The 70,195-nt window shown below is 31.0% G+C and overlaps 10 protein-coding genes across 10 annotated transcripts in view; 7 read left to right on the forward strand and 3 right to left on the reverse strand.

Moving 5' to 3' along the window:
* The window catches only part of LOC114394039 (DNA repair protein recA homolog 3, mitochondrial-like), a 6,317-nt gene extending 4,655 nt beyond the window's left edge, over nt 1–1,662 (forward strand). The window contains exon 8 of the mRNA XM_028355587.1: nt 814–1,662. Coding sequence (XP_028211388.1) covers nt 814–1,242 — 429 coding nt within the window. The 3' untranslated portion in view covers nt 1,243–1,662. The remainder of the gene's footprint in view (nt 1–813) is intronic.
* A 4,058-nt stretch (nt 1,663–5,720) lies between these two features.
* Nucleotides 5,721–9,298, reverse strand: LOC114391972 (putative transcription factor bHLH041). The gene is made up of 8 exons (XM_028352993.1): nt 9,115–9,298; nt 8,859–8,981; nt 8,574–8,679; nt 8,470–8,484; nt 8,301–8,363; nt 7,462–8,169; nt 6,853–7,254; nt 5,721–5,945 (listed from the first exon to the last, which is right to left on the reverse strand). The coding sequence occupies exons 1-8, from the start codon at nt 9,237–9,239 to the stop codon at nt 5,859–5,861; spliced, it is 1,629 nt and encodes a 542-aa protein (XP_028208794.1). The 5' UTR covers nt 9,240–9,298; the 3' UTR covers nt 5,721–5,858.
* Nucleotides 9,299–16,005: 6,707 nt separating this feature from the next.
* Nucleotides 16,006–21,458, forward strand: LOC114394094. The gene is made up of 7 exons (XM_028355667.1): nt 16,006–16,278; nt 17,392–17,507; nt 17,663–17,745; nt 18,380–18,501; nt 18,954–19,115; nt 19,610–19,703; nt 20,717–21,458. Exons 1-7 carry the CDS (start codon nt 16,254–16,256, stop codon nt 20,913–20,915), a joined length of 801 nt encoding a protein of 266 aa, XP_028211468.1. The 5' UTR covers nt 16,006–16,253; the 3' UTR covers nt 20,916–21,458.
* Nucleotides 21,459–23,048: 1,590 nt separating this feature from the next.
* Nucleotides 23,049–24,510, forward strand: LOC114392783. The gene is made up of 3 exons (XM_028354008.1): nt 23,049–23,192; nt 23,539–23,632; nt 24,209–24,510. Exons 1-3 carry the CDS (start codon nt 23,141–23,143, stop codon nt 24,384–24,386), a joined length of 324 nt encoding a protein of 107 aa, XP_028209809.1. The 5' UTR covers nt 23,049–23,140; the 3' UTR covers nt 24,387–24,510.
* Nucleotides 24,511–24,966: 456 nt separating this feature from the next.
* LOC114393957 (CRM-domain containing factor CFM3, chloroplastic/mitochondrial) lies at nt 24,967–29,652 on the reverse strand. The gene is made up of 9 exons (XM_028355476.1): nt 28,778–29,652; nt 27,975–28,455; nt 27,758–27,888; nt 26,651–27,001; nt 26,414–26,570; nt 26,014–26,309; nt 25,876–25,935; nt 25,643–25,783; nt 24,967–25,520 (listed from the first exon to the last, which is right to left on the reverse strand). Exons 1-8 carry the CDS (start codon nt 29,570–29,572, stop codon nt 25,670–25,672), a joined length of 2,385 nt encoding a protein of 794 aa, XP_028211277.1. The 5' UTR covers nt 29,573–29,652; the 3' UTR covers nt 24,967–25,520; nt 25,643–25,669.
* A 10,803-nt stretch (nt 29,653–40,455) lies between these two features.
* LOC114392639 (cytokinin dehydrogenase 3-like) lies at nt 40,456–44,733 on the forward strand. The gene is made up of 5 exons (XM_028353848.1): nt 40,456–41,281; nt 42,245–42,372; nt 43,122–43,397; nt 43,588–43,856; nt 44,021–44,733. The coding sequence occupies exons 1-5, from the start codon at nt 40,657–40,659 to the stop codon at nt 44,328–44,330; spliced, it is 1,608 nt and encodes a 535-aa protein (XP_028209649.1). The 5' UTR covers nt 40,456–40,656; the 3' UTR covers nt 44,331–44,733.
* A 3,636-nt stretch (nt 44,734–48,369) lies between these two features.
* Nucleotides 48,370–52,978, reverse strand: LOC114393084 (cytokinin dehydrogenase 3-like). The gene is made up of 5 exons (XM_028354345.1): nt 52,241–52,978; nt 50,243–50,370; nt 49,732–49,998; nt 49,210–49,478; nt 48,370–48,904 (listed from the first exon to the last, which is right to left on the reverse strand). Exons 1-5 carry the CDS (start codon nt 52,854–52,856, stop codon nt 48,616–48,618), a joined length of 1,569 nt encoding a protein of 522 aa, XP_028210146.1. The 5' UTR covers nt 52,857–52,978; the 3' UTR covers nt 48,370–48,615.
* Nucleotides 52,979–60,383: 7,405 nt separating this feature from the next.
* On the forward strand, nt 60,384–65,008 carry LOC114391438 (zinc finger CCCH domain-containing protein 64-like). Its single transcript, XM_028352449.1, has 12 exons — nt 60,384–60,560; nt 60,670–60,943; nt 61,038–61,167; nt 61,312–61,425; nt 61,941–62,058; nt 62,206–62,642; nt 62,852–63,137; nt 63,460–63,553; nt 63,850–63,995; nt 64,159–64,403; nt 64,508–64,564; nt 64,661–65,008. Exons 1-10 carry the CDS (start codon nt 60,489–60,491, stop codon nt 64,285–64,287), a joined length of 1,800 nt encoding a protein of 599 aa, XP_028208250.1. The 5' UTR covers nt 60,384–60,488; the 3' UTR covers nt 64,288–64,403; nt 64,508–64,564; nt 64,661–65,008.
* Nucleotides 65,009–65,936: 928 nt separating this feature from the next.
* LOC114393501 (receptor-like serine/threonine-protein kinase ALE2) lies at nt 65,937–67,897 on the forward strand. The gene is made up of 5 exons (XM_028354858.1): nt 65,937–65,993; nt 66,356–66,590; nt 66,746–66,902; nt 67,516–67,637; nt 67,815–67,897. The coding sequence occupies exons 1-5, from the start codon at nt 65,937–65,939 to the stop codon at nt 67,895–67,897; spliced, it is 654 nt and encodes a 217-aa protein (XP_028210659.1).
* A 1,255-nt stretch (nt 67,898–69,152) lies between these two features.
* Nucleotides 69,153–70,195, forward strand: part of LOC114392517 (transmembrane protein 258) — a 2,282-nt gene continuing 1,239 nt past the window's right edge. The window contains exons 1-2 of the mRNA XM_028353683.1: nt 69,153–69,377; nt 69,464–69,564. Coding sequence (XP_028209484.1) covers nt 69,375–69,377; nt 69,464–69,564 — 104 coding nt within the window. The 5' untranslated portion in view covers nt 69,153–69,374. The remainder of the gene's footprint in view (nt 69,378–69,463; nt 69,565–70,195) is intronic.

Genomic DNA, 70,195 nt, shown 5'->3' on the forward strand with positions numbered 1-70,195 from the left:
AATCGGTAATGTTCTGTTCTGAAGTAGGCTTTCTTTTTTAATCTATGTTCCAACTTTCAAGTTGCTTCATTTGGTTGATACGCTTTGGACAGAGTGTTGTGGATGTCGAGCATTTGAACTCTGATATTCTTTAGGTAGCTAAACAAATAAGTAAGGAGTAAGAACTATAACCTCAAATAAACTTATTGCAATCTTGATAATTTACTAGCAGTTCTGACCCATTCATTATTAAAAAAGGAGAATATAAATTAAATGTAGTTGCTTGTTTGTTTATTGTTCAAATTCTTTAGTCTTTTATAATCAATGTATTCTGTATCCTGCAGTAAAGTAGCTGTTGGTGCTTAGTATGGAGTATAAATTGTAAAAGAGAAAATATATTAGCATTAGTCATTTGAGACCAATCTTGTAAATTTTATTGGGGGAAGGCCTTTGTCATCAATTCAGTTCTTTTGGAAAAACTGGTTGCTTGACACGTGGTTTGATTGTTAAAGAAATTGTCCATTGTAAAATACTAAATGCGTTGAGTATCTTTACTTTTTAGTTCTTTAACCATCCATGCAGTCCCTACCTTTGGATTGTGGATATCTATTAGTAGTTAAGCAAACCATTTTGTTTGTTCATTGGATTATTGATCTAATGATGTCCTGTATAGAAGCTAGAGCTTTTCACTCTCTATCTTGGATACAACTTTTTTCTTCTTGCACGTAATGTTTTATACATTATCATTGCTTGTGCAATAATTTGGGTATTTTAAGATTGCATTGAATTCATTAAGTCTAATTTCTGGTACGAATATCCTTTTTGGATTTTTAGATTTTAGGAAGTCAGGTTCTTGTCAAGGTTGTGAAGAACAAGCTTGCCCCTCCATTTAAAACTGCCGAGTTTGAGCTTCAATTTGGCAAAGGTATATGTAAAGAAACAGAGATTATAGACTTGAGCGTAAATCACAAACTCATCTCAAAGGCTGGTGCCATGTTTTACTATAACGAACATAGTTTCCGTGGTAAGGATGCCCTAAAGAATTTTCTGGCCGAGAATCGAAGTGCATTAGAAGAACTTGAAATGAAGCTCAGGGAGAAGCTTCTTAATGCTGAGACAGAAAAGATGCAAGAGTCGGATGTAATTAATGGATATGTTACCGAAGAAATTGCAACAGTTGATTCTACTAATGACAATGTTACAGAAAAAATTGCAACAGTTGATTCTACTGATGAAGAAGCTGCAGCTATTGTTGAAGCATGATTTTGTGGATGAACATAAATTATGGATCTCCCTATTTTCCCTGCCTCAATCTGGACCCTGTGATTCATATATGTCGTAGTTTGATGAATTGGCCCTAAAATGGTCCATTCAAACGAAGGTCTTAAGAAGCAATTCATGGCCGAATGCTTCTAGTTTGGAATATCATTCTTGCTTGCGGTCAAATGATTAAGTCATTATACTACCTGTAAATTGAAATTTTCGGTCATTTTATATAGGCCTAGTCGTATGGCACATGTAAATTGAGAATGAAATGGACCAACTGCATAGGAAGCTAGGTACTAGGTACTCGAGTGTTGAGTCATGGCCAACCAATTATTTGTAAGGATTATGTTATGCAATTTGTAGAATGATGCATACGTTTCTCATAAATCAATTTGTGTATTGTGTTTTAAGATAAAATTTATTATGATAAGAAATTAAATAATGGTAATTTATACATAAAATGTTATGTGACTTGTGTAACTATTGAGTTTTTATTGGTTTAAAAGTTTAGTTAAATTTTAAAAAGTTAATTTTTCCACTGATTAAACCATTTTTCTTTTCACTATTCTTCTAATCATCTAATTTTATTAGTTATTTTGATCAACATATATAATTAAAAATGTTTTTATTTATTTTTAAATAATGAAACATGTTATCTTCCATTTTTTTCAATTTATTTTTTAAAATTATTTATGCACACATATAATAGTATGTTGTGCGAGAGCGTGCTTTTTTTTACATGGTTTTATTACTTAAATATATTTTTAGTTTTTAAATATGATATTTTTATTTCACTTCCCATAAAATTTATTTATTTTTAATTTTGAAACTTATAAAAACCATGTTTTTTTAAATTATTGGTGAGAAGCTAAAATCATTTGATTTTTGTTAAATGTAAGCATTAAAAATAAATAAATAATTTTAGGGACTGGAAACAAAAAATATCATATTTCCATGATTAAAAATAAATTCAAACCTAATTTTTCAGCATATTAATGCAAGTTAATCCTAGCATATTGCTGCTTCTGCAGAAGTTTTCCTAGTTGTCGTAAGAGTCATCTTTTCTTCATTTGAAGGCAAGTTCTCACCAGGAATAGGATTCTCATGCATTAAATTCAATACAACAGCATCTTGAAGAACATATCAAGTTGTTTGCAGATCCTTGCGCCTTCGTTTAACTAATTTTGTTTAGAATAATGGTTTAGACTGAATACTCAGTCTAGATGTGCATGAAATCATTTGATATCAATTTCTAGACGTTCAGGTCTTTGCGTAACACAACGAGATGATGAAAGGCTTGATCATCAATGTCTTTTGTATTCATAGCGTGAAGTAGATATAGCTCCTTTTAAATCTTCCATGGAGTCACAGATTATAATGTCCAATCTCATAGAACAAGCATCTCTCATAGTGTTGCATCCACTTAAATAATAAGCTAAGTGTTGGAAGAGTCCAAGGTGGGTCTTGAGATTTTTGATGTGGGCAAACCAAAAAATTGAAAATATTAAAATTTTATTTGTCATCTATTATATCACAAGGTAAATTAATTAATTTTATTTTGCTTTATATACTTTTGTATAAATTTTTAATTATTTATGTTATTATTAATAATAACTTTTGGAATAATATTAATTATTTATGTTATAATTACATTAAATAATCTTGGTTGTAAACTGATTATTAATGAGTTTTGTAATAAAATAATTTAAGATAAATAATATTTCAATATGAATGTATAATTTTTTTTGTTTTGCTAATGACAACAAAGATGGATCTCATGAATTATCATGTTTTAAAAAAGTTTTAATTTTTATTATTTTCTTTTATTTTTATAACTTATCCCTTTTTACATTTTACCATCGACTGAACACGAATAATTCTTTAAGCTCATGTTGTTGACATTACTAAATTATAATATTATATAAAAATATAATACTTATATAGATTAAATAAAAAATTTGATGTCCCTCTAAATATGAATCTTGAACTGGTTGCCCACCTTAACCGTGTTGAGGTCACCACTGGAAAAATCCAAGGAAGCTGAGTCAAATGTGTACTGAATTCTCTTTTAAACATACTAATTCATGCCATAAATTTATCAGTGAACTAAGAGTATATAAACATGGCAAATTTAGCCTATATTTGTACATGTGATTTTTTTCTTACATTGGACTGGTTTACAAGTACAAGATCTTATTTGTTCCAAGTCCTGAGCTAGCTTTGTCACATGTCCAACAAAGGAATTGAAAGGATTAATTAGGAGACTTTGACTCTCCTTTTATTTTTATTATTAAATATATATGAATGTGTTAAAAAAGTTTAATGTATGAAATTTTATTAGTCAAACATAAATGATATACTACTAAATAACTAAGAACAACTTTTAAATGATTTTTTTTCCATGCTAGCTTTTCCTATCTTTTGAAATCATACTTTCATAAATCCCCCCCCCCCCCCGTTTGATCTCATTTTTGAGAGGTGACTAGACAATAATCTAAGTCAATGGGACCACAAGGAAAAATCATCTTTCTCTCTTATTAGCCGTTCACTTCATAGTATAAATATCAATGCGTTGACTATCTCCGATAATGCTCACGTGCAAAGAAAAATGGATTCTTTTTCTTTTCATTTTTTGTTTTTTTATGTATGCCTGTCTGAATGTCATTGACTGCTCTTGCTAAGAAATATCACTCATAAACTTTGTAACTACGATGTGTGACATGCTAAAATAAAACTCTGATTCATATTTTATTCGAAGTTGAATATTAAAGATTTTGGACGAGTAAAACCTTAGAATAGTCTAAATGAACTATTTTATGAAGATGAATACTCTTGTAAATAAAAAATAAGAATGCGATGTGATGAAGTGTTCAGACATTTGTTTTTTTTAGTCAGCAAATTAAAGATATATATTGATACAAAGGATACCCAAACCTATATACAAATGGTAGACACCATCTCATAAGAGAATATCTCCATATATAAGATTACTCAATATTAATATAACTATATAAATATTTAATAACCTAGGATATACCAAAAAATCTATCTTTCAAAAAAGAAATAAAGAATCACCCAGTACATAAATCTTCCCCGCCATTAAACCAATCAAGTGTTAGGACATTTGTGACAATTTGTCAAAGTACTCAAGATATTCGGCAAGAAAGTCTGGAGTAGAGAAAAAAAGTCCTAAATTTGAATGGAAGAGAAGATAAAAGAAAAATAAAGTTTTTTTGAAAAACCATTTTCTCTATTTCTTTCTTTCAAAAATTTGTCTTTAACCAATAAAAAATGTATCATCATTTATATGTTTTTATTTTTTTTTTCACTCACTTAAACACACCATAAATGTCCTATAAAAAAAATTAAAGTTACAACTTGTAATGAAGTTCATAAAAAAACAGATGAATTCAATATATATATATATATATATATATATATAATAACAACATATTGAGTCTTAAACACCTTAAATTATTATTATTATTATTATTGATATTTTTAACAAAATTAACAAACTAAATAATATTTATCGATAAAAAAATCACACATGTAACATATAATCAGAATCAAAATAAATTTTTGCTAAAAAAACAAGATACAAAGGGTAATATTATTATAGTTTTTTAGCTTAACCGGTATTAATATAATATAAGTTTGATTGGGAGCAATGATTAATCTTTGGTGACTGTGAGTACATATAAATTGTATATTTCTTCTCTTAGGATAATTTATTTCATACTCTATATCACTTGACTTAGTTAAAGGGATATAAGTTAATACTACTAACTATAAAATTATTAAACTTCAATGTTATTTATTTTAAAACTAAACTCGGGTGAAAAAGTTTCACTATGAATCTTGGGTAGCTACAATCCTACTTTTTTAATGAATCCTTAAAATTATAGAATTAAATCGAGTCCATAATAAAATTTATCCATTCTTCTTCATTCTTCTTCATAACTAACAGATCATGATGACATGTTATTTGTTGACATAAATGATGATAATTTATATTTCTTAATAAGTGATTTAGTGTTTTAATATTAATTTTAAGTATGAAATAAATCATATTAAAAAATAAATATTCACTTTATATGTGTAATGAATATTTTATTTCAATATCATAAAAAAAAACAGATCATGGCCTCAACCTTCCTTCTCTGGGATTGGGTAAAAAAATAAAGAAAAGGAAACCAAACTTGAAATATTCTTTTAGTCCTTTAAAAAATTAATTTAAAATTTTTTAGATGTTTTATTCCAAAATAAACTAATAATGGAACTCGATAACAACTTTCTAGTCCAATATAAAAAATATCCAAAATTATTTTAATTTAAACTTAAAAATAATTCTTTAATATAAAATCAAACATAATTATTTACATAAAATCACATATTTTATCATGATTTTTACTTATTCAACAATCATCATGAATTCAATTATTCAACAATCAACAAAAAAAAAAAATCGTCAACTTAAAACTTACTATTAATAATCCTCAAAATATTCTCTCTATCAAGTGTATCAAGTGGTAGATTAATTTCATAAAAAAAAGTGGTAGATTAATCATGAACATGAACATGAACATCTGGCGTGGATATACAGATATATATTATTGCTCCAGTGGTTGCCATTGTATTGTGTCAGCAGCCACTCTTCTTACTGCTTCCTCGAAGGCATGCTCGTCCCATTCAATGCCCTGCAATGAAAAGCAAACATACATAGAGACGATTATTCTTCCTTCATCTTCAATCAAAACATTCAAAACGCTTATAACACCTTTTTAATTTGGGTTGTTGTCTTTTGAATAATTAATTGGCCATGTCTTCTATGGGTACCCTCAAAGAAAATTAAAAGTGATGTTGATTGATGGCAACTTTATCTCTATACAATTAGGTTTAACTCTTTTGTATTCACAATTTTATTTTTTTAATTAATTTTAATCAATAACAACATACTCCATATATATGTTAAAAAATATTTTACTAACAATATTCTTCCTCTATTTTTTTTATCAACAAATAAAATTGATTTAAAAAAGAGGATAAGGGTATAAGGGTACTCAACCCATAACAAAAACAGAATCACAAACAAATTCCGTATATCTTCTCTCGCAAAAAGGAAACTATTTCAACTACACAATGTCTTTCTGATGTCAAATTATTTTAGTTATCTTTTAATTTTTTTAATTAATTGAAAAACTTATTAATGACCGTTTGACCAATAATTTTTTTAAGTAGTTTAAATTTAATGTTTTTTTAGTAACTTTAAATATTTTTTAAAATAGTTTTTAAAATAGTTTTTTTTAAATACTAATAACATATAGTTTGTTTTTATATTTATTTCCTTTTTGATATAAATTTAACCAATTCAATGTGTTAATTAAAAGTTTGTATGCAATAAACTAATTAAGTTTATAAATTTTATACAAATTAAAATTAGCTATTTCTTATTTAATTGCAATGTTTTATTTTAATGGATAATATATAACTTAAAATTAAATATAAGCAAATGGTCCTTACTAGCTAGATAACATGTAACCCTAGCTACCAAAAAAAAACAATTAGTTTTAACATGAACGAACTACGTCATGAACTACTACATACCTCAATTATCCTCAGTCTGAAGGTTAATTGGTTAATGGCTGTCTCTCCTGTAATATGGTTGTTTGCGTCCATGGAAACAAAGTTTACGTTCTGAACCCTTTCTAAGAATTCCAATAACTGAATCAATAGATCAACTAGACAACTTTCTCCTCTCACTGTTACTTGCAAGTTCACCATTTGCTCTTCTGATGAACTTGATTCCGATACATGCGAGACCCCAACATTCAATCTTTCATATGAGGAGCTAGGTTTAGCTTTGTTTTCTTCAGTACTAGTAGCTGTAGCTTCTTTGACTGATAAAACTGTCATCAACTGCTGATTTCTCATGTTAAGCTTTTCAATTTCATCCATCAATGATCTCATTGTCTCCGTTGCTGTTGTAAGGATCGTTGCTTTGTTTTTCTAAACCATCCAAATTAAAGTTCAAATCATATATATATATATATATATATATATATATATATATATATATATATATATATATATATATATATATATATATATGACATTTTTTTTTTGTAAGAAAATAATGACAACACGTATCAAAAAGCTATGAGCACAGCATTGCTAAATTACAAGAGAAGTGTTGAATTGAAGTTTGATATATACCTTAGTTCCTGGAGGAAGAAGTGTTCTAAGTGCCTGAAAATTCTCATTGAGTTTTTCACGCCTTCTTCGCTCTGATATGGTATGCTGCTGGTACTGGTGCTGGGTACTAATGGGACGTGGTGCAGGTTGAGTAACGCGTTCTCTCATTCTCGTTAAATTATTTAAGTTTCTAAAGAATTCAAATGATCTTTTCTGTAGGCTTTGGCTGCGAAAATTGGATCCCAATTGGGGTGTTATATTTGGGTTCAATGTATCTGGTCTACATTTATTGAAAGCGGTAGCTCCTGGATGTACCACTGAAGTATACTTAGGCACAATTTGGTGGGGTTGATGCTGCTGAGAAGTTGAAGTTGAAGAAGAAGACATAACACTGATAAATGCTTTTACTATTGCTTCATGTTCACCCTCTGGTGTGGGAAAATAACTTGGAATGACTGGAACTAAATCTAATGCTTGGTACTGTGGGCTAGTTTGAGTTTGTGTTTGTGTTTGTGTGGGAAGGGTTTGAGGAAAGTGGTACTGAGAAGTTCCCGGAATACTACTGAGTAATAATGAAGATGAACATTGATCAGGCCTACCCGTGGATAATGACATGAAAGAAGAAGATGATGATGATGATGATAAAGGTGGATTTTGATCAGTTGTTGATTGTGAATGTATATAGAAATCTTGCGGAAATAAATTTTTAAGTGTTGTCTGAATGTCAACCTGTATAGGACACAAGTTAGTTTATGAGCTGAGATGTCAAATTCAAAACAAGATTGATTAAATAGAATTATATAATTAAGTATGCATGCATGCATGCATATGTGATATAGTAATATAGTTTGCTTAATTACTTGAGAAATGTTGGAGAACCCAAGCTCAATTTCTCCGTTTTTGCACCCCATGAAAACAGCAATCTGCCATAAAAGAGCAAATACTAATTAAACATATTTGAGTTTTTTTCTTATTCATTGTAATTTGGGAAATTGGAGGTTTCCAGTTTTGTTTCCACCATGAAACTACCTCAATCCCTGCTTCCTGTAAAAACATAAAACAACTAGTTACTTTAGCCAACATTAATTCCTTTCATCATTAATTTTATTTTTTATTTGCTAAAAAGTTATTACTTGAAAGAATTTTGTTTGTATTTCTGTCGAAGTCAGTCTTAGAAGATCCAATAGTTGCAGCTCTATGTAGGGAAGCTGATTCCTGAAAACGACCCCAGGAACATATCTAAAAAAGTAAAACGAAAAAGTAAAACCAACTATTAGAAAGAAAGATCGATGAGGAATAAGACAATTAATTAACTCGCTGAAGTACCGGTACGAACTTAAATGCAAACGTACGAATCATGTTAGTTTAAATGAAAAATAATAATTAGAGAACAGGTAGGTTATTAGCCTTAGGCTTACTCATGATCATTGACATCAAACGTTAAAGCCCGATATTGGTGTAAAAGCCTTTCAGCTACACTCCCTAAAGAAGAGCTTTGTTGGTTGTTCGTTGCATCGTAGAAACCATCTAAGAAGAACAAACTACCAAGAAAAAACAAACAAACAACACTGAAGTGTAAGTCCAAGCAAGCCTCAGAAATCGATCAGAAATAAACTGTATTATCAAATTAATGATGCGTGTTAATTAATTAGTAGTCTTATATATATATTATACTTGGATAAATTGGAGTCATATTGCCACAGAGAAACGTAAGTGCAGCCACAAGATTGCACCAGAGAGCGGAGACAATCAGCTCTGGCTGCTTCAGGGAGGGCGAAAACACCATCCATGGAGTGCATGGAAAATAAATGCTATGTCTCTTGCATGATAGTATTGGTGAATGAGATGAGGGTTTGCGTATAATGTGTCATCTTAGGTTACATTGACATAAGGTAACGCGTACTCCTATATATACATGGATGATGTGTGATGGCTAGCTTGGATTCATATATCGAAAAAGACCGAAAGCAATTTCTTAAAGTCATCATAGTTGGTAATTAGTTGTAAATTATATATGGAAATTAAGCCGGTGTGATCATGCATATTTATTGAGAAAAGTCTGGCACTAGAAGAAATGCATGTGTGAAATCCAACGCACGAAGAAATTAAAGGGACCGCAATGAATAATCCAATTTCGCCTCTTTCTTAAGACAACTAGCTGAGAGAATTGTCTTTTTAACAGCAACTGACTCCTTCAAACGTAGTTAGTAGTAACTCGAAGAAGCATTGGCTCAATATATACAGTAAAATTAGAAAAATGATCCATATATATGTACATTTCAATTTTCTTCAATAGGGAAAGAGATCAAAGGAAGTTAACGAAAAGAAAAATATATACGACAAAGGATGTGATGTAATAAAAAATAGGGGAAAGAGATCAAAGGAAGTTAACGAAAAGAAAAATATATACGACAAAGGATGTGATGTAATAAAAAATAGGGGAAAGAGATCAAAGGAAGTTAACGAAAAGAAAAGTATATACGACAAAGGATGTGATGTAATAAAAAATAGGGGAAAGAGATCAAAGGAAGTTAACGAAAAGAAAAGTATATACAACAAAGGATGTGATGTAATAAAAAAGAGAAAGAGAAAAAAAATTAAGCTAAAAATAGATGGATATGCATGAATTAATGTCATCATTGTTAAAATGAAGAAAAAAGAAATTATACCTATAAAATTTCTTTATACAACATAGAAAGAGATAAAGAAAAAAGAAAAATCAAGTTTGATATAAAATAGTTAATGTAATTAATATATTGAGAGAAATAATAAAAAATAATATTTGTTTTGCTGAATTAAAAAAAAAATTATTCATACAACAAATTTTTGCATCTATTTTAGAGACATAAAACAACTAAATTTTTTGGAAACTTGTTTAGAATTTTCTTAATTTAAAGACTAATATAAGATCGCATAATATTATATTATATTTCCAGTAAGTGATCATCAAAATAGTAGTTTGCTCATTCATATAAAAAAATGATTTTTAAGGAAGCAATAGAAAGAATGAAAAAGCACCGAGTAAAGTTCATGGTTGAAAAGATTGGAAATTGGTCAACTGGTCAAGGGAGGAAGGCACGCTGTTTCTTGCCTGACACTTGCGTTGCTAGGAATATGCATAATGCACGCATGCGTGGACCTAAGAAACCGCGTGCATGAATTGTAGTACGTTATAAAGTTGGGCTTGGCACCTAGGGTGCAAGTAGTTCATGCTAAGTTTAAATTTACGCAGTGTTCAAACGATATATATAATTAAAAAGAACCAAATGCATGAACCTGTAGATAATATCATACGCATGCACCTGTCATTGGACAATTCCAAACTATATAGGTTAGGGTCGAAGAAAAACCAATGTCAAACTTTCCAGGAAGCTAGACCAAGTAATTGGGTGGGACTATATATGACGGGTCAAAGAGGGACTAATTAAAATTAAAGCAAAAACTAACATAAAATGAGGACAAAAACACATTTATTATTCAATATCTTTTAATCATTACAGAATTACATAAAATATAGGTAAAATATATTTTTATTCCTTTAAAATATTTCAAATGCCTATAAAAATTTAATATGTTTTATCAAAAGTGACATGGTTTTCGTCCTTCATCCCAAACTAAAAACATGTTTGTAGACAAATATGAAAACTAAAAATGTATTATTTTTTTAGAAACTAAAATCAATATTACAAAATCTTTTGAAGGACTAAACATATTTTACTCCCATTTGCACTATAAAATAAAAAAGACACAATATGTAAAAATAAAAATAAAACAGAGTGCGCCAATTGTATAACAATAAACAAATGTTTGAATTTTTTTTAAAAATCAATTAAATAAATATTATCCTTAAAATAGATAGTAAATATCAAGAACACATCATATTAAACTTATCATATTTTTCTGATTAAAAAATATTGAACTTATATATCATTTATGATTTTATTCAGAAAAAATATTGAACTTATATATCATTTATGATTTTATTAATTATAAGAAGACTGTTAGGAAATCTTAGTTAACAACAAAAAGACTGTCAGCTCATCTATTCAAAGTCAGGATGAATTTAAGTCTTTCCCATTAAAAGGTGTCTTGATTATAAGAAGACTGTTAGGAAATCTAAGTTAACAACAAAAAATAAAATACTGGCAACAAATATCACAAGCAAGTCTCTTTCTCATTACGACTATACAAAATGTCTTGCTATTTATGTGTTAGCAAAGAGCAAAACAAAGGGAAAAAAAGAGGGGAAATATCATATACGGTGCCAGCAAAACTTTTGGAATTTTTACTCGTGTTTGTCAGTTTGTATTAGATATATTATATATTATAATTAGTTTGTATACGATACATACTTTACATAATTTAATTTTTAAAATGAGACAAATTGTATAAGTGTTTTTTAACATCCATATTCAAACACAAATAATTAACTTATTGAATTTTATGTCTTACTAAGATCTTATATGTAATACAGTACGTAAGTGCTTATTGACTAGGATCTTAACTGACTTGTTTATCCAAACGAGCACTGAATAAAACTATTTGATATATTTACCAATTAATTACATACAACTGGATGAAAGTCTAAAAAAATGAATTATTGAATACTAAAATGAAAAGGAACACCTTTAATTACACTGTACCTTCTTAACTTAACCATGTTACATTTAAAACTCTCCGATTTTATCATTACGACAACTTTTCCTCATATCATATAATTACCATCATAAGAATCAAAAGAAATCTTTGTTAATAAAGAAAATACACAGCGTAATATTATCACATAAAATAAAAAAATAAAAGAAATTTATGTAAAGTAAAAACAAAAGACAAGAATTTGTGGTATAATATTACTAAATTTGAATGTAATTTATTCTAAAAGTAAATTCATTTGAAAAAGTTTCAATTCATTATGACTCCCGTTAATGGGTAGTTTTAATCGATCATCCATCCATTCTACGAATGAATAAAAATAATTGAATTTAATTGAGTTCATATTAAAATTTGTTCATTTGTCTTCGTATCTAATAAATTGTGGCCACAACCTCCCTTCTCCACGGATGGTGGTGACATGGTGTAGATCTTTGAAAGGAGAATATTAAAAATAAAGAAAATTAAGGGAAATCAAAATTTCAACAGTCTATTTCTCTTTTATTGCTTTGAACTTCTTGACAATGAAGCATGAAAAAAAAGAAAGGTATGCGTGAGTGTTATACTATAAATTAATTTTATATTATTATTTTATCATAAATTATTATATATTATAAATTTATTAGCTTTTATAAAATTATCTTAAAAATTATATAAACAATAATTTATAATTTAAAATGATTGTAAAATTATAATTTACAACAATATTACATCACTGTTAATCTCACCTATTAAAAACAACATTAATCTCATCAAGTATTGTTGCTGGCAGATTAAAGATGGACTTCTGACGTGGAATATTGTTATTGGTCCAATTGGCATTGTATTACGCGTCAACAAGCACTCTTCTACTGCTTCTTGGAAAGCACGTTCGTCCCATTCACTGCCCTGCAAAGAAAACATATAGAAACGATCGATTATTCTTCACATTTCGACTACCTTTTGTCACAGTTTTACTTGCATGTCTTTATTTTGAATTATTGGGCGTGCCTAGCTATTTTTTCTCCATGGGTAGGGAACCCCCTGAAGAAAAAAAAGGGATGTTGATTGATTACAATACCTAGCCAGGCTAGCCTGTTCTCATCTTTTATATTTTGCTTAGTAAGATGTAAAAAATAAATTAATTAATTTATAACATAATAGTAGTATCATTTAAAAAAAAAAATAAAACTGGAGAATGCAGTTACAGTATATTAAAAGCAGCTGGAAAGTTAAAATGTCAAGAAATTTAATAATTGAAATGTTTTTTTTTCGAAAAAAAAAGCAACAAATTTTCGTATTTTTTTACATTAAAGAAAGATATTAACAAGTTATATTTTGTCCAAATAATTTTCTTTACTGGAGTTTCTTTTTTCTAAGAGAGCCCGGGGGAGCTTAGACTCTCAGTACCAAGAAATTATATTAAAAGCTGGTTAACTCAGGACAAGTAAAGTAAAAAGTTATTTAAAGGGACGAAATTCTTTTATTAATTTTTTCCTTCACAGAATTTAAACATATAACTATTTTTAAAAAAAATAATAGGTGATACTCAGAGGGTTTTTATGTGTTTAATTAACATCTCAGTTTTATATTGTATAAGTGAAATTTTAAAATGCAAACTAATTTAAATTTAAATAAATAAAAAATGTTAGAAATTAAAAAAACTCAATTAAATAAATATTATCCTTAAAATAGATAGTAAATATTAAGAACATATCATATTAAACTTATCATATTTTTCTGATTAAAAAAATATTAAACTTACATATCATTTATGATTTTATTAATTATAAAAATAGTAATTCGTGCCAACGACTAGCCAAACCCATCACGATTTAGTCCGGAATGGTTTGAGCTAATAAAAATTTGGTCCAGATCAAACTAAAATAAATTCAAACTTAAATTTGAACTTGGTGTGTCCCAAAATAATTCTTGTTGTATATTGTTTTGTTTTACACAAATAAAAATAATAATAAATAAATAAATAAATAATTTTATAAAATTAATTTAATATCATCCTTAGTAATTTATTTATAAATTTTGTAGTCTATAATTAATATTACAAGATATATAAATAAAAAAATAAGTTAAATAACCTCTTTAGTCCTTTATCTTTTAAAAAATTCATGTTAGTCTTTTATATTTTTAAAAATGATCAAAATGATATTTTTTTAATGAAATAAAAATATTAAAGACTAAAAATCATCATAAAATATAAGATTTTTTTTCAATTTTCCTCCTCTTCTTCTCTCTTCTCCTTCCTCCTCCCTCATCATCCGTCATCCCAAACCCAGTAGCAATCACAAACCTCCTATCCTCCACCCTTCTCCAAGCCTCCAATCACCGACAAACTTGTTGCAATCTGAACAGGAATTCACAAATTGAAATGACGAAAGAAACAAAAAATTGTGACTGCTATATGATAAGTTTTTAAAATTTCTTAAATGTTACTGAATAAAGCAATTTAAACCTATCACTTTAAAATAATATTAGTTTGTGATATAACAAATGTTTCAATTGTTAGAAAGCAGTGGCAGATGTAAACAGTTACTAAGGCTATATACATTAGAAATTTGTGTGATTTTGCACTTTCTCCACTGGAGTGGTATCTAAAGCAATTTGGTTTATCAAAATTTTCTATATTGAGAAATCAATAGTGTAAGTGCTCCTAGTTTCTAGATCACCACATGGGAAAATCTATGCTTGACATAAAAAATAACGGAACAAAAAAAAAAGGGAACATTAACAAGCCGAAATATGAAAGTAGCTATGCTTCTTGAATGTGCTAAGTTTTCTGTAGTTTTGTTCTTTAATGCACATCAAAATTGAGGCCATATTATTTGAATGATTTTGTTGAAGTTGTAATATATCACTCTGTTTATCTACAAAACAATCTTTTGTTTATACTCATGTATGAAATTTTTTATTCTTTCAATTTAAAACCTTTTTACAAAAAATATTATCTGAATAATACCCAAAAGCAAACATCAATTATTTTATTGCATCAAGTTAGAATACTAAGAGCTAAAAAGCTGTTTATTTAGAGCATATGCTTATATGGAATGTAATTGCACTTGTTTGCAGTTTTATAAGAAAAAATAATATTAAGAGTTAAAAAGCTTACCTAGACCAATAACTCCACAACTATGACCCCAATTAAATCAAATGAGAATGGGACATAGTATACAATCATGTTTCTACCCTCCACAAGGATACTGCAAAGCTAGTGAAATGTCATAAAATTAGAGTACAAATTTTCAACCATATTGAGAAGCTCAAAAATAGAACTTAAGATTAAAAAATAGGATTTGATCAACTTGATTCGCAAGCTTTTTTAAAATGCTTGGTGATGGTGCTGTTGTGTTGCTATGCTCTGCTTCTTCCTCGTGCATTCTCCTAGACTGGCGTTTGGCGGCATGGGGGTGGTGCTTTACGGAATTTATAATATTAGTGTTATTTTATCAATTATGTTTAAATTACTTGATTCTCTAAATTTATACCAAATTTTTTCAAAATTCATCGACATATTATGAATGGAAGTGAGTAAATTAGAAATGTTAAACTAATATTACAAATGTCATTTAAAATTAAGTTTCAATAAAGTTAAACTTTTTAAAAAAATTCAGTTTCCTGCAGATTAAGTTGATCTATGGAAAAATTGAAAATCAAGTTGATCCGTGGAAAACTCGCGGATCAAGTTGATCCGTGGAAAACTCGCAGATCAACTTGATCCGTGTTTGGTCCGCCTGTGTTACATAGATCAAGTTGATTCGCACGAGTCTTTTCACGGATCAACTTGATCCGCAGAACGAAATATTGAAAGAGTATTTTTGACATTTTTAAGTGATGCTGGGTACACCAAACAATAATGTTGAGTGCACCTAGCAATACCCAAAGTTGTAAGCTACGAAATAAGACGAACATCACGGGTTGGCTTTGCAATATACGGTTTTTGTCAAATTCCTACAACATTTGTTCGTACTGTCCAGCATTTACCATAATGCTATAATTTTAAGAATTTTGATAATTCTAATTCTATGATGGTATGATATGATTACTGTCTTGTCGGGTCCGATAGGAACTTTAGCCAATCAGTTTTTTGAATCCAGGAAGCTTTCACAACCAACCTTTTCCGATCTTTCTCTCAAACCGGCTCGCATTCCAGAAAAACCCTGAGCTTGAAGATGGCCCAAGTTGCTCAAAACCCTTGTGAGTTAATTTTCTCGAAAAAGCTTCCATTTAGTTCATTTTGGGGCTACTGATTTAATTCACTGAAGAACAAAAAACATAATCTAGAAATGGTTTGTTGAGTAGCAAAAATTTGACTAATTAGTCACTATATATTTGTGTTTGTTTGCATGTTACCTGGAATTAGAATGTAAATTTACTTCTTTCTAGATAAGGTTAGCGTGTTATTTGAGGAGTTTCACAGCTCATATTCAAAGCTTTGGGTTATCTTCACTCTTCAAAATACTATGTCCTACATATTTAACAAGAAAACACATTTTATCTAAGCAACCTAGTTGTGGGTTGTTGGAAACAACACCAACTTACATGCTTACACAAATTGATAGACAGCTGAACCTCATCTAATTCTTGTCTCCCTTTCTAATCCTAGATATCTCTATCAGTTAGATAGTTACCCAATCTAGCTTAAAGTTAAGCTTTTAATTCCACTTTTTTTTTTGTTTGTGTGTGTGTGTGTGCGCGTCAAAATTTGCATCTAAAGCTTCCTCATTTGCAGACTTGTTGAAGAATGTCTCTCAAATTTCTCACACTGTACTATATAAATCAAATTTATTTTATGTTCATGGTCAAGGGACTTCTCCCTTTATCTGTACGCAGATTTCACCTCATCTTAGAAGTCTGCTGTCCTCGGAAACAGGATTTCATATTCCGTGATTTATATTGTATTTTCTATGCCAATAGAAATAACCTGCAATGAAAGTAACCAAAGTGGTATTTGAAATATGTGTTAGAGCATTTGATAATTTTAGTCTTTTAATTTCCCTGTTTCTGTTTTTATTTGTACAGATTTGTTTTCCTGTAATTAGTTTCTATTTTGTTTCCTGTAATTATGTTAGCAAGATTCTTTCTTGTAAATTAGTCACTCAGTAAATTTGTAATCAGCCTGTATTACAGAATTGTGAAAAATATTAATCTTTTTCTCTTATTTCAAGTGTATGGTATGGTGATGCTCAGTATTTCAAAAAATATTTAGTATTTAATATAAAGAATGATAATGATTAATCTAAGTTGCATGTTGAGGATTTAATCAATTTCAAAGAAATTGACTTACAACTGTTGAATTACTTTTTTCAGCTCAGCAGCAGAAAGTCATAATAACTAACAAGTATGGCAATAAACTAGTGGGCATTTTGCATGAATCTGGAACCAAAGAGATTGTTATCCTATGCCATGGTCTTCGATCCACTAAGGTTACTTTTCATTTTAATAAATTATGAACTCACTATTTTTTATTATTATGTAAATGTTATTAGAAATTAGTATGACATCTGGTTCCATTATCTATATACATTAAATACCTTAATTCAGTTATTTTCATTATTTAATTAAAATTTTCTATCTTCAGGAAGACGATATCATAAAAAATCTTGCTGCTGCTCTAGAAAATGCAGGAGTCAGTTCTTTTCGCTTTGACTTCACTGGAAATGGGTAAATATCTTGTATTAAAGGACAAAATTGTGAACCTATTTGTGTTTGTAATCTTGGCCTTCAAAGTATGCAACCAACTTCACTTTTTGTTATGAATATCAAAGTTACTAGACTCTGAACTATTCAAAAAGTGCAAGCTAAAAACCTTTGGAGAATTATTCTGCAATGCAAGATGTTCAAAGGTTATACTTATTTTATGCAGTTGTTGGCATATGTTGGTAACAATTGTCAAGCATATGATTTTCTATATATGGATTAATATAGTGCATATGCAATGTCAATTAACATTATGTTAATTATTACTGAATTATTTTACTTATTCTTGGAATATATATTTATCAATTATCAAGATTCAAGATTATAATTTTTCTTACCAAAAAAGAACACATTGGAGGTCAGTGGGTGTGTGTGTGTGACTGTGTGTATATATATATATTAAAGATTTTATGCAAAAACACGAGTAGCTTCTAAATTAAAACCATAGAAAAGTTGAAACCATTTGAGGTGGGATCACTAGTAGCTTCTACATTAATGCCGTGTTCTATGAAACTTCTTCTATCTAATCCTGATCACTAGTTCACTAGTATTGTTTAACTGTTACATTTTTTATTTAGCTGTTGAGTTTTCTTTCTAGGGAAAGTGAAGGTTCATTTGAGTTTGGTCACTATTGGAGGGAGGTTGATGATCTGCATGATGTGGTTCAACACTTTCATGGGGCAAACCATAAAGTTATTGCAATTATTGGACACAGTAAAGGTTTGTTGTTTACATTCTTACATGCATATATAATTTTACAGATAAGAGGTGGGGGAAAGAAACATCCATATTCGTTTAGGTTATTGGTTTGTACCATCAATTTTGTTTTTCTATTAACTAATGATAAAGTTATTTTTGGTCAACAATGATTTGGTTTTTAAAGCTGAAATCTTGAATGCAGCGGTATGATGAGAACAGTGCAATTTCCTATATAAAACATTAACTTTGCCTATTTGTAGATGATCACTCACTAAAACTTCAAGCATGTGCTTAGTCCATAATCTAAGTAAAAAAACTTTTTTCTTAATCTACTGAGCTAGTAAGTGGAAGTACAAAAATAAAACTTTAGTAATTTTTATCTTATCTGTCATCATGTGAACAGTTTTAATGATCAAACTTAATAAATATAAAGAGGATTTATGTGAAATTTTATTATTTGTATCTTGATGCAGGAGGTAGTGTGGTGCTTCTTTATGCTTCTAAACATCATGACATTAAAACAGTTGTCAACCTCTCTGGACGCTATGATCTGAAGGCAGGACTTGAAGAACGCCTTGGAAAAGATTATTTGGAAAGAATTAAGAAGGATGGCTTCATTGATGTGATGCAGTCAGGTAACCTGTCATTTATTCACACAAAAGTCCCATGCCTCTTAGAGCATGTTGTAAGAGATAGTTTGAACAATTTTAGTGTCCATTAATTACTTGTTTCCCTACTTTGAACTTATTAAGTGTATTTGCTGAAATCAGAAAGTTCAAAACCATGGCTTGTTTTTCTTTTGCTATACATTTTATACTACAATTTGGAATTGGGGATTATTCTATCAAAGTTGTTGCTGCAATACTTTTATTTTGCCACAGTTCATTCTCTTAAATGCCTGCTAACTAAACAAACCAAAAAAGAAGGAAAAGAAAACAAGGGAAAATTGAAAAATGTAGGCAATAATTATTAACGATTGTCTTCTATACTTGAAAATTGGTAGGCAGTCATCATAGCCTTCATAGGTATGGCAAATTACATGACGTTCTCTGTTTCTATTTCTCTAGCATAGTCACGCACTTTCAATATTTATTATATATGACCATTTTGAGGACATCTGCTATTGCAGGAAGTTTTGATTACCGTGTGACTTTAGAAAGTTTGATGGATCGATTAGATACAAACATGCATGAAGCATGCCTTCAGATTGATAAAGAATGCAGGTGAGGAAATTTTTTGTCTGATCTCTTTTGCTTCACCATTTTGCATCTTTTTCTAAAAAATGTGCGTGCAATTTACAGAGTTTCTATAAAAAAAAAATGAAAACAATGATAATTTTTTTAAAGAATGTGATTTATTTTCCTTTTGATTAAAGATCATGTGGGATTTGTAGTTAAATACACAATTTGAACCATTATTTTTAACCTAATGACTGTAAATAAATGTTATTATTTCTCACAATAATCAAAAGTTCTTATCTGATACATTATATAAGGGTCTTATCTAGTGAGAAAGTCATTTTCACATGAAAGCGAGAAGAGCAAATCTGATTTGTACCACCACATTAGATGATTAAGATTAACAGTTTTTTAAAATTGCATAATCACTTAGTCTCTGTGTATATAAGACATAAATCCAAAATGTTACACATTTATTAAGACTTTGAAGTTTGTTTTAGGGAAAATTTAAGAAAATTACATAAGTAGTTTTTCTACTTTATATTTGTTGGAAAGTAGGTAAATAATGTCTAGATTCATTGTAAAACCAACTAAATCATGTGATCTTTGATTCTTTGCTCCACTATGTTGTTTAAACACATGAATTTCACCAAATGTTCCTTGTTTTCCCTTCTCTAAACTTGATTTCATGAGAGGTGTCCCTATTTATTTCACAACTTACGGAAAATTATGAAATTAGAGGAAACTTAATTACAAGATTTAATATATACTCTTGATATGTTAATTTAAAATTGTTTAATTTCAGTTTTGATTTACTCCCTAGTCAAGTAGGAAAATCATTGTAGTATACAAATTTATGTATACTATACTTTTTAATTTATGAATACTTGATTTAAAAGTGCATAGAGTAGTTATTTTAAGCAGAGGGATTTTCTATGTGCGAGAGATGATGACGAAGGTAGGAAGGTGGTCTTGCAAACAATATTCTCAATAAAGCTGTGAAATCATCATCATGCATGCATTTAAGTGCTAATCTCAAATCACATAATGGATGTCAGGGTACTCACAGTTCATGGTTCTTCAGACCCAGTTATCCCTGTTGGAGATGCATCTGAGTTTGCCAAGATTATACCAAACCACAAGCTAATTATCATAGAGGGAGCTGATCATTCATACACTAATCATCAAGATGAATTAGCCTCTGTTGTTGTGAACCGCATAAAGGAAGCCTTGGTCCATTTTTCTAATGATGTGTAATTGTGGTAGACCTTGCAGTTACGAGCCAATTGAAATTGCAACAGGTGACAAAATTTCAGTTGTGGATGAACATGCCTATGATGTTCTGCAGCATGTTTGAGCTCTTCTAGTTTTTGCTTATAAAATTGGTGAATCTTGCATCATGATGAAAATAATGGCGAGAGAAATATCTGGGAGTATACAATGTCATTTTTAAATTATCAATTATGACAAATGCAATATGTAAACAGTTATCTCATGGTAGCATATGGTAGCCATAGTGGGGGGTTATTCCCACATTTTAAGGGTCTGGGGACACCTCAGTATTATAGAATAAGTGTAAGGAAACCTTATGGTAAAGACTGTTTAGTCGTCACCTGTTTGATGAACATCTTAAAAATGATGAAAATATTTGTAAGATTGATTTCTAGATTGTGGGTGGCGTGAGGATCCCATCATACTCACAAAGCTTGTGCCATGAGTCCATGCTTGTTCAATTCATTGTCCTCTATATATCCTGTGATACGAAAACATACAATATGAATGAAAATTGGTAGTGATCTATTGTCATAGTAATAATAGGGTCGTTGTATTTTTACCGAATGAGTAGTAGTATGAGCGTTGATATTTATCTAAATGAGATAAATGTTAAGGTTAAGATTTTAGTATAATTGTTTCTTGATTGAATTTCATTTTAAAGTTAAAGGTTAAAATAAGAAGTTTTTTTTAAGTCGAAGTTGCTTGAAAATGTTAAGTAAAAGCTCCTTTTAAATTAAAATTCTATTTCATTATTTTATGTTCATTAGTCCAAAATGAGAAAAAAATATTAAAATATACCACTTATTAAAAAGCTACTTTTTTTATAAAAAATAATTTCCTGAAATCTTTTTTTTTTCAAATAGCGTAAGTTTTGATTTTAAGGAGAACAAAAAAAATGAGTTAAACGTATTAAGCTTATATTGTGTCATTTGGCATACTTCGAGAACTAACTACATTTAAAATTAAGCATAATTATACGCACAATTTTTTTTTTTTACTCTCTTTAATTCTATATCTTTTATCTTTAGGAGGTCTTCCTCCACTAAATTCTCGGAAAACTTCATTTTTTTTTGTGTGTGAACTTTGAATAACAGACAAACTTACACTAATTGCTTTCAATTTTCAAAAGAGCTTGTTAAAAAAAAAATCAACATAGCTCCTTATTTTTGTTTTTTTTATTTACTAAGTTATCTAAAAGTAATCCTGAGGCAAAACCAAAAAATTAACTCGTGACGCGCCAAGTAATAAAATGTTTCCTTATGCTGATGATAATATTAATAAGCTCTACATGACATACAATTAAGATTTTTAATTTATAAGATTTTTTTTTATCGAAAAATTTAGTTATTAATACTGTGAGTGAGAGAATTTGAACTGGTAACTTTTTTTTTTCTTTTCTTCTCCTTTTATCATAGACTAATTTTATATTTCTTAAAAAAAATACTAAATACTAATATTTGACTAGATCTTATGCATAGATTAATTGAGACCATTTATGTATAAAAAATAAATTGGGACCATTCCATTGGATTACAATTTGTCCCTTATGACATTACCTGACACGGTCGAAGGTTGAATTATCAAAAGCAGCCTTCTTTGGCACTGTAAACTCAAATTCACTAGAGGTTTCGCAAGCCACTTGTTCCAGAACTTGAAGATGGCACTTAGTTTCAGTTAGACCTCAATATAAACACAATGAAATCTGAAAAATAATAAAATAATGTGGTTTTTAGGCTAAATTTGAGTACGAGCATCAACAAACACAGGTTTCCCTCTAACATAGAGTTTCCTCCTTCAAAGCACCAGAAATTGTCTTCAACAAGTTTGTCATGCAACCTATATATATGACTATAACTGTCACACCATAATATTTAACTACCTAATCCGAAATTAATACAAAAATAGCTGCCTAATAACTTTCTAATACAGAATTATAACTACCTAATTTAGAAGTTGGCCTCAGTTTCACTATAAAATGAGATGCATGAATTCAAGCACATAAAGGACAAGTCAAAGAATTCTGTCACTATACGAATTAGAGTTTGTATGTATGTTGAAATTGTTCTGAACAAGTTTATGTATATTGGTGCAGGAGCTAATGAGGTATGTCTTTATGCATCAAAATATCATGACATAAAACAATTGTCAGCCTATCTGGTAGCCATGATTTGAAGGTAGGCCTTGAATATTGTCTTGGGAAAGATTTTATGGAAAGACTCAGGAAGGAAGGTTCCATTGAGTTGAAAGCAGAGTCACCAGGTAATTGGCCACTTAATCAACCTTATGGCTAAATGCTTAAATTGATGTAGAAGCATGCTAAAATATTCTTTTGTGAAATCTGGGCTTCACATACTTGCTGCATTTGCTGAAATGAGCAAGTCCTGAGCCTTTCCTTGATTTGTTTTCCTCAATACTCTCTTGCTAATAGTCCTGAGTTCTTTTTTTTTTTTCTTTCAATCTTCGATGCAATGCTCCCAACAGAATCAATCTTGCCATCTTTATTTGCTATAACTCTTCTTTTGAATGCGAAATAACATATACATCAAAAAAATATTACCAGCTGTCTTCAGTTCTTAAGGAAATCACATGACATCTACTTTTGTAGGAGGTATTGATTATCGTGTAACTGAGGAAAGTTTGAAGGATCGGTTAAACATCATCATGCTTGAAGAATGCCTGAATATTGACAACGAATGCAGGTGAGGAAATCCCCTCTCTTCACCCTTCATCTTCGTTACAGAGTTTCATTATAATGATCTACACAGCAGAATCCATAAAAGGTTGAGGATGTCATGTTTCTTTCCTTTTTATTAGTGTAATAGTATTTAATGTACGTGATTTTTAACTTTTAAGTGTTTCTCACTCAAGAACATGCTTCTGACAACTTTTAAAATAAAAGAAAATCCTTATTAATTGATCATGTTAACAAAAAATATTTTGAAATAAACATCAAAAGATTTTTTTGTAAGTTGACACTTGAAAGTAAATATGAAAATATTACAAGTGTTAGCAACATAGTGGAGGAGATAATCTTTATATGTAATTTGATGCTTGGCTAATGCTGTCAAAATTTAAGATATGTTTGTTTACATATGGAGTATGGACTAACTTGGAATGGAGGTATTATTTTTTTTTTTTTGGTGAAAAAGAATGGAGGTATTATTAAGGAGGGAGATTTAAAGAACTACAACTTTAATTATGGTAATTTGTTGAGGAAAATGGACAGTTTTTAATGAGGTTATGTAATTTCCATAATGCCTGGGTGTATATGACAGGGTCTTTACAGTTCATGGTGGAGCAGACACCATAATCCCGGTTGTAGCAGCACATGAGTTTGCTAAGGTTCTACCTAATCAAAAGTTACAGATCATAGAGGGAGCTGATCATCAAGCTGAGTTAGCGTCCCTTGTGGTGTATGTTATAAAGGAAACCTTGCAAATCTCATTATTGTGATTTTTAATAAATTCTCGGTCTCAATGTAAATTACAATAAAAACTTTCTATTTTTGAATTCCTTAACCAGTGCCCTAACTGGTGAGCATGACCCATATTTACATATATCATATGGAAAATAAGGTTGCGGACAAGGGACCTTCTAGTTGTGTTTCACGTTTTCAAACAATGAGAACATGAGCGTTTGTTTAGCGGAAGGACTTTCAGAAGATTCAATGATCCTACTCCTACAGTCGTAACTAGTCATTGTATTTTCCTATATCATATTAAGTATTATTTTGTTGATTTATATATGTAGGAAGTTTAATATTAAGAAATAATACGAAGAAAAATTAGAGGTAAGAAGCAATTAGTAAAATGGATGAAAAGGGTAAGAACTGTCTATTTTCTATTTATCTTTTTAACCCATGATAAGAAATCCTCAACAAAAGGACAAAGATTATCATCAAAGTTAAAGATTATATTTAAATAGAAGAAGGATCGGCCATGTCGTCAAATATTAGTTCTTGTCTCATACTTGTATAAGTTTGAAACCCGAAGAGAATAGTGCAAAGAATTAAAATGTCGAATGCTACCCAAAGTGATCAACAGTGAAGGACGGAAGTCAAGGTGTAATATATTTGACCCAAACAGGATTATTTCGGGCAATATGAACATGTAAGGACAGCAGTTCGAACAACAAACCTAATGGTACAATGAACGGTTGTACTACCCATATGGCAAGGGAGACTTTAAACCATTTATCCAACTGAATTAGTTATTTGTCAAACTCGTACAATTTACACTCATACAACTAAATTAACCATTTTACATGTTACAGGAAGCCTACCACTTCGATGTAAGATAGAATTTCCCTATCATAAATGGTGCTCACAAGGGAAGAACAATGATAATCCGTGCCTTCTTACTATCTTGAAATATTTTACTGCGGGATGCATCATCACAGACATGGCTCAAGTGTTTGTGCTATCAGATTTCATCGATCATTAGCTTAAGCTATAGTGCTTTACAGTTTTCTTCGTCTTCTCCGTCACCTATTGCAATGCAGTGCTAGTATACCTAGTCAAGTACTTTGATGCTTCTTATCCTCATGATCATTGTCATCTTCGCCAAAATAAAACTCACTCCATTCAATCTAGTTCACCAAATAAATAATGGGGCAAAAAAAATAAGACGAAAAAGAAAAGTACTGTTAAATGTTAATCAATTGTTGTAGGAACTTCTAAAATTGCTATTGCATATTATTGATAAAGTTACCATTTAAATACAAGCATTTGGTATTTGTTACGGAAAGAAAATATTTAGCTCTTCCAAGTCATCATCAGAAGAAACAGGATTATCCAGTGCTGGGTACAGAGTTTTGCTATCTTCAATCTCCTTTCCATTCTTCATATCCTCCTAAAATCAACAACAAAAACTTCATAAAGAACTTGTGAACTATTTAAAATAATCAACAGCTGAATCATATAAAAGTGATAAAAACACCATACCAGCTCAGATTTCAGCAATCCAATTCTCTCCTCTAAGTCTGAGATATGATGTTTTAGTGCCTGGAAAAAATTACAGACTTCATAAGATAAAAGTACAAGTAAAGGTATTAGTTTAGCACAAGTCATATTTTATATTACCTCTCGCCTTTGAAGCTCAACAGATCGAGCCAATGCCTGTCTTCGTGTCAACAAGTTTTTGGGTCTCACGACACGCGGGCTGAAATAGTTCTTCCCACGATAAACAATAATTGTATGATGGCCTCTGGTGTCCTTATCTACAGACACTAGCACTCCACCACTCTCAGCTTCCAAAGATATTGAGATATGCTTGACTTGGGCTGAATTTCTCCCTTTTACAATTAACTTTACCAATTCACGATATTTCCAGTGTAGATGCATGTTTTCTATTGTGCCAGCATAAACATCTCGCCTCCCTGAAATAAAAATTTCATGCTTCTCACATTTCTAGTTTAAGTTATTAAACCCTATACAAAAACAGCCATTCCCAAACCATAATAAATTTGTTTTTACTGCTTACCTAGAAGTAAGTATGGCTTCATACTCAGACCAATCTTCCTAAATAAGAATCTCTCTTCATTAGTTAATGTTTCCAAATCACTAGGAATATCAGCTGGGTCCAGATCACGCTGAACTTTTGCTAAAGCCTTCTCAGCCTTCCTGAATTTTGATTTTGCCTATGATCATCAAAAGTTAGATAGATTCAGTAAAAAATCATTTTTGGGAAGTTATTTTACTTGATCCCTTCATAACTTACTAGAGCTAGTTTCTTCTCATGGTGTTTTACTAAAGCAGAAAGTTTATTCATGGCAGAATCTCTGATCATGTTCTCAATTTCTTGTTTACTTGGTTGGTGTCCCCAGTTGGTGGTTGCTGCCCTAGTCTCAGTAAGGGTGCCAGCAATTAATGGCACTTGAGCTGCTTTGCTATTTGATACAGTAATAGATGAGGCAATTTGTCGTGCTTTGTCTTCCTCATCTTGTTGAAGGAGGGTTAGTTTCTGTCTCTCATTCAGAGTGTTGGTAACAACAGGAGGCAAGAAGTCATTGCCTCTGTAAAATACAATATATTCTTTATTTCTGGAAAGTAGAGTTCCCCCAGTCAATTTCTGCATGTATGAAATGCAACCACCATTAGGCTGAAGAAAGGAATAATTTATTCATTTGAATGTGCCACGGGGAAAATTAAGAACCAGAACAGCTGTCAAAACATTAGTTAAATGAAGAAGACAAATATCAAATGCATGTCAAGGGATTAACTACAAAATGCAGACACAGCACTTGTTTTATAGACTTCACCCAATACTTTCAACTGATAATCCCAGTTGAGGGAAGGTTAACAAACTTATCAGTCTTATGATACAAAATATGGTTATTTTATCATGGAAAGATGTTATGATAATTGGTGAATTATTTAGTCAACTCGCGTGCACCGGTCATTTCCTATTAACTCATTAGTTGGAGGGCATAGTCAGTATGGCAATTCCCTAAAACTTCAAACTCAGTCGTTGCTAGAGCAAAGATAAGGAATAAAAAAAAACATTAACAGAAAATCTAACGATTGTTTGACCTTTACTATTTCAGGATGAAAACAAAATAATGCAAATATGCTTTATGAAACTAGATAGGCCTTATTTTTATTGGGTCATCTGCCTTTATGCTCACTTTTCAATTTGTGCATTAGACAAAAATTTAATGGGTTTAGAATCATAATCTCATTCCCAATGTTTCAATTTATAGGATATGGTCTCATTATACTAAAAGGCCAAGCAGATGGGAAGATTTATATACTTTCTTTTGCACAATAAAATTTCACTTCAAAACAGTAGTGTTGCTAAAATTCCAACTCTGTTTATGAGAAATACCCTGAGTTCTTCAGCCATCCTGTCATTACATGTATTAGGAACACCTCGTTTGATGGCAATTTTTGCAATAGCACTTGTTTCCCACAGTTTCACCATAGCACGAGCCAGACCTTGCAATTCTCTGTTTCTGCCTGCATTAGCAAACAAATAGTATCTATTAGAAAGAGACATTTGCAAATTGCAAGACATGAATTTAACTAGATAGTTTCTTGCTTACCAAGGGCAAAATGTGGAGCTGTTGTTCTTGCAAGCCTACGGAAGTTAGTCATTTCCTTGTTGGTTAAACAAGGCCTTATCCGATAAGGAAGAAGTCTGAATGGGGTTTTATATCCTGGAACCACAGCTGGCAACAAGTCTGCATCAACAGGCAATGGTTGACGGCCTGTCCAATCTTTGAAACGTGGACCCAATTCATCTAACAAATGGTTGAGGTCACACATTTCCATCAATTCTTCTTCACTCATGTCCTTCAAATACTCAGCAGATTCTTGGATGACCGACTCTGCAGTTCCAACTGTTTCGTTAACACTCGCTTGACCATCACTTCCATTTCCAACATGTAGTGAGTGATCCACAGCATTCTCCTTAGCAAGATTCACTTTCTTATAATTTTCTATGCAGGGAAGCTTGTAGGCCATTCCCCGATACAACACTATGGAACTGCCCGATCGCCATATCACTATGCCTCCAATTTTACTCTGATCAAGCACGAATACAGCATTGAGAATAAAAAATCACTAGCAGTTCAAAACTAGTATTGGATAAAAGACAAGACATAAGCAAGAGGAATGCTAACGACATACTTTTTACTATTAGTTGAATGTGTGACCTATTTAAAGAGTCTTACTCGTAATTTCACGAGTCTAAACAAAGAGTATGTTAGAGAACGTGTTCCTGTGACAAGAAGGCAGTACTACACTAGATTGAAAATGAAGGGTGCATTTCCTTCCATCTTTGAACTCAAGTGAAGCATAAAGATAAGGATAGGAATGAACAATGAAGGGAGAGAGATAGAGATACCTCTAGAATTTGATGAGCCTTTTTCATGTGAGCAGAAAGAGGAATGCCAAACTTGAACTTAACAACTTCAGCATCTCTCCACTTTTGGTGAACTGAAGCTACCAGTTCCTGCGTGATGCCTTTTACTCCAACATCAAATCTCTCCATCATCCTCAAGGCAATCTTTCTCAGCCTCCGCAACTCATGTTCAGGAATCGTCCTCTCTGCCAACTCTGTATTGCTTCTTCTCTTTTTCCTCTCCCCATTTACTCTTTCTGCTTCATTCGAAGAAACCTCACTCGCCATTCCCTTTCTTTCTTCACGAACAGAACCAATAGAGCTGTGTTGCAACGCTTTACCTTTGACATCTTCATTGTCCTCCTCGTCCTCGGAATCATCGGATTCAGAGTCTAACAGTGCACTGTTCGGGTTTATTGCCTGCGCCCAAGGCGAAACTCGCTTTGGAAACTGAAAATTCGATGCTGAAGGCTTCTTCTGATTCTGGAACTGCTCACGCTTTTTTTCTTCTTTTTCTTCTTCTATCTGCTGTTGTTGTTCCACCTCGTGTTTTTGTTCTTGCCATGGGAATTTTTCCCTTTGGGACCCTAATTTGAGTGACCATTTATCTTGAATTTGATGAAGGAAGCTTGGCCTGTGGCTGCTCTTTTTTGTCTTGTTCGCTACCTTCACTCGTTGTGGAGTGTCAAGTTGCGATGCCTGGTTCGAACAAGAAACTCTGAATTTGAGAAAATGCAGAGAAGAATAGCTACACGGTGTGGAAGAAGAACAATTCAATGGAATTGGTTGAAGCGCCATGGCATGATAAATTGTTCACTCTATCAATTCATGGAATCGCATAAAACCTCTCTCTACTTCACTTCACTTCTCAAGTTTTCAGAGATACACTCCCCCCAGTTAGAGTTTTTTTTGTTATCTTGACAAAAACGTAGCCCATTGGACCCACTAGTATATGAAAGGCCCAATATATAGCCCATATTTGTTATTAAGGCCGGACCTGTTTTGAAGCTGACCCGTAGTTATTACTGGGTTTTTTTTTTATCAAAGTTATTACTGGTTGTATATCTCCATCTTCCAATTCTTTATACTATTTCTTTTGTTTGCACTAATAATTATTTAATTATAAGAAATGGGGTACTCTTGAAAACTTGATTAAAAAAATATATTTATGTAAAAAAAGAAAATTAACTCAACTAAGTGAAAATAATTGTATACCTTAACACATAAGCTGCTTGACACAGGGCATGTTCAACATAAGAACAGAAAAAGAAAAAGAAAACACGAATGTTAATTGGCATTTAGTCCTAGGAGTATAAAATATTGCATCCATTAAAAGTGTAAAAATAAATTACACTATCGAACCAATAAAAAAAATCGTCTTGTATAAAAACTAATTACCATTTTTGAGTTTTACAATAATAACTTTAATAGTTATACCTAGCATAAATTTTAACTAATTACCATTTTATGCATAAAAATGAAATTCTATAGTCGAAGGCTTTTTAGGAATTTCCAACATCCGAAAAGTTTCTCTCTATGTTATGTAATGTATACTATTACTAATTCTCAAAGCAAAACAAAAAAAAAGAGTATATATAATATTACTAATTCTACTATGATATTTAAAATAAGATTCACGGGCAAAAATGGTACCTATATGTTAAAAGAAATTTTATTTACTGAAGAAGTACGCAAAAGGAATTTTGACTGGGTATATAATATGATTGCAGTAACTGAAAAATAAGGCACGAGTATAAGATTTGGTTGATGGCAGAGAAGTGCCAAATAATATGCTATTGTGGCATCAGCAGTTCAGGTTGCCTGTTCTGAATTCTGATGGTTGATAGTGCCAAATTGATATGCTACGTACTGTGCCTACAACAAGTACAAGCCCCAGTAAGTAGGTCACTGTTGGGTCTTGGAATGATCCATAGCAAATCCTATATAGCTAGCCAGGTTGTTGCTTGTCAATAATCATTTTTTTCATCAACGAAAATTTGTGTAATTTTTTTCATGCAAATCTCATGTCTTTCTTTTTTATTTCTTAAATTTTCTTTCTCTTACTTTAAATTGAAGACTAAGATATCATGTGACAAAAATGTCACATACAAGAATTCAAACTCTGTAATTTTGTTATTGACCTTAAACTCTTATCGTACATAATTTTTATAAGTTGAGTGAGTTTCCTTTATTGTTGATTTGCAATAAGAGTGGTTAGAAGCGGTTTTAGAAATAAATGGCAAGGTGATTCGGGTTTGCAAGAGTCCAAACTTTTTTCTAACTTATAGCTTTAGTTATAACAAGTTTATTGTGTAAGTTTATGTGCAAGGGTGATTGTAGTTTTCCATGAGTTGAATTGATTGAAGAAAGGAAAGTTGGTGTCATGAATTGTTTTTAAATAATGCAAAATAACTTCAATGGATATCGATCATTGTTTCAAACTCTATGTTTAATTAACCCGTTCTTATATAAAATGGAAATTCTTTTGAAAGGATAGGGAAATAAATTAAGAAGACAATGAAAAAAAAAACATCTTGTCGAATATTTTCAAAATTAGAAGACTAAAATGAAATAACATTAAACCAAATAAAAATATAACATAGTTGTTAACGGAGTTAGATGAAATTAATGAAAACAATTAGTTTATTGGATCGTTTTTTTTTTACGGGTTATTGGATGCTTAAAAGTTAAGGAGATGAATGAAAAAGTTAAGAAGATCAAAATGAAATAAAAATAGATAAAAGATGAAATTAAAAAAATAAAGAATGAAAATACTATATATGTTTTTTTTCTAAATATAATTTATTTATTTTATCAGTCGATTCCCTTAAAGGTATAAAATATTAAATATGAAAACATGTTAATGCATGGATTTACCATATCTCTGCAACAGTGTTTAAGATATTTTTTGACAGGAATATCTAGTTATTCGCCTTTCATCTCACATATCCTCGATAAAGATTGATCACATGCATGCAATATCCCTTTGTAGCCAAAATTACAATCAACTTCTATGGTCGACAGGCCTGAAGTTCGATCTTTCATAATCAATGGTATCTGGGTCAGTTTCTTCATAATTAATTGTAGAGAATCGGAATCCCCAGCCACCATCCTCAGGATAGCTTTCTAATATACGAAAGTTATATCATTTCATTAACTTCAATAATGTATAGATAGAAAACATATAGTGCATATGTATAGAAACATAATAATCAACCACCAAGCACATGTCAACTGAGATAAAATTATTTTAGCTTAATTAGTTGAAGTACTAATTGGATATGTGAACTGATTAAATACTTAAAAAATAAGTTTTATCGCATATGATAATTTTATCTAATTTAAATATGATTATTTTTAATAAAAAAAAATACGGGTGATCTTTAAAATAAAAAGAAAGCATAATTATAATCAGGAATGGATCAAGTGGGACAAGGAGGAGCTTTGGCCCCCTTCCATCTTAGGATCCTTTTTGAATATATAAAGAAAAAAAAAGAAAAGTTAAAAATTAAAAAAATACTAATTAAAATACATATAAGAAAAATAAGTTTTTTAACTTGATATTTGTTTTAAAAAAATTAGTAACAGATTATATTTCTAATTTTATCCATAAAATTAACAATAAATATTTTTAACTTATTATTTATTAATTAATTATTAAATATTAAATATTTAAATAATTATGTAAAAAAAAAAATATGACTCCCTTTAATACACTTATAGATCCGCCCCTGATCAGGTGAAAAATGGATCAGTTTGACATATGAAGCCTCGTGTTAATTGGAAAATCTAGCTGTGAGTCTTTGGAGAATCGATTTGCTTGAAACTAATTGCCATCCACCATATTTTTCACGAGCAATCCTAGCTATACATCTTGTATATATAGCGTGGTCCAGAGAATCTTGTACTGCAAATCCACCATTATATTTTCTTTCTGGAATGCTGTTATTATGTCGTTAATGTGAATGCACTATCTTTTTTATTTTGAAAATGTTTGATATGTTCACATGGGAAAAGAGGTTCCTCACTAACTAAAGCTTGGCATAGCTTAAGCACATGAAATGAAACTCAACAAACAAAATAGCTAGCAAGTACCAATTGCTCTTTTTATTCCATGTTTGATGTTTTCTATCCAATCCTTGGTAATTATGATCGATGACATCAATTTTGTATCTTTCTCCACTCGTGCATGCGGATCATCTTTAGAATCTTTGAGATCATTGCCATAAATATTCTCATGCCACTTTTTCTACACAACAACCTAATATCGTATATTACCAACGACAAAATAATTACTACACTTAGGGACATTTGATGTGATACGTCCAAATTTAACAAGCTCCAGCTTTAAAAGAGAAAAGTACGTGCACCTATATTACAAGTGAACAGAAAAAAAATGCAAAAGATTGCTTTCATTTTGGCCACTTTTTTGTAATAGTTTTCAGACATGTATAGTGATTCTGAAGTTCAGTAAGTAGAATTTGTAAGTGGGTGGAAAGTAGGATTGGTGGTTAACGCATGCCACTTTTTATATTGAAACTTGTTTGCTATATTGATTTCAATAATTTTACATAGTTGGCATTTTTTCTCTAAAATAATCAAATAACTAAAAAAAGTTGTACGATGATAAGAATTATTTTATATGATGTTAATTATTTATTGTTCAATTGTATGTATAGCAAGTATATTTACAACTTTTTTAGTTATCAGTTTTTCTTTGAAAAATATGATAAACTTATACCCCAAATGAGAAATATGGAGTGAAGAACGAAAAGAAAAACAAATATAACAAATAATATGATAAAATAAAGAGATTATTTATAAAAAAAAAGAGATAAAAAATAAGTATATATATATATATATAATTATGTTTATTCTTTTTCTTTTGTTTTACCTACCACGTACAAACCATGGTCATGACATGAATGCATGACCTCTCTTTCTTGTAGTTGGAGTTTGTATTCATCAAATTCTGAAACACATCATCTCAAGAAAAATATATAGCATTTAAACTGCCATATATTTCACTTCGTAATCATAAAAGATGTCTTGCTCGATACTAGGAAATTTCATCTGTCACCCTTTGGACTTTGGTCGTTGGGAGGGGAATAGGCAGGGCACTGGGAAGCAAATAGCCAAATAGGCTTTACCTTCGAAATAACATTACATCTTTCTTATAATCATAATTGTTCAATAGATGATTAGACCGATAGCGGTCAAATTAGGTGAATAAGAATTATGTTGAAAATGGTAAATTTAATTTGTGATTATTTTTTTTATTTTAAGAGTTTACCATTTTTCATGTTTATACAAAAATACTATGTTATTATTTTCTAAAATTATTGAGGGAGTAAAAGTTATTTTAATGATGTAAAGAAGAATTCATTTTTTTCTGCTATATGCACATTTTGCCGTCTTTAATTCTTTACTGTGACCCTTGATGGCTTTTTGGACTTTGAATAATGCGTTTCTCATAAGCTATTATATGTAGCGTTGTTGAATATGTATCCGTATGAAAAATTCTTTTTGCTTTGTGACATTATTTTTCTTGGATGGAAACCAACTAACAATGAATTACCTTGATTTTTTTTATTTATAAATTACCGTGAACCTTCATGACGGGGCTTTTGGACTTTTAATAAAGTGAGATACTAAAGTTTTCTGACGGAAGATGTACGTTTTCTGCCACAAAATTCCAAAGAGAAGTGACTGATTACTTTCCTTTTTTTTTTTTTAATCTTCTTCCAAAAAGTTACTATTGTTTGACCAAAATTCACAAAGAAGGCCAAATTAATAAATTAAAAGACTGTATATATCACACCAAAAAAAAAATAAACTGGTAATATATATATTGCAATTAGAATTCTCTATCTTAACAATACCTTACATAGATTGGCTTATCATCTAAAGGGTTAAGCTTCAAGCATGAGTTGGGTTTCGAAGTTGGGGACAGTCCTTCTCATGATCTCGTTAGGGGCTAAATTTTCCTCAATTAAATTATTGTTAATCCTAAAAATTGTATCTATTTTTGAAAGTAAAATATTTTTAAGATAGTACAAAAATTTTCACTGAATAATTATATTAATAATTAAATATTTAAAAGTAAGTTATATAATTTATTTTTAATCATGAGTTCTTTTTTATTAAACAAGTAACTTCATAGTTTTCAATAGAGAATTATTTTAATACTTAATGCAAATTATGATTATAATTTTAATAAATATATCCATTTGAAATATAATAATGTTGTAATTCATAAGATAATAAAATAACTTTGATAAAAGTATTTTTGATTTAATAATTAGTTTCTTAATAATTTCAATAATAATAAAAAATAGAGATTGATAAAAATAAGGTTTTGAGAAGAAATAGAGATAAATTCATAAAAGATGAAAAACTAAATACATACATTATGATCGACTGAACCTTTACCAATTTCGATAGTAGATATGTTAGTGTTTTGAGAAATTAGGTAATTGTGTATTAACCTCCCTTATTACAATATATAAGTTTTATATTATAGAATGCAAATTATAATCATCTATAATTATTACATATTTTCACTAAATTTTCATTGTTGATGACTTTCATCTTCAATCTCTACTATTGATGACTTTGTCTTCAATTTTCATCCTTGATGACATTTTGATCTTCACCCTTGACAACTTGTATCTTTAATATTCATCGTTGATGTCTTCTAGTATTTAGTTTGATGTTTTTTAAATCTTTATTTCTTCCATCACCGTACAATTAGCCAAAAGACTATATTTTGACACTTAGTCAATATAATCTATTAAAAGACTATTTTTCAATACTTCATCGAAAATCATTTTTTGATAATAAAAAAATGTCGATATTAACACCTATATAATTTTTTCTTCTTCTTTTGAGCCTCCACCTGTACTAATAAAAATAACCAAATCCATCATATAATTCTCTTCAATTAATTTTTTGTCAAAACTCGTGAATAATTTCTAGTTTATTTATTTTGCAATAATAACAAAATTTTTCATTTGATTTTGCACTGTCATATATTATATATTGAAAAGTTTTAACATCTTATTGTTTACAATTAAAGAATTTTGATGATGATGATGATGATGATTTTACAATTGAATATATTTTCATTTATATGAAGTTTTATATTCATTGGCATACATTTAAATTTAGGTCTACGTGTTATTTAATTAAAAAAAATAGGTTTATCAACCTAGCTATTTAATAAATTTGTTAACCTATTTAAAAGATCATATTACAATTTTTTTCTATAAGTTAATTTTAACATTAAATCCAAACCTTATGAAAGCCTAATCTATCTCAATTCATTTTTACGCACCCTTACTGATTATACTTGCACGACATATAAATACTTTGGATTGAAAAAAAAAAACACATTACGATATTCGCAAATCGTTTTGTATATATGCAACCCCCTCACACGTGCATACACGAACATATTCTTTCGATTGGCAACCCCCTCACACGTGCATTATTATATTTATATACCGCACCACACTTTCTTTTTGGTAAGACTATGCCTATGCGGCTTGCAACACTTTACTTTAGACATCAATATTAGTTGTCTCGCGAGGAAAAGAAATTGCTTCTATATCAATGGCAGGGCCCGTATGTATTGAACATTATCGTCTCATTAATTTGCTAATTTTATATCCTATTGCAAAGAGTGAGTTGGAAGCATACTAATTGTCAGTTTAAAAGTCGATGCTTGCTTAAAGAGACACCGAGCTGGTCAGTGATAATCATAGTGTTCGAAATGCATTAGATGGTGAAATTCAGCACTAATCATTACATTAGGTGTATCAGTTAACATGCATGTGCATGAATGAATCTTATAAAATAAAGAAATTGTATCCCTATATGAATTTGTTTTGGGTACATCTGCATTCCTATTTCTTGAAAAGATTCTTTTGGGGCCAGGGCTACCTGATATTCAATTCCTGATAGTAAATAATATCCAATTGTAGTCAAGACTCAAAGAGTAAGTTGGAAGCACATGCATCAATACCTTTGGAAACTGTTTATTTTACGACGACGACAAAAATTTAAACAGATATTTGAGTGTGTAAACACACACACATATAATATATATATATATATATATATATATATATATATATATATATATATATATATAATAAAGTCTTTGTTATAACATGACCATTTTAAGATTATTAATGAATCTTCTATATATGGCTACAGGTTTGTTTAATTGAAGGGGCTCGAACTGATATACATGGCTTATTTCCAATTCATTCAAATATATAAAATGTCAATCAATTTATATTAGAGTAATGGTTTTAGAAAAACAAGCAATCTAATAAGATATGAAGTAAGTCCAGAGAGTGAGAGATACAGTGATACAAAATTGTTTGGTTGTTGAAAGAAGAAAAGGACGGAAAGAAATTATAGATTCGAATTTTTTAATTAAAAAATAATTAATATTTGTAATAAAAATAAAATTGAGAGTGAGAAATATAGTGATACCAAATTGCACCATGTATAGGAGTACGTGCATTACTATTTATAGTTAGTACTAGCTATTTGTTTTAATTTTCTATTTTGACAATCTTTCCAAAATGAAAATTGAAAGAACCACATAAAAGATTAGCTAAGCAAGAAATGCCTATATATAATTAGGATTTGTGTAAGTAACTCTAACTAAAAATGACGTTAAACAAACTCATTTTATGTGAGTCAATAAAATTATACTCATTTATTTAATTTTTTATGCATAAAATTTTATGTAATTTTATTAGATCATCTAATATGAGATTATTTTATTTTATTTTTACTTGAGGACAGTTAAACCATCCTTTTTTACCAAAAATATTATACTGTAATTTTTATATCATATATGATAGTAACTTACTATTTTATATATAATGATTTTGGTTTCAATTTATTAATTTATCTTTTAAAATACTTAAAGTAATATTAATCGATAAAAATTAAATTAATATATATATATATATATATATATATATATATATAATTTATTTTTACTTCTTACCCTCGATCTCTCTCTGTCTTTTCTTTACTTTTTTTGTATGTATCTCTAAAAAATTCATTAATTAACCCATTCACTGATCGTCTGGCAGAAGAGCTCATGCATTTTCATGCTAAGGTTCGTTTCAACCAGGATTCCAGAATCTATGAGATGATATTGTTTGCAATGTGAAATGAATATTTTTGTTTGAATTGTTATTGTTTTCTCGTTACCTTTGTTTTTATGGACCACGTGATTTGATTGCTTTGGGGGGCTGGCTGATTTGGATCCCCAAAAAGATCTTCAATATCTAAGAAACAGTGCCCCCCCTACTCACCATTGCAGTGCACGGCATTTTCTTACTTTGTTTCATTCCTTCTATTAGCATTAACTAGCATGCCAAAACTTGTGTCTTGTTTGTATTTAACCCGCAAAACAACAACTAGTAAAAATTTTAAAATGACCACATGTTCCACTTTGGACAAAACGACAAGGGGACAACCCTTTCTACCCTTTTCGTATATGTCTGTGTATATTGGTGAAGATATGTATGTAATCTGTGTGATATGGCTTTACTAGAGTCATTTACAAGGATCCATCAGAAACGGAAATGCTGGCATGAAAGCTTAGTTCATTGTATATTATCATGAGTCATAGTACTAGAAAAAAAGTGTGTCAAAGTAAGAATATTGCAATTCTCGTTAACTTGAATATGAATTTCACTAAACATTTCAAAAGATATAAAAGAAGGTACTACTGATCTATATATAAAGTTTAATTTATATATGATAAAAACAATAGGATTTGTTATACCAGACTAACTTTAAAACTTCGGTTTTTGCCCCCTACTTTTGAAGGAACATATACGAGAGATATTCGTTTCATTAGGTACAAGACCTAACTACCACTGTTTGAACAAGAGGAAAGTTATGCATTCTGTTGTGCCCATGAACAAGTCAAGACTGTGAGTATCTCCAACCATTTTTCTGTAGTCAATCCTATTTAATGAACCCCTTAGCCTTGTAAGTCTTTCTTTAAAATTTATTGTTAGTCGTGCATGTAGCATACATATCGTCAAAGATTACAAATCTTCAATAGGAAGTATTAGTAGAATATGGTTCCACATAGCGTTGCATGGTGGAGGGTCTTGTTATCAGCTGATAGCTCCTCTTACCTGCGAGATCTATAGGTCAAAGATTGTTCATTGAACGCCCTTTTGTTCTTAGTCAAATTTGTATATAGAATTCTTAGCTTAGGAACTGAGATCACTTATTTGTCTTTGCCTAATTTGTTTAATTTAATTTAACTTGTAATCCACAAAAGAACAATATGATGCATACATTAAATATATATAATTTATATGGTTCACAATATCCTGACATTCTTTATACACAATATATGTTTTTGTCCATTTGCTAGCATATATATAAACTCTTATCACCAACAGAATTATAGTGTATGCACGGGAAGCTAGCCAGGGACAAATTAAATTGCTATCTATAATATGCATGTGCATGGCATGTCGTTGTTTTCTTCCCATATTTTTATTATTTTATACCATACATGCCAGGGTGCTTTGCAATATTTTTTTACTCACATATCATGTAAGGCAGGGCATGAACAATTGGTTTGTTAGGTATATTTACACCAGGGACCAACTAATTATTAATGATAATGAACATTCTCCTTAATTACCAATCTAATAATGGCACGGAATCGGACATAGTTATTTTTATTTGGCTTTGAACAAATAAAATTTGAGAGAGAATAATGGCATGGAAACGTGTTAAGTGTAGCGAGACAAACACATTGGTGGGTATAATTATAGTTTCATTTCCCTGCTTGACTTTTCATTGATTACATGTTGCTTTAGATGCTCACAGACAAAATCTTGGCCTGAAGAAAATCCGGTGTCATGTCTCCCTCCGTTCCCATTGTTATATATTACCCTTCCATGAACCAGAAAAGTTGAATGCAAAATAGTAGTTTGATGAATGAGAAGTTTTCTGATCCCGAAAACATATCTTAAGAGATCCTTTTGATAATTACCTAATTTTGACTCACCTTCATCCTTAAAATAGGAAATACCAATACCAAGAGGTAATAAAAAAACCAATGTGGGGTACGTAATTTATATATGACTAGATGAAACTTGACCAATGTTGACAATCAACGGCCAGATTTCACTAATCCCATTTTGGTCCCTTCAAAGGCCCACATAAATGGTAGAAATCTGTGGGTTCAAATGTTCAATTGCTGGGGATCTTCGTGATCATGATGATTCATACACAATCTCTAGAAACACGTACGCAAATATTAATTAATCAATTTCCTTTTTATAGTCTCCTCACAATTCACATGAAACTTCATACTCTATTATCCGATTCCATTTCCATCGTATCTTTGAATTTGACATTTGTTTGCCCAACATGTAATTAACTTTCCCTTCTCATCTTAAAGATGTAACATGATATATATTATAACTTGTAATTAACCCAATATTTTTAACTCTCTATTTTTACACTCATCTGACATGTATTTTTATTTTTCATTTTTTTTTCTTATCACATCACCTCTTACGTGTACAATTTTTCTCTTTTTCTTATTTCTGTCTTCCATAATAGTAATTAATATTCATCGGTCCGATATGTATACAGCCCAAAAAAGTGTGTAAAATCATTTTTGTATTTCTAACCCTCTCTTTCTCATGCAAGCTAGCTTCTTCTTTCTATTTATAGCCCTTCTCCCTTCACCCACCAACACACCACAACTCCAAACTTTTTCCTCTTGTTCTCTTCTTCTTCAACACAACTAGTCATAATCCAGCTCATCTCTCTCTCCCTCTCTCTTTGTTCTCTCTTTCTCTTTCTCCAAAATGGCTCTAAACTACCCTTTTTTAACCTACTTCATACTACTGCTAGTAACCATAACCCGTTTGATATTCACTGTGGGAAAAACTGAGCAATGGAAAGCTCCGATTCTATCAGAGCTTGACATTGATAACATATCCCACAAACTCCATGATGACCCTGAAACCATTCAAATGGCTTCAAGGGACTATGGCCATTTAACGCATGAATTCCCATTAGCTGTGTTTCGTCCATCTTCTATAGATGACATAGTCACCTTGATAAAATCTTCGTACAATAGCTTTGCCCCTTTTGACATAGCTGCGAGGGGCCAAGGCCACTCCACTCATGGACAAGCCATGGCTCGTGATGGGATTGTGGTGGACATGGCCAGCCTAAGAAAACAAAGAAATGGGGTTGCGATTAGTGTCTCTAAGGACCCTTTGATGGGTCACTATGCTGATGTTGGAGGGGAACAACTCTGGATTGATGTGCTACATGCCACACTTGAATATGGACTTGCACCAGTTTCTTGGACTGATTATTTGTACTTGACCGTGGGAGGGACACTTTCTAATGCTGGAATCAGTGGCCAGAGCTTCCGTTATGGACCTCAAATCAGCAACGTTCATGAAATGGATGTCATCACTGGTATGGAGTTAGTTGTTTTTTTTAATCAATAAATGTTAATATTATTAGCTTGTTAGTTTTTTTTGAAAAAATTGAATTAACTTTCGTTTCCTCTTTTCTTTCTTTTTTTAACCACACAATTAATCTAATAACTACTGGTATTAAGTTAGTTTATTTTCCATTTTTCATATATAAGTTAGGATTTCTAATTAAAATTGACATTTCGTACCACCACTACAAAAAAATAATGTATCAGTGGCACAAAAAAATATATTGGCATCACTTGTTTTTTTAGTCATTAATATTTTGTAGCATCACAAAAAATATGGTGACAAGTTTTCTAAAAATTACAAATTAACTGATTCGTCAGTGATGTTAATGATTTTTTAGTGCGTCTTGGCAACTAATGTTTTCATCTTATATAAAATTAGAAACAATAGCGGCAACAGCACCTGACATTGTGTTTGTGTTTTGCGTGTTTCTATCGCCTAATTTTTGTTGAGAACGTGTTCGTGAAACTTGGAAAAAGAGAAAATTGAAATTTTCTTGAGATATCTACCACTTAAGAAAAACAAATGGCTGTTTCCGTTTTGTCTCTTATGACATGACATGGTACGTCATAGATGAAGTTCTGCTAAATATATTTGATATGATTTCTTGAACACGTTTTATATATTCCCACTTCCCAGTTAGTGTGGTTGTTGAATCTAATTAAAACAGGAATAGTCTTTGTCTACAATATGGGTGAGCGATGCAAACTTTCCAAGGGTTTAGAAGTTAGAACTATATAGGTCCACGGTCATAATTTTATATTCTTGATTAACTTTATGTTGGTTAAGTCGTTCATATTTGGTCAATTCATTCATATGAGAAAAGACTGAAATACAAACATGGAAAAATGTTAATTACTCTTATAATTGGCGCATGCATGCATCTAAATTATATGATTTTAATAAATAGTTTTTGTCATCTACTTGATTTCAGGAAAAGGAGAGTTCGTAACATGCTCTTCACAGAAGAACTTGGAGTTATTCCACGCGGTTCTTGGAGGCTTGGGACAATTTGGAGTTATAGCAAGGGCGAGAATTGCTCTTGAGCCAGCACCCAAAAGGGTACGTTTATAGAGAATTGACTAGAATTTTGTCTTGTAGCTTTTCCTCCACCAATTCATATAGTGACACCTAATCGAATTGTCATTTTTTTTTACGGTGAATTGTCATTTTGTAAATCTACCAAGTGGTAGTTGGCACCCATATATGTATGAACTATAGTACCATACATTTCATTTTATGTTGGTGTGTTAGTCATCCATGATGAACACATACACAAATGAAAATAGGACGAGTTATACGTACGTAAGGGTTTGAATCACTGAATGTGGATTTTTGAAGTTGAAAGCATATTAATCTTGGTTTGAAAAAGAAAAAAAAAAATCGGAAGTCCCTCTTGAAGTTATCATGACTCTTATATTAAGCCAATAGAATTAGAAAAACTATAATTATGAATGATCATGTTAATTCTTTCAGTGACTTAAAATCTTATCTACAAAAAGTACCCTTTTGAAAAAGACCTTCACTTAAGTCCATGCATACAGTACTAATCTTACATACCTGAGAGTTGAGACTTGAAGCATGAGGAGATTTGAAGTCTGGAGAAACAAGCCACCACATATTAATTACTACCGTATTCTTATCTTTATTTATCCTTCCAATTTTGATGGGACTGGTTGCACATACATTCATACATACTAAAATACATAAATACGTCTCTCTCTCATGTATTTCATTTTATTATATTCTATTTCGTTAGTAAGTTTACTAGTATAAGACATTATTAATGGTGAATTTTTGTTGGCATGCAGGTTAAGTGGGTCAGACTACTTTATAGTGACTTTTCTGCTTTTACCAAAGACCAGGAACGATTAATCTCAATCAATGGAAGGAAACAAAAGAACGCATTGGATTTTCTGGAAGGGATGCTGCTAATGAACCAAGGTCCCATAAATAATTGGAGATCCTCTTTCTTCCCTCTATCTGACCATCCCAGAATAGCTTCTTTAATAACTGAACATAGCATCCTCTACTGTCTTGAAGTGGCTAAATATTATGACGAACAAACCGAGTTAAATGTGGACAAGGTAACCTCGTCTAGTCATATCTATTATATATAGTTAGATCTTGTCACATTTCTTTGTTTAAAAAATAAAATAAAAGGCACAATCCCAAAAAGTCAAAAGCAAATGCCTAGATATTGTGTGTTTTCTTGGATATTAATTATTACACCTTAATAACCCATAATAATTTTTTTATTTTTCTTTGTCTCTGTAGGAAATTGAAGTTTTGCTCCAAGGACTAGCCTATATCCCTGGATTTAATTATGAGAAAAATGTCTCGTACGTTGAGTTCTTGAATAGGGTCCGAAGTGGAGAGTTGAAACTTCAGTCACAAGGACTGTGGGAAGTTCCTCACCCGTGGCTTAATTTGTTTATACCAAAATCTCAAATCTTGGATTTTAATTCAGGAGTATTCAAAGATATAGTTCTTAAAAGAAACATCTCCTCTGGACCAGTCTTGGTTTATCCCATGAATAGAAACAAGTAAGCCTTGAATGCATGAATCACAATCTAGTGTCATTATAATTCAGGAGTGTGTGATGCAATCTTTTAATTTTCTGACCATTCAACTCAATATCAATTTTATTTCTTTTTTCAATTAAAATGCAAAAGAGAATAATAATTAATAATATGAAATTTAATTCCAGGTGGGACGATAGGATGTCAGCATCTATACCAGACGAGGATGTTTTCTACACAGTTGGGTTTTTGCACTCAAGTGGGTTTGATACTTGGAAGGCATATGATGCTCAAAACAGAGAAATTTTGGAGTTCTGTAGAGATGCTGGCATCATGGTCAAGCAATATCTTCCCAACCACAGCACACAAGAAGATTGGACAAACCATTTTGGTGCTAAATGGATGAAATTCTTAGAAAGAAAACATCAGTTTGATCCAAGAATGATTCTATCACCTGGGCAAAAAATCTTCCACAAAAAATTACAGCCAGTGTTTTAAATATTTTCCCTAATAAAAAAAGTAAAAATGTTTTGTGGTGGGACTACCTCAATTAGATGGCTAGCTAGGGACAGGTGTACATACAGTGTAACCAAGACCAAGATGGCTTTTGTATGCTAAAGTTTGCATTGCTAGCTAGAGAAATTAATAAGGTGGGGCATTAAAGGCTGCATGAGTACTTTTGGCACCTATTATGCTACATATTACCTTAGATACGTTAGGTTGACAAAGTCGTACTGGTAGGTACAAGAAGCACAGTTGTCTCTCACACTGTCTGTCACCCAACTTGCTATATAGTGTGTGGAGAAATTCGGATCATATTGAAGATGCTGTGAGTTATAGTCCTCCAATATTAAATGTTTAACGATTCTGTCTTTCTCTTATATAATTTTGTTTTGCATTATATTACTTTCGCACTGGTGCAAACATATATATCAATGATTATAATTAATTTATACAATGACGAGTATAATTGTACCCAAGTTGCATGCCATAATATTTGTCAAAAACAAAAAGTTGTATGCCATAATCAATCCAGGTTGCTAGATAATAAGATAGATATGAATATGATAACATAAAATGCTATTAAAGCAACAAATAAACAATAACACATAGTCCTTATAGGGTTCATAATTGATCGATGAACCTAGCTAGACGTTGATTTTAGGTTAATTTCCAGCGAGGATAAAATTTATTATATAAAGAAATAACTAACCAACACAAAATAATAAAAAATTAAAAAAAAACGAAGAAACTTATTTTAGAGATATAATTTGTTTTAGTATTTGATTGTAATTTGAGAGATTAGCTAGGCTCTCACCAAGTGAGATCTAGAGTATATTCTTAAGAAAATATTTATAATAAAGAACCCTTAAACATTTTGCAAAACAAAGGGTGGAATTAATATTAACAACAATAATTATAATATCTTGAAAATTTTATGAAAATAATATATATATATATATATATATATATATATATATATATATAGAGAGAGAGAGAGAGAGAGAGAATTCTCACAAACAATTTTTATCTGTTATTTCAAATTGGTGTATGACTCCTTAGTCCTTAGTTCATTTGTTTGCACCCAGTCCTGTCTTAGGTAGTTGATTTTATAGTTAGGTAAATTAATTTCTCGCACTCTTCGCTTGATTGTCATTTATGGGTTGAACTGTTGAAGTGATTTTATATTTTTTAATAAATTTCACCTGCAAAAAAACTCACCATTAGCATACGCCCCCCCCCCCCCCCCCCCCCCCTCTCCCAAAAAAAAAAAAAAACGAAAGAAGATTAATTAGAAAGAATAAGGTCGTGAAATGATGTTACAAATAAGGCATATCAGAATCAGACGCAAGGGAAGAATAAAAACGTTACAACAATTCGCGCACAATGCACCCCAAAAAAAAAATGACAGGCACACATACCTTAAGGAAGAAGAATCAACGCTTTCGAGGGGGGTTGGTAATATATACGTGTGTGTTAGATACACTTTTATTATTTTGTATTCATTCAATTAATTAGGTATAGTAAGTAGACTAAGAGATGACTGTGTTTGTTACATAGATATAAGACGAATTCAAGATATTGTATATTTTACGATGCCCTAAGTCACTACACTTAAATCCAACGATGTAATTTATCAACAAAAAAAATCCAAGGATTTAACTAACCCTAACCCAGGGAAGGGATAAGGGTGTGCAAAAATATATCGGTTCAGTAAGCTGGTGTCCAAAAGAAGCCATATGATTATGGTCGGCTAACGTATTTGCCTCTCGTAGGGTGTGGTGTGAGCCACGTACACACTGGTTAGGCTGAGTTTGCATATTTGTTCCTTAATCAGTTAAGTTCTCAACGTGTGTAGGATTATTTAAATTAATCAGTTAAATTAGTACTCATGACTTATAATTAGAGCCACAAACTCGCTCCTAGTTAGTTGAGAAAGCAAAAGACGATTTTCATTGTGAGTTGTTATGGTGGAATCCGAAACCGAAAGAATATCACATAAATCCATTTTTCCTTCAGTCACATCAACTAAAACTATTAGGTTGGCTTATAATTTGTCGTTCAAGCATTGGAATAATTTTTGACTTTTGATTCAGATAGACCCACGAGGGCCTTTGTTGTCACAAAAGTATAAAGCAACGAGTTCTTCTACTAATCAAAATATCATTTAAATTAAAGTAAAACCAAATTTAGCTGTCATTCTTATCATTTAAATTAACTAGGAAGATTTGACAATAAATCCTGTCTAATCCATTCTGAGTAGTTCTCACTTGCTTTTGCCCCATGGCCATAAAATGAGATTTTTTTTATTCAAAATGTAAATAGCATACATTTCAGCCGTTGTACCGCTCATTTAAAAAAATTTACATATAAATATAATAAATGTATATATTTTGTCTCTTCTAATTTTATATGTTTGAATCCTTTATTATTATTATTTTTTTACTTTTTTTCATAATAATTATTATTAATTTTGATTTCTTATATTAATTATTTAGGGTCATTAATTTGTCACTGTCACTGTTTGTGTCCAATACTTACTAGTGTCTCTCTCGATGTTCTTTAATTAAAATTAAAATTTTATTTGAATAATTCGTAAAAGCCTTAATTCTAATTAAACGTGGATTAATGAATTAGAGGTTATTTGCTTTGAGGCCTCCATATTGGGACCAGAGGCAGGCTATTGAAGGAGAACATAATTATGTTGCAACACTTAATTCCAGCTTGCAGGCAAAGTGGAGACAAGAAAAGTTAGCATCTGCCCTCATCAATTCTTTCTTTCATTCTCCTCTTTTTTTTGACTTTTTTGGTGCCTCCATTGTAGATAACTAGATATGCTTTGCCGGATCCATGTCTGGTTGTTGTGGAAAATCCAGGACAGGATCCCAACATTCACCGCTGTGAATTATACTAATGTTGACAATAGATAGAAAAAGAGCATGATTATATAGCAGCTAATGATAATTAGTTCCTTTCTCTACTTCCTTTTCCACTGACTAATTCTAAAATATGGCGTGATGTCTCTATTACTTAATTTTGTCCCTTTCTCTTTTTTATAGTAACCCTCTTATTTTTATTTAAACTTAAAAAATAAAAAGAATTAATTAATTTTAGGGTTGATTTGTTTAAACTTTATCAGATCTGTCCTATTAGGGGAGCCATGATGAGAAGGCAATAAAAATTAAATGGTTTTTTTGTTAAAATCACCAATTACAATTAGGTTATCTATTTAAAATTTAAAATAAAATGGATAGTTAAATATTAAAAAATAATTATCGGATATCAAAAGTTTGCATGGTCTGATATGATGAAGACTATTTTATCTTTGTCAGCTAGGTAACCAATTACAATTAGGTTATCTATTTAAAATTTAAAATAAAATGGATAGTTAAATATTAAAAAATAATTATCTGATATCAAAAGTTTGCATGGTCTGATATGATGAAGACTATTTTATCTTTGTCAGCTAGGTACTATATTAATTGTTAATATATATTTTGTGTGACTTGTCCAACAAAAGGAAGCTTTGGCAAGACTTATTCATGTCCAAGAAGGGCGCTCTAGAGGTAAGTTTTGGTATATTGGAGGGGGACTTCAATGCAATGGTGAGTAAGGAGAAAAGAAGGGCATAAGTTATGTTTGGGATATCAAGGAACATGTTGATTTTCCTACAATATATTTACTACTGACATGGACCTTCTATATGTGCATGTGATTGAAAAGAAAAATACACTCGGTTTAAATGAGATGACTCCACTATGAGAACAATTGATAGATTTCTCATATTACTACAAGAATATCACAAAATAATGAGGAATTAGTAAGGGAAATATTCTCTCATGAATAGCTCGCTATTTAGCGAAAGAAATAGAGTGCGTCCTTCACTAACCCTTCACAAACTTGGTTAATTATTTAGCAAGCAATGATAAATGCTTTTTTGATTTCCTTAATTTTTTTTCTTTTTTTGCCATAGTCACACCAAGATTAATTCGCACGTTCGGTAATCAAGAAAAATATGTGGTACATTGCCGGCTAATTCAGCAAACCAAATATACAGTGACATGTATTATATATAACATTTTTATTTACTACACATCTATGAAGTTTTGAGCTAGTTACGAGCTACGTAACTCATGTTAAGCCGTATACAGACATACAAATATTCGTGACAAAAAATGCATATATTACCTAGTAAACTGCTTTATTAACACCTGTACAACAAATTAGACGTAGTATACTATAAAATTAAAGATGGAAAATTGAATCATAGATTATTTTACATTTAATTGAAAATCCCCTGTCCAGGTGACAATATTCTGTTGGGATCAAATTGAGCTTTTCTTTGTTTGAAAGTTTTCCATTTGGGCCCAAACTGCTCCTCCCATTTTTCCCGAGTTTTGTTTTGGGGAAGATATTGCTTTATCCCCATACCAGCATTCGCACAGAACTGTAATATTTGTCGGTTTTGAGCCTTAAATTCCTCCAACTTATCAAACACAGTTGAACGAAGAAATGACACCACGTAGAAAACATCATCATGAGGTGTAACTGCTGACATGTTATCATCCCACCTGTGAATTAATTAAATGCATTTTAATTAATTCTGTACTAAGTATTAACTCCACAGACATACCAAATTAATCAAACATATGTATATACTTTTTGTGGCAATTAATGGTAAGAGGTTAATGTTTTACGCTAATAATATAATATAAAATAATTTTAGATTGTCATTTAAATAAAATTTATCATTTAAAATATTTTAAAATAATTACTTTAAAAATTAATAAATTTATTATATAATAAGTTGTAATTTGATAATTATGTAAAAAAAAAATATTTTTAATATATCTTTGATTAATCTCATAAAACTTACTTGGTTCGGTTCATGGGATAGATTATCACAAGTCCTGCAGTGATATTTTGCTGGAGAATAATGCCCTTGAACACACCTTCATCGAAATCCGAGATTCGAGATGCTGGAACAAAGAGGTTTAACCAAGGATGAGGAACATCCCAAAGCCCTTGTGACCTTAGGAAAAGCTCGTCAGCATGAACCCTGTTTAGGAACTCTTCGTACGACACATCTTTTTCAAACATAAACGTAGGAAAAAACTTTAATCTCTCGACCAAAAGTTTCACATCCTATTTAAGAAATAACAACAAAATAACTTAGTGAAGCCTTCATATATAAGTTTATCATAAAAATTTAATTCCTAACCAAGAAGATCTAGCATTCTTGTTATTATAAAAAAAAAACTTATACATTGTCAATATAAATTAGAAACTCGATCTAAAAAATCAGCAATATCATACATTATAATTGACAATGTAGACAACTTTTACATTGTCAATACATTATAATCAAATATAAAAGTTAATTAAATTAGTTTAGTACCTCATCAACGTGTTCTTGAGTACTATTGTCGTAATATTTGACAAGTTCTATGACGTAGATGATGCCGTATTGGGTTACAAGGGAAGTTATGCGAGGTTGATCAGGTTCTGGATAAAAGGAAAGGTCCAGTGGTGGCTGATTTTGCAAAAGAAAACCTTCTACATAATCAGCTGCATTAGTCTCGTTTATTCCATTGAAAGAGATTAAGTGTTCTTGGTCTCCAGAAAATGCAGAGAAATCGTTGTAAAGCAAACGGAGCCACTTCACCTGCAAGCGATTAAGCGTACATGATTATTTTTTATTAATTAAGGGTCATAACTAATGAAGATTTATTATTTATTGTAAAAAAATTCTAAAAAGTTTTGGCACGTAATTGTAAAATACTAGCAAGCAACTAATTGTGATTGTGACTTACTAACCATATATATGCATGGAATTTGTCTGTTTTAGTTTTTTCTTTAAAATTATCTGTATGATAAAATAAAATAAAAAGAATATGCATGATACTTGCCCTCGTTGGTGCTGGCCCAAGAGCTATTCTTGCCCTGGTTATAATTCCAAATTGGCCTAAACCTCCTAGAACGGCGTAAAATAACTCCGAGTTGTTCTCCGCAGAACACGTCACTAGGTCTCCTTTCCCTGTTGAAGCCAAGTGTAAGCATGTGTATATATCAAGTGTTCCAATGAAAAAATGTATATTACAAAAGACAATAAAGAACAGAAAATTATCGTGTACAAATTTGACAAAAATGAAAACCGTGTGCTCGATCAATTTCTAATAAGTGAAACACGTTTCTTGCTTCAATAAATGCGTTTTCTGCTTTAAAAAAAATAAATCTAATTACTGATGTATAAAAGCCAACAACCATTCTTTTCAATAATAATAAAAAACATTTAGATGTTTCTAAAGAACCCGTCCATGAATTAATGTTTCTAGAATTATTATTATTGTTATTATCATTTTTAGTTCCATATTACTTCATATTCATATATATGTATTTACACCATTATTAAGATTATATATCGCTAAATATACATCAAGCTCGAATAAACTTTAACTACAATCAATTAATTTTTAGACCATTATTTATATTACCACTTGAAAATCATTTCTCGATTGTCTTACCGCAACCATTAAATATGTAATACATTATTTGAATAAATGAATACTCAGTAAACTTGCCAGACTACCAAATGGCAAAAATCGAAAATTCAGGAGTAGATCTTTCCTAGTTTCCTTAGACCTAACTAAGAGTTGACTTCTATTTTTTTAAAGTGAATTTTCCCTAAATTGAGCAGGGAAATAATAAATTTCAATTGTTAATTTGAAGAGAGTTTTCATTTTAAAATCGAAAATATATTAGAAAGAGAACAAGAGTGCGTGCTGACAAATTTGTTGGCTGACGACTTATTTAAGACCTAAAGATTGGTCGCCAGAAATTATTCAACCCCCACCTTCCCCGGTTCCCTTTTTTTTTTCATGCTAAAATTCTACGCAAAAGATAAGCTAGATTTCAATAATAAAAAAAAAATATTAGCTAGAAAGTAGACATTTATTCTTTTCTGGTTAGGGATCAATAAAATATATTGCAGCACACACGTATATTTTAATTAACTTTGACGATAGACATATCTAAGTTGTAATTTGTAAATAAAGAGATAAGCTTCAACTAGACATCATAAGATTTTGAACCTGGCAAATTCCGAAGAACTACTAAATCTCATAACCCTAGTCAATTTTTAATGACATGGTCAATTCTTACTTCATAAAGAAACAAGTTTAAGATCTTCTTTAAAGATATGATGTGAAATCAAGTTAGTTTAGTCAACTTGTTTCATCAAATTCTGAGTTGATTTAGAAAAACTCATTTGTCTGAATTTTTTTAATAATATACCTAAGATGTTCAAGGTGTCTTAGTCTAATGGATGTATTCATGAAATTTTAAAAATTGAATAGTCATATAGAACTATTTATTGCATATTTGTTCCATAGTATTGACTTATATATATATGATGCACATAGCTATTGTTTGATCCTTTCCCAAATTTTTTAAGAGAGGATGAATCGATTCATACTTTGACTATATTATTTTATTTAATGAATTTATATAAATATTATTTTTATCATTCTAACCATAAAGTCAAAATTGTTTAGAGAAAGTATTATGAAAATCAAACAACAGTAATCAAATTAAATAATTATATATTTTTTAAAATATATTACGTTAAATTAAACCAATGAAGTTAAGAATCAAAATATATAATTAATTTAGATTATAAAACTTTAAATTTAACCACTTAAACCTATTCATCTTTATATACGTGTGTATGTGTGCAAGAGAGAGTAACAGAAACACATTCTCTCTTTCCCCTCTGCCTAATTGATTTTTGATTATTTTTATGTAAATTCTCTATGTTAATTCAATTATGATTAATGAACTTAGTGTAAAGATTTAAATAATTTCATTTGGAAAAGTTATTGGCTAGGGAAGAGAATAACCATACATACCCGTAACAACATCCAATTGATGAACATTGGAAATCTGAGGACCAAACCTGAAGGTTTGGCCACTTATCCCAGCATTGGAGAGAGTTCCACCAACCGATAAGTACAAGTAATCTGTCCAAGAGAGGGGTGTGAGTCCACGCTCGAGTGTTGCATGCAACACATCAATCCAAATTTGTTCACCACCCACATCTGCATATGGACCAATAGTTGTGTCATCAACCACTACTACAATCCCATCACCATTTCTAAAGCCATTCAACTCAGTCATGTTCACCACAACCCCATGATTTGTCATGGCTTGTCCATGAACCGAGTGGGCTTGCCCTCTAGGAGCTATGGTGATAGGGATGGCCAGAGAATTTGAGAAATTTATCAAGAGTGAGATGTCACTAATGGAAGATGGGGCAAATATTGCAAAAGGGTTGTCATGAACTATGTGGCCATAATCAATTGAGGCTAGTGAAAGGGTCACGGGGTCACGAATGAGCTTAAGGGTTATTTCTTTTGGTGCTTGGAGTAATGACCATGTTTGTGATTGTGCCTGTGTGATCAACACTATGCAAGTTAAACATAGCATAATCAAAGCTTTTGAAAATCTATAATAATAACTTGCCATTTTTTAGAGAGAATTTGGTTAATGTTGCACTATTGCTTTGAATTTAATTGGCTATGAAAGTGTTCTTGCTTAGTTACATATATATATATATATATATATAGGAAACTTGAGGAAGAGGCTGCTAAGTTTTGAATGTAACGAACAACGTCGTGATCTACTATATTGTAGTTTATGTATGTTGCTTTGATTTGTACGCCTTTTATGTTCTAATCTTGGATCTGTAAATTTCCTTTTTCATTTGCACGCTTTAGGCTAGAAAAAACTTGGATTTTGATCCACTTGTTTAGTTGCCTTATCTTTTTTGCCGATTACAACATTATTTATTCCTCTTGGACGGTTTAAAATCATAGTCAAATGTTGAAAAGATTGCACTGTGTTTTCTTAATTTTATTCATATTAATTTAATGACTAGTGTAACGTGTAACACTTCGTCAAAAGTCAAACGATCATTTGTTAAACAGTTGACAATAATATTGTGTTGTGTTTATATCCATATGATACTCGAGGTGTTTAGACATGCAAATCAATTTATTACAACATTCCCTGTGCCGGAAAACATTTCTGATAGAGAAATTATTATGAATATATTAGGTCTCAGAAAAATCATATATATTACAATCTAATCAAAGTCCACACTTGCTCAATTATAGTATAGTAATTATATCAATCTTTAACTTACACTAAATGTTATATTTTTAAGTTCAAGTCATCGCCTTTTATGTTTTGCTTCTTTTTCTTTGTACTGCAACGTGAAGTTACATTCAGGGAGATTTTATACAACGTTAATTAAGTCCAGGCTAACACCAAGCCTTTACACTTCATCACGTATATGTGTGGTAAACGTTGATTGTGTTTGAAGAATAGAATTAATAAATGATCTTGCACTTGCAGAACCAAAATTAACGAATACAAGATAGGATGGAAATATCTTGTACGTACTGATCGAACCGTATGCCATGGCTCCATGTCAACTATGAATTTCTTCAAACTTTGGGAAGAAAAGGAAGTTACCCATTTAAAAAAAAAAAAGCCTTCGGGGGAAAAACCAAATGATGATTTTTAATATTCATTTATTTATCGAAAAAATCAGGCATAATTTATGGGTACAGGGTAAGCCTAATTATGTCACTGTTGCCAACAATGGCCGATACGTTGGTCAACACCAATTAAGAAAAATCTTGATACATTAAAAAGTTTAAGCAGTAATCATATGGTCACATGTATGATGTATCAAAAACATGTATCTCGTGTATTGTATGTAGAAAAAAACTAGCTAGAGGAAATTTCTCAGAGTTGAACTAAGCTTAGACTGGGACCGTCACCCTTGAATGTGAATGCGTATCGTATTGGCAAACTACTATTTGTCTTCCGTTGGTCCATATAAGATTGCATAAAATATTTCTTGAAATAGTACAAACACCATCATTGTGATTCGTGAATCTAATTAAAGTCTACTGAACTAACAATAAAGTTGAATTCTAATAGGATTTTTAATTTTAAACTTGAGATCTAGTTAAATATACTTGGACCCAGTGGGATGGAATTTGAGAGCAAGATACTCGTTCAATTAAAATTTGATGAACAAAGAGAAACAAAAAATTATACCGATTGATACAGAAAAAATATATTGTTGAGTGATGGTTTTTATTTTTGCTCTTTAATTTAATTGTTGAATAATGTTGTGTGGGTATTTGTAGCCTAATGAAGCTAGCCCAATAATAAGGCCCAATCCTTAGCAATGGTCTCTCATGAAGGACTCATAGACATCGATCCATGGACCGAAAAAAAAAACGAACTTCGATCCATCCCTCTTTGCCTTTATATGGAAGTTATTCCCGGTAATTATTCTGCGCATTTCTGAGTATGTTTGAGTGTACGGTTAGAGTTTGTAAAATTCATTTTAGTTATAATTGATTTTTTTTTACCGAAAGTTATAATTAATTTTTAAGTGATATGATTTATATTTGAAATAAAATTTAGTATAACTTCTTTTACCAAATGCAAAAGTTAGCTTGCTTCAAATTGAAAATTAATTCTAAACATAAAATCAATTACTACCTTTGTTCTTAATTTACACCCTTAAAAAAATTGGTTAATTTTGTTAATAGCATTAATTTTTTTAATGATTTATATTATTTTAAAAATTACCTTCAAAATGATTGAGACCCATCATCTCACTTTTTCTACTTAATTACTCAATATCTAATTAATGTGTTAGTCATTTTTTCAATTCTTATAAGAGAGAGAATTAAATTATCTTATTAATTTTTAGTATTTTTGATAAACTAATTAAGAATATTTTGGAGGAAAAAATAACGTGATAGACAATTTAAAAATAATCTTATAAAAAGGGAGATAAACAAATTTTTTTAAAAAAAATATTATATTCAAGAACAAATGAAGTATTTAATGTAAAATGAACATGCAAAATAGAAACTTTAATTAAATCCTCTTGTACTCCAGTTTAATTTTTATGGATAAAAAAAATACTTGATATTTCAATATAATTTTGAATAATTCAATTTGGATTACTTAGTTTTTTTTCCTAATCAAACCTTAAAAATATCCACTAACAAATCCTTAATTCCACTTAATTCAAGTATCCACTAACAAGTCCTTAGTTTCACTTAATTCAAGTGGAACTAAGTTTGGTGTCCTAAGATAAATATTCTACATATGATTGTCAAAAAATCCTTGAAAGTACCATTGAAAATATAATTCAATTCTTTTTTTGTTATTTATTAATTTTTATATTCTATTTAAAACAAGTATGATCAATAATTTAATATAATTTTTAAAATATATATATAAAAATAAATTGAAATGATAGAAAATGGTGTGAGATTATAGTGTTTTTGGATGAAGCGAAAATTCATTTTTTCAAGGAATTTAAAATGATTTATGATAAAAATAACTTGTTTGGATATAATATTTGAAAGGAGATTCAATTTTTAGTATTTTTATTAATTATTTTGATTGACTAAAACAGTGGAATTTCAAATTCTCTCGAAAAATAAAGAATTTGAAATTCTTTTTTAGGAGATGTTCACTCTAACTTACGTTCTTACTCGCGACTCTTTCTTACTTAGCACTCACAACTACGGGTGACCAAAGTTTTTACGGCCGAAATCAACATAAGTTGTTTTTCACTGACGTTGGTCGAGGTTTTTTCGGTCAAATTTTTTTGTATGATGTCAACCAAAGCTATTTTTTGCCGATATCGATTAAGATTTTTTTAGATGATGTTGGTTATAATTAGGGATATTTTCTTACTAACGTGAGTCATGGGAATTTTTTGCTAACATTGGTCAAGGATATTTTTTGGTCATTGTTGTCCAGATTTTTTCAATTGATGTTGACCAATATTTTTTTTACCAACATCGACTAGATTTTTTCTACTAACATTGATCATGACTAACTTTTGAGTTGACATCTGCTAGGGTTTTTCAGCCGACTTCAGCTAGATTTTTCCAACCAACATCAACCAAAGCTATTCTTTAGCCAACATCAGCTAAGGTTATTTTTAAGCTGATGTTAGCTAGGGTGTTTTGACTGATGTCAACAAAATTTTTTAACTGACATTGGTTAGGATTTTTTTTGCTGACATCAACTAGGGTTTTCTACTAACATCAGACAGAGTTATTTCTTAACCACATTAGTTAGAATTTTTTCTACTAACACCAGTTAGGTATTTTTGATCGACATTAGGCATGATCATTTTTAGTCGACATCAACTAGGTTCTTTCAGCTGACATTCACTAGAGTTTTTTTGGTTGACATCGATCAGAGCTATTTTTTAGTCAACATCAGCCAAGACTATTTTATAGTCGATGTTGGCTAGGGTTTTTTGTTCGACATTGATTATGGCTATTTTTTAGCCAACTTAGACTAGGGATTTTTCGGCCAACGTTGACCAATGATGTTTTTCAGCCGAGGTCAGGTAGATTCTATTGGTCGACATTGACCAAACTATTTTTTAGATGATGTTGGGTAAAGTTTTTTTGTCAACACCTGTTAGAGTTTTTAAGGCCAATGTTGATTAGTAAGGGCTATTTATCAACTGAAAAATCCCTAGAAGACATCGACCAAAAAATCCCAAGCCGATGTTGGCTAAAAATAGCCTTGGTCAATGTCATTCGAAAGTGCTTTAGTCGGTGTAGGTCAAACAAACCCTAGGTGACGTTGGTAAAAAAAATTAGCCAACATTGACAGAAAAATAGACTCAACTAATGTTAGTAAAAAAATAACTCAAACTGACGTTAGTTGACAAATATTTCCGACATACTTTAACAAAATAAACCCTATTTGATGTCAACCGAAAAATAGTCTTGGTTGACGTCGGGTGAAAAACATCACTAGTTATGGTCAAACAAAACAATCCTAATTAAAATTATCAATATTTTGTATTTTTAAATTATTAAAAATTGAAAAATATTTTTTAATTAATATTTTAAAATTAGATCGTGGTTGTTTTCTATAAAGTTTAATATTGAAATTTTATCTATTTAAAATATAAAATTGAAATTTTGCACATGGAGAAAATTGAATTGTCTTATCCAAACAAAAAATTTAAAATTGAAAAAATTTGAATTGATTTATCCAAATAAAGTATTTTAAAAAATGAAGAAAATTAAAATAAAAACAATTCAAATTTCAAACATTTAAAATTCACTTAAATTTTAAAATTTCTTATGCAAACACAGGGTAAAAGTTTTTGGAACCCAATAAAATTTGCGAATAATTTTCAAAAAGAATATTAGGCACGAAAATGGGCAGATAGTGGGCTTTTTCCAATCGAGCGGTAGCGGGAAGACCCTACCCATTGCCGAATCTAATTTAAGCTTAACAAGCAGATAAGATCAGAAAATGTTTTGCCTATAAAAAAAATCAAGAAATGTTTGAAAAGTTATAAACACAATAGCATATTTTTTTTTCTTAATTATCTGATTCAGTCCAAAAATATAATTTTGATTAATTTGACTAATTAGACCGAAAAATAAATAAAATTTGACTAATAATATTTTTGTCAAAACATTGACATATAAAAACAAGAATAACATTTATTTATGAAAGTGTGAAGAATAAAAAATTAGTCACTAAAAATGAACACAAAATTTATGAAATTATATTTTGAGGACTAACTTGACATTAAATTAAAAAGTTTAAAAATTAATTTGCTATTAATTTATCTGTATAATTAATTTATCATACTTTTACACATTCAGAGACTAAATTTAAATTATTTACCTTTGAAATCACCAATTTATTAACAAGTTATACTTTCATAAATGAATTTAGTCATTACTCCCAAAAATTATATGTTCACATCAGTAAAACAAATCAAATGTTCTTACCATAATTTTCATTGACATGTCACTATAATATGAAGACTTTTTCGGATTATGTTTTCTTTTCCTGAAAATTTGAATGTCACTATAATAATTTAGCTTTTTGACGTCACTTTTTAGATGTCTATTATTAAAAGTGAAAGAACAATTGTAATTAAAAAAGATAACATAAAAATATCTATAATAATCCTCTAAATTTTGTTAATCAAAAAGTGGCATGCATCAAGAAATGTTATTTGCACTATGTAGTAGTGAATTATATAATAAGGAGAAAAGGAGTAAGGAATATTTTTAGAAATTTTTATATAGTTATATATCAATAAAAAACAATTGATTAATTTAATTAATAATATTAAATTTATTAGCAAGTTTTATAATAATATGAAATACACACAAATAAAATGTTATATATGTTTTAAAACTACACAACTCTTTTTTAATATTAGATTCTTGCTAACGAATGTGTTTAAGCCATAGGTTAAACAATTAAAATAAAAATTACAAAATACAAAATTAAAAAAAATTATAAACAACAAAATTTTTGGTCTTTCAATAGAAAGATTTTAATTAAAGTCTTTTTAACTTAGGACACTCGGTAATATTTGTAGAAATATTATTATTATTAGACAAACTTCATATAAAATCATACAATAGCAATAGTCATTGGCACAAGAAGCTTAGTACTTTGCCACAGCAACCTAGTAGTATTATACAAACATTGTCATCAGCTTTGGCGTCTACTTCTTCGTCCTCTCTCCACGACGACGTCGTTTCAACAGGTCTCGCCTTCTGCGGCCTCCGCTTCTCGACCTCCTCTTCCTCCTCCAACTCGCCGATTTCCTAATCTCTCGGTGTGTGGAGTCCGACTTGTAGAGACGCAAGAAGTTTATAGACTGAATCCGCTGCATGCATGCAAGAGCGGGTAGGACATGCTGTGTTGGTGTATATGGAGGGAGAGATCGAAGGACGTGACTGTGTCTAACATTGAGGGTGTTGGAACGAGTAAGATTCAAGTTCCGAAGATGAAGAGAGAAGAGGGAGTTAACCATGGCTGGAGTGTGAGAGTTGCAACAATATATGCCTGCCACTGCTATCTCATGATATTATGACCAATGAAATATATTTCAATCATTCTTAAAAAATCATGCTTCTTATAATTCATGATTTCAAAAAAATCATAATTTTTCCCTTATACCATACCCTTCCTAAAGATTATATATGTACATAACCAACTAACCAATAAAATAGACAGAGTTGCTGTAATAAAAAAATAGAGTTATTTCCAAAGATTGAATTAATTTCTCATTTTTTTTTAAAAAAAAATTGTCTATTTTCTATTTTACATTTTATTGTATAAGAATAAAATTAAATGAAAATGCAATAGTAAAAATATAAATAAGAAACTTTGCAAAGTAAATAAGTAAAATAGATGAAGTGGTAGAAGGTAGAAGTTAAAAATGGGAAGAACTACTCGTTGATGTTCTCTATTACAATAATTTAATACATAAATGTTAACTAGTCCCTAAACTGATATTTATAATTATAAAAAAAACACTTTCATAAACTAGTCATGCCTTAATGCTTTTCTTCTTTTATTTTTTAAAAATTAACTAACGAATTTATTTAAAAAATTAAAGTTGTACTTAAATAAGTATTTTTTTTCTAATTTAAACTATATTAAAAATATATAGAATCTATACTATTAATAAAATGAATACTCCTTTTTTGTGTGCATAGTGTTTAGAAAAATTTACTCTTTATTAGCTTAAAATTTTTTATTAGTCTTTTCTAATAATTATTCATTACTCTTGTCAATTATTTTTTTATTTAAAATATTTAAAGAGACATGAAGTGTCTCTCTCCCCACTGACAATAAAATAAAAACTTAAAAATATTTTTTTAATCCTTATAATTTAATTTTTTTTTATTTTTTACTCTTATGAAATTATTATTTTTTAATTCTTAAAAATTATATTTCTTTTTAATGTTTTAGATAATATTTTTTACATTGATCAAAATGTTAAAATGACAAAAAATAAAATAACATAATTTACATGAAATAAAAAAAATTAAGGATGGAAAAAAAATACTAAATTATAAGTAATAAAAAAATATTTAAACCTAAAATGAATTTTTATTTGAAGAAGCTAGAACGTTAACATTTTATTTAGAAATTAAATTTATTTACTGTCGGAACCCCTGCTGAGAGAATCAAAGGCAAGTCGCTCCGACGCTGTTTGACGGCAACGTTGAGCATAGAGTGACAGAGTGAAGAGGTTCCGTCATGGCCCCCAGAATCCTTCTATGCGGCGACGTTTTAGGGCGCCTCAACCAGCTCTTCAAGCGCGTCTCATCGGTGAGTCACTCTCCCTCTCTTTCCTTAGGGTTTTATCATTACTCACTCGGAGGCGTGAAATGGCACTGAATCCATTTCATTTCACGTGCTTGTTGTATTGTTTTTGTAGGTGAACAAATCTGCAGGTCCATTCGACGCGCTCTTGTGCGTGGGTCAGTTCTTCCCTGACTCACCGGAGCAGCTCGAGGACTTCACGAAATACATCGAAGGTGGATCTCACTTTCCTCTTCCGACGTACTTCATCGGCGACTACGGCGTCGCCGCCCCCAAACTTCTCTTGCAAGCTTCCAAGGACTCCGCCAACCAAGGCTTCAAGATGGACGGCTTCAAGGTTTGCCACAACTTGTATTGGCTGAAAGGCAGTGGCAAATTCCCTCTCTTTGGTACAGACATTTTTCCTTTTGCTTTGCGAATTTGATCAGGAGCTTCGTTGTTTTCGCGAATTCTGTGTGTCTTATATGTTTCAGTTATATGCAGGGTTATCCGTGGCCTATTTATCTGGTAGGAAGTCATCCAGTGGTCAGCAGTTTGGAAATTACACTGAAGATGATGTTGATGCATTACGCGCAATTGCCGAGGAACCTGGAGTTGTTGATTTGTTCTTGACATATCCTTCAATTCCTGTGCATTACTCACGTAGAGAAAACAGTTAGTTAGTTACATGTTAGTTACTTTTTGCATTGTATATGATCCAAGTAGATGGCTTGATGTAATCTGTTTCTGTTTGTTCACTTCCTTGATTCATTATTACTAACGAATGGCCGAATGGGGTCACCAATAGAGCAGCTGATTCGGACATTCCTGCTGGACTCTCTGATGGCAGTGATTCAACTGTATCGGAATTAGTACAAGAGATCAAACCACGGTAATTGTTAGATAGACAACAACTATATTTGCTTGCTGAAAATTTTATGTACAACTACTGTAATAGTGGTAATTAGATTAGGCATTTTATATTTAACAAATGGAATTGTATGCTCAAACCACATTTCACATTATTTGGTTGGAATTGGGTTGTGCGCTTGAGATTTGACAGGGTAAGGCCTCTGGTTCCTTGTTCAGTTGAGTGACTTTCATATTCTATTGTGTTTATTATACTTGTTGTAGGATGGTAAAATTTAATATTGTATTTGTAATCCTTGAAAATGGGAATGAAAATCTCACGAGTGGTAAAACTAGAATGGGATTTGGTTGAACTGATAACCAAAAGATTAATTAAAAATTATAAGACTAGGAGGGGGTATCGTGATTTGTCTCATATTTTCTGGAGGAATTTGGTGTGCCAAATGTGCCTTTTGCAGTCTCTCTTGTGGCCTTTGTAAAGAAGGCCTGACTCTGATCTTTGCAATTTTTTTCTCATGATTTTTTTTGGGGGGTTAGTTATCACATTGCAGGCACCAAAGGCATATACTATGCCCGCGAACCATATTCCAATGTTGATGCTGTGCATGTCACTCGTTTCATAGGGCTTGCGTCTGTTGGAAATAGAGATAAGCAGGTTTGGCCTTTTGTCTTTATTGACATGTCTGATTTCAGATGGTAATTTATTTATTTTTATCAACAAAATTAACTTGCCCCTTTGTTGCCCCCTTAATCGTTAATAGTTTTTTAGAGCTGTAACATTTTGTTTGCTTCTGCATTCCAGAAATTTATTCATGCAATCTCCCCCACACCCGCATCCACCATGTCTTCAACTGAGATTGCCATGAAAACCACAAATACCACCTTATCGCCATACACATTCAAGGAGAAAAGAACTTCTCCAATGGATTCAGCAAAGAGATCCAGTGATTCTATCTCTGATCCTCAATATTGGAGATATGATGTTGCTCAAAAGCGACAAAAACATGAAGCTGGACATGGTGATAAATTGTGTTTCAAATTTGTTTCTTCTGGCTCTTGTCCACGAGGAGAGAAGTGCAATTTTCAACATGATACAGATGCAAGGGAGCAGTGTATGAGAGGTGTTTGTTTTGATTTTTTGAATAAGGGAAAATGTGAAAGGGGTCCAGATTGCAACTTTAAGCACAGCTTGCAGGATGAGGGCAACAGGCTTCCTTCTAGGAGGCCTGGATCTGGCAGGTTTTTCTTTCGACTTACTATTTTCTATAATCAATTTGCATTCTGTTATTTAGTGATCCTTGATTTGTAAGTCTCTGTATTTTGTTAATATTAATGTAATAAAAAATTGATTTTGTTATTCAGTTATTCCTCATATTTGTTTATTTGATTCTTCCTTGTTCTTTTTAACTTTTAGTCATTGACAAATGTATCCTAAAATACAACTGCAGGTCAAAAGAATGTTGGTTTTGCTTGTCAAGCCCGAATGTAGAGTCACATTTAATCATAAGCATTGGGGAAAATTACTACTTGGCACTGGCTAAAGGTCCACTTGTTGAAGACCACGTACTGATAATACCAGTCGAGCATATGCCTAGTACCTTATCTATGCCTCCTGAATCTGAAATAGAGCTCTCTCGGTTTCAGAACAGTCTCAGGAGTTACTGCAAGAGCCAAGAGAAGGAATTCATCTTTTTTGAGTGGGTCTCTATACGTGGCACTCATGCCAATCTTCAGGTAGAAGTTTCTGTTGATAGTGGAAATTCTCAAAAGGACATGATATTTACATTTCATTTAATGATCTGACTTGCTTTCCCTTCTTCCCTACCTTTTGTTGCCCTGCCTGTCCACTTTCCCCTTGTATAATTTGCTTAATTTCATTTTGGATATCCAATCTCTTCTCCATTTTGTTGGTTAGTTATTTTCAGCTCTATCAGTAGTAGTTTGTTGATTAAGTTTGTTTTTTTTTCCTCATGGAATATTATATTTGTTCAATTTTCATTTGATTGACTGCTGTTTTAGATTGTCTCTTTCATTGACTTTTTACTCTTTTATGTAGGCCATTCCCATTCCATCTTCCAAAGCAATTATGGTTGAGAAAGTTTTCAATTTAGCTGCACAGAAGTTGGGATTTGAATTTGTGGCTAAGAAATGTAAGCATTATTCTTCAGAGCATGCTTCATATTTCATAGCTTATGTGGTCTGCTTCAGACCTGAATCCATTAAGTTCTTAACCCTTCTTTTCCCTTAATGTCCTTGTTTTTCATTGCCTCAATATCAATTATCAGACACTGATTACCTGATTTGAAGAAATCAACTTCAATTTATTTATTCTGAAGATGATGTACATTTATTATTATTTTTGTGTGGGTGGGTGGGTGGGAGGAGAGGTTTTTTTTTTTTTTTTTTTATCTGCTACATTCTTATGTTGTTCTTTTATGCAACTCAGTTGATAGCATTTCTGATGGAAGGAAGTTTTTGAAGACACAAATTGATGGGGATTCAAGTTTGTTCTATGCTCAAATCCCAGGAGGCACAATTCTGCTGCATCATGTTGAAGAGAAAGAGAAATTTCCTGCTCAATTTGGTCGTGAGGTAGCCTTCTAATAGTGATGCACTGAGTAAATATATAATCATATCAATATATTTCTTAACAATTTCTTTTTCAAGAGGTCATCAATGATTAGCATGCTTTTGTTATAAGATTGCAACTCTTTGTATTTATCAGATAGAGTTAACACTAGTAAACATGAATCAGGTTCTTGCTGGGTTGCTTAATATGGCAGATAATGCTGATTGGAGGAATCGCAAACATAGCAAAGATGAAGAAAAGGAAATTGTTGAAGATTTCAAGAGCCGATTTCAAGAATATGATCCAAACTGTTAGATTGTTCAAACATTGAATTCTTAATTTACTACAAAGTCATCATGATTATGGTGATTCCTTGTTCATCTTTCAGTTATATGTCCTAATTGATTCAGTGCTGAATGCCAAACTGAAAGGTGCATACTTGTTTAATTTTTTAATCATTGACCTATTCGCTTGATTATTGGAACCAACTGATTTTATAATTGTTCGTTTTTATCAATGAATTGGTGCTTAGCAGATTTTTCAGCCCTGCTGGATTTCATTTGGTAACCTTTTTTTGTGGGCAGTTTCCCTGGTAAGCTTCACTTTCTCTTCTTATAGTTACTGTAGCCTGTGTCTCAAAACTGCGTTGTTAATTTTTTGTGAGATGTTATATGCACATTATTTTCAGGTAAAGAATCGCCGAGCTGAGGTTGCTATTTTATAACTTAGTCTATGAGCACCAGTCAGCAAGCAGTTGTTGCATTCAAGTTTTGAAACGTTTTTCACCTGCTTTTTGTATGTAATTGAGAAAGTATTCGTATTTGTTTCGAGAGGCAAGGAGGTTGAGGGCGAGAGGAGATTCGCTTCAACTTTCTGCTACCGAAGCAGTAACCTTTTATTCAATCTTGAGATCTTACAAGATTTGTACTTGTATTTGCGTAGTGTTGAAAGTTTGTATAATTTGTGTATTTTCTCAAAGCTCAGCTTCCACCATTTTATGGAAAATTCAATTCACCAGACGCTAGTGGTTTTGGTATGTAGTCGTTTCTATTTTGTTACGAAATTACCGTGCCTTTTCATTCGTATTTTTCTGGCCGTATGTTATAATCTGAGGACTACAACATCCTGCATTTTCAACATGCTGGCCTAATTCTAAAGTGTGGAAATATAGGCATAACATGTGATAGAAAGGTGAATAGATCACCTCTCGACTCAAGTGGAATTTTTTTTTTCGGATGGTCATGATGCTTTAAGATTATAATGCTGAATCTCACTTTTATTATAGAAAAATATATTACATTGATAAAGTTTATTGAAGGGGTAGGATTTCATGTAGTGAAATAATTCATTTGTAATAAATGTTAATGAGTATCTAAAATTGTGAGGTGTCTAAAAATTGTAACTCTTTTGTGTCTCTCTTGAGTTCTTAAGCATGGTTCCGAATTACTTTTTTTCCACTCTTTTATTTTTTTGAGGTTAAGTAAAATGCAATCTTGTCTTATCTTGATGGTCTTATGTCTATTTTATCCAGCGTCAATATGAAAACAACGTGTAATCTTTTCCCGTCTATTTTTGTTCGAAGACAATCTTATTTAAGATAGTGTAATATTCAAATTTTAGTTTATTATGTTATAAAAGATTAATTTCTTATACTATACTAAACCTAAATTACCATATTCACCAAAACAAAAAACCTAAACTACTATCATATGGGTTTATCAATTGTTGTAAAGATATTTTAAGTTCAAATTTAGATATATGATTGTGTTAAATATGTAGAGTTTTGTTACCTATAATAATCTTATTCAATTCAATTATAATAATTTCTAATAAAATTTACCCATAATCTATATAAAAAAAAAATCCCAACTCCAGAAATGGAAACTACTACTACGTCTAATGATGCTTGCTTGGTGAGACAGTTTCCTCATTTTTTAATTAGTTTACCGATGCACCCCCAGATTATGGATCCTGTTATGGTGGGCAATGGGCATGGGCATGGCAGCAAGGTTTCCACACTGGCAAGTAGCAATTTCCCCTGTTAGTTTATTGTCTTAGTGGTTCATGATTAAAAACGACATTGCATTTATGTATTAAAAATGAACTGTTGAGGTGGGGGAAAATGGAAGGATTTTTGGCTGAAAAAGAATAATTCAATTTCAAAGATTTGAATAAAATATTATTTTGAAAACAAAATCATTCCGTACCTGTACTTTTGAGTATTTCCTCATGGCATAATAATTGTGACAGACAAGTTGATTATTTTATCATGGGTCCTTTTGCTTTCAAAACATGAATTTCATAGGTACTGCTGGATCATTTAGAGGCGCGGGAACTGGTTCTGTTTCCACGTCATTTCGATCTAGCATTGCTGCTTATACAGGATCTGCTAAGACTTAACGGTACGAATGACATCGAGAAAGCAACTGATAATTTCCATGCTTCAAGAATACCTGGAGAGGGGGTTTTTGGCCTTGTTTACAGTGGTATCCTTGAAGATGGGATGAAAGTGGCATTCAAGGTTCTAAAAAGGGAGGACCCTCATGGTGATCATGAATTCTTAGCTGAAGTTGAGATGCTTAGTCGTCTTCACCATAGAAATTTGGTCAAGTTAATTGGTATATGAACTTGTTCCCAATGGAAGTGTGGAATCCCATTTACATGGTACTTAAAATCTGCTTCTTATTTGCTTACTTCATTCTCGAGATAGCATGCCGGCTGTTTAGTTCTTCAAGATAATGTTTATTTATTTTGTTCTGTTGTCTTCTGATAGGGGTTGACAGGGAAATCAGCCCCCTTGATTGGGGTGCCCGGATGAAAATAGCTCTTGGAGCAGCTCCTGGTCTTGCTTATCTGCATGAAGATTCAAGTCCTCGTGTTATACATAGGGACTTCAAGTCTAGCAACATATTGTTGGATTGGCTTGAACGGCATCGGATGGGGAGAACAAACACATATCAACTCGTGTCATGGGAAGTTTTGGGTATGAAGTTGTCTTCCTTTCATTTTCTGTTTTGGAAAATTTTATCTCTCAGCTTCTTGCAATTTAGTTGTCCTCAGACTTCAACATATTAAACTTGTGGCTGTTGATTAGTCAAGTCAAATGAACTATTTTCTTGACCATGCCAAAAGACATTTGCCTCTATAGTCGCTTATTTTGAGTATCCTTTTGGGTACTTTTAAGCTGAAATACTTCAATAATAATAGCCATGGTTTCCTTGACTGGCATTAGTTATTATTGAAGAAATGGCAGTATAGCAATAAATACAGAGCTATTTCTGGTAATTTGTTATCGGAACTAGATATCCATCTATCACCCCATCTCCATCTAAGTTATCCAAACGGAAGAAGTATACTTAGTATTTTTTATTTAAAAACTTGGATGCAAAAATTATCTTCCAATATTGCACCTTAGCTAGCTAATACACTATCCACTATAATTTCTTTCTAAATGATTCAACGAAGAGAAAAAATATGTAAGAGAGGGTACATATGATTTTCAATCCTGATTCTTTGCTTTCAACCACCCTTGCAATTCTATAGGAACAACCGAACAAGTGATGAATTTGAATCCATGACAATATCTGCACTTGGTCAAAAGTCAAAACCTATTATTCAGCAAGATTTGGCAGAGTCTGGATCATATAGAAGAAACTCTTATTCAGGTTCGCTGAGAACCGGAAGAAGCCGGCGGTTGTGGCAGATAATTAAGAGTCTTTCCTAGTGGCAGTGTCCGTGAACATGGAACTATGTTAAAGTTATGATCAGATTCCCATAAAGAAATCGCATTTTTTTGGACTTTCTCTGTGTCTATTGCACTACCTGGATTTGTTAATATGCAGTTCATAATCTTAACTTTGCAAAGAGGCATTCACTCCTCGGCTATGAGAGCCTTATTAGGCTTCGGAATAAAAGCATGTTGTAGATAGGATGTGCCATCACTGCCATGCTTTGCTACTATTCCGCAAGAACACTGTAACTGGTACCCACTGAAGAGGGGGAGTAATGTAAATCTGCGTTGATGGTAAAAAAAGAAGGCTAAAATTCACTTTTATTCCCTAAAAAATTTAATTGCAGATTTGGTCCTCAATATTTTTAAATTTTAACAATTTTGATCACTATTAAATATTGTCATTTTTTTAACAAAAATGCTGACATGACATTTAACGGATAATATGACATTGATATACTTATGTGACAAATGATGATTAGATATATATGTCGATGTGATATTCTGACGTACTTATATAAAAATAATGATCAAAATTTGAATTGTGTATATCATGTTAGCATGTGTTTCACATTGTCTCATTGTATATAACATTAATATTTTAATATTATGTTATCACTTAAATGTCACATTAATAGTTTCTATTAAAAAATTGATAACAAGACTAGTGGTGAATTAAAATTGTTAAATTTTAAAAATATTGAAAACCCAATGTACAATGAAGAAAATTGAGGGACCAAAATTATACAATCATAAAATTATAAGAATCAAAATTGGATTTAAGTAAAAAATAAATAAATAAGGAAGCATTCCTACTTCGTAGAAGAAATTGTCCCTTTTTCTTCACACCAATAGTAACATTCCTACTAACCTATGTGACTCACCTTTGTGTAGTCCAATTTATATAGATGGTCACTGAAATTTATATATAATTTGGTGTAAAAGGTGCATTGTCATGTTTAAATTGGGGTGGAGGAAAAAGCAACATCTTGGGAGAGGATTCATTCGCCAATTTCTTGGGTGGAACCAAGAATTTCTTTGACTACAGAAGTTGGTCTTTTGCCTCGATGGGACAAAAAGAGAACAATTTGTATTTGAAGGACTAAAAATAAATGTTATCATATTTAAAGTATATTTAATCTCAGAAAAAAAACCGTATAAGAAATTTTTAATTACTAATGTTTAAAATATATTAATTCAAAAATTAAGAAATAGTTGATCAAGTTATGATATTAGTTTAAATAAAAAAATGAATTAATTTGATTTAATTTAGATTTGAAGTGAAAAAATTAATTAATTCAAAAGTTCGTTTAGTTTAAATTTTCAGATCAATATAATCCCATCAACACTTTTTTTTTTTAAACTTTTGTTGGTATAAAGGGGTGCAGGAAGCAACAGTCCCTTCATGGTTTGTTTTAAACCTTAATATTTTTTAAAGAAAAATGTTGTTGGGTGAATTACAAGAATTTGAAACCCAGTGTGAAGAGATATTGGGCCTTAGAAGTTGGGCTTGTTATAAGTGTAGCGCACGGTGAGTGATCTCAGAGGCGGTGCTGGCGTTGAAATAGAGTATAGACTAGAGTCAGTGAGTGAAAGAGGGGTTTGTAGTCTGCAAATTGCAGTTGAAATTTGGAACGTGCAAGATCCGGTGCTGTAGTCTCTACATTCTGTGATGGTAATTCAATTTCATTTTGTTGCTGTCTTCTCAATTTCAATTTCAATTTCAATTTTCTGATTCTGTGTTTTTGATTTATGTTGAAGGCACCAAAACCGATAACGAGTCCCGTCCCCGATTCGTGGTACCCCACACTCTCCGTCTTCACTCTCGCCATCGGCCTCGTCTTAACCGCCTCTTTCTTCATGTGAGTTCCTCCTCGATCTCTTTCCTTTTCCTATTCCACATCTACACACGATCTCGATTTCGATTTGCATGAATCATCAATTGTAGAATGGATTTATGAATCTTAGGGTTTTACTCAACATTAAGAATTCTGGATTTGATTTATGGGAAGGACTCTGTCCCATATTAATCGTCTTGTAAGAAGAAAAAAATTATCCCTAAATAATTGTCATTTTAGTTTTTTAATGCAACATTAATTACTCTGTTTCCAACAAAAACTATAAATGAATTAACCATGATAAGTTTAATTTTGTAAATTTGGTGTTTTATTTCATCCATTTATTAGTTTTTCTTGGACTGTGTAAAACAATCTAAGATGACAATTACAATGAGACAGAGAGAGTATCATTTTGTTGGTACCTTGGTCTGCATTAGCGGTAGGCAGTAGTGAATACAAAGTCAACATAGGGGAAGTTTTATGAGAAGGACGACCCTTAGATACCATTCTTTAGGCGATATGTTTAATAAGGTTTTATGGTTAGCATAGGTTAGTAAGGTGAAACATTGCAGATTTCTCTTGTTTGTAAGTAGTAAGTACCGAATGAGGAACAATCTTGAATCTAATGGCTACTTGGGCGAGAGATTTTGCAATT

Source organism: Glycine soja, chromosome 17, assembly GCF_004193775.1.
Source record: "Glycine soja cultivar W05 chromosome 17, ASM419377v2, whole genome shotgun sequence".
In the NCBI taxonomy this organism is placed as follows: Eukaryota; Viridiplantae; Streptophyta; class Magnoliopsida; order Fabales; family Fabaceae; genus Glycine; species Glycine soja.

What these genes read in the sequence shown, in the direction of transcription:
- LOC114393084 (XM_028354345.1), bottom strand. Translation starts at nt 52,856, where the DNA reads ATGGCAAGTTATTATTATAGATTTTCAAAAGCTTTGATTATGCTATGT. An exon ending in TTGGGCCAGCACCAACGAGG is followed by an intron (nt 49,999 to 50,242) that starts GCAAGTATCATG and finishes AATCGCTTGCAG; the next exon opens with GTGAAGTGGCTCCGTTTGCT. An exon ending in CTCAAGAACACGTTGATGAG is followed by an intron (nt 49,479 to 49,731) that starts GTACTAAACTAA and finishes TTTCTTAAATAG; the next exon opens with GATGTGAAACTTTTGGTCGA.
- LOC114394094 (XM_028355667.1), top strand. Translation starts at nt 16,254, where the DNA reads ATGGCCCAAGTTGCTCAAAACCCTT. An exon ending in CCAAGTTGCTCAAAACCCTT is followed by an intron (nt 16,279 to 17,391) that starts GTGAGTTAATTT and finishes TACTTTTTTCAG; the next exon opens with CTCAGCAGCAGAAAGTCATA. An exon ending in CATTGATGTGATGCAGTCAG is followed by an intron (nt 19,116 to 19,609) that starts GTAACCTGTCAT and finishes CTGCTATTGCAG; the next exon opens with GAAGTTTTGATTACCGTGTG.
- LOC114391972 (XM_028352993.1), bottom strand. Translation starts at nt 9,239, where the DNA reads ATGCACTCCATGGATGGTGTTTTCGCCCTCCCTGAAGCAGCCAGAGCT. An exon ending in TTTGATGTCAATGATCATGA is followed by an intron (nt 8,680 to 8,858) that starts GTAAGCCTAAGG and finishes TTACTTTTTTAG; the next exon opens with ATATGTTCCTGGGGTCGTTT. An exon ending in TTCTTCCTCCAGGAACTAAG is followed by an intron (nt 7,255 to 7,461) that starts GTATATATCAAA and finishes TGGATGGTTTAG; the next exon opens with AAAAACAAAGCAACGATCCT.
- LOC114393957 (XM_028355476.1), bottom strand. Translation starts at nt 29,572, where the DNA reads ATGGCGCTTCAACCAATTCCATTGAATTGTTCTTCTTCCACACCGTGT. An exon ending in AGCTCCACATTTTGCCCTTG is followed by an intron (nt 27,889 to 27,974) that starts GTAAGCAAGAAA and finishes TTGCTAATGCAG; the next exon opens with GCAGAAACAGAGAATTGCAA. An exon ending in GAAGCCATACTTACTTCTAG is followed by an intron (nt 26,310 to 26,413) that starts GTAAGCAGTAAA and finishes TTTTTATTTCAG; the next exon opens with GGAGGCGAGATGTTTATGCT.
- LOC114391438 (XM_028352449.1), top strand. Translation starts at nt 60,489, where the DNA reads ATGGCCCCCAGAATCCTTCTATGCGGCGACGTTTTAGGGCGCCTCAAC. An exon ending in GTTGTTGATTTGTTCTTGAC is followed by an intron (nt 61,168 to 61,311) that starts ATATCCTTCAAT and finishes ATTCATTATTAC; the next exon opens with TAACGAATGGCCGAATGGGG. An exon ending in CTGCTCAATTTGGTCGTGAG is followed by an intron (nt 63,996 to 64,158) that starts GTAGCCTTCTAA and finishes AACATGAATCAG; the next exon opens with GTTCTTGCTGGGTTGCTTAA.
- LOC114392639 (XM_028353848.1), top strand. Translation starts at nt 40,657, where the DNA reads ATGGCTCTAAACTACCCTTTTTTAACCTACTTCATACTACTGCTAGTA. An exon ending in TTGAGCCAGCACCCAAAAGG is followed by an intron (nt 42,373 to 43,121) that starts GTACGTTTATAG and finishes GTTGGCATGCAG; the next exon opens with GTTAAGTGGGTCAGACTACT. An exon ending in CCGAGTTAAATGTGGACAAG is followed by an intron (nt 43,398 to 43,587) that starts GTAACCTCGTCT and finishes TTGTCTCTGTAG; the next exon opens with GAAATTGAAGTTTTGCTCCA.
- LOC114392783 (XM_028354008.1), top strand. Translation starts at nt 23,141, where the DNA reads ATGGAAAGACTCAGGAAGGAAGGTTCCATTGAGTTGAAAGCAGAGTCA. An exon ending in GTTGAAAGCAGAGTCACCAG is followed by an intron (nt 23,193 to 23,538) that starts GTAATTGGCCAC and finishes CTACTTTTGTAG; the next exon opens with GAGGTATTGATTATCGTGTA. An exon ending in AATATTGACAACGAATGCAG is followed by an intron (nt 23,633 to 24,208) that starts GTGAGGAAATCC and finishes TGTATATGACAG; the next exon opens with GGTCTTTACAGTTCATGGTG.
- LOC114393501 (XM_028354858.1), top strand. Translation starts at nt 65,937, where the DNA reads ATGGATCCTGTTATGGTGGGCAATGGGCATGGGCATGGCAGCAAGGTT. An exon ending in GCAGCAAGGTTTCCACACTG is followed by an intron (nt 65,994 to 66,355) that starts GCAAGTAGCAAT and finishes CTGCTTATACAG; the next exon opens with GATCTGCTAAGACTTAACGG. An exon ending in AAATTTGGTCAAGTTAATTG is followed by an intron (nt 66,591 to 66,745) that starts GTATATGAACTT and finishes GTCTTCTGATAG; the next exon opens with GGGTTGACAGGGAAATCAGC.